The following is a 72,089-nucleotide window of genomic DNA, read 5'->3' as shown; positions in this document are numbered from 1 at the left end:
AATGGGGATACACCTTATTTTGTGCATCAGTTGTGAGAGTTCTAGAAGTTATGGCGGTCTGAAATCAGACGGAGAATGCGTCTACACTACTGTCAAGTTCATGAGTTCGCCATCTTAGTCGGTAGGACCCATAGTTAACTACGGCCTTTAGGTAACAAGTGTCCAGTTATATTTTTAGGCCATCTAGCTACAGAATACCCTAGATATATATATGTTTTACTACCTCCCACCCCAGTTATTTTAGGAATTATTGCCATGTTATCGATGTGTTATATCAGTATGCAATTTGTTTTATAGTAACAGATGTTTTTACAGTGATAGATTAAACCGAGTCTTGAAACTGAGATGGTACAATGGAAACACCTGACAGAAAACTAAATGCCGAGACAACTGGTTAATTTAACGCAATCTGAACTGTCCTTCATCTACAACCCCTCACCCCCCCCCCCCCCCCCCCACCCCCGCTTACTGACCCACTGCCGATGACGATATGACATTATTGCATTATGAGAGATCTTATCTTGGTGGTAAAATGCCAGATTTATATTAACAGACTGCAAGGATTACAAATATTATGATGGTACGACGGAAGGTCTTCTGCACATCAAGCCATCGGCTTGGACTGGACCACCATTTCTAGTGCGCTGCTACAAAGGTGAAACCCTGATTCAAATGCGAGACGACGTCCCGTCTTGTCACAGCTTGTCCTTCAACCGCTCCTGGTCAGACTACAGACAAGGGTTCGGGGACATCCAGAATGGCTGTTTCTGGCTGGGCAATGACAAGATATCGGCGCTGACTACCACGGCATTTGAGGTACCAGTCGTGGTGCACTGGCTGGAGCGAGAAATAGCCTAATGGGCCCACCGACGGGGATCGATTCCAAACCGACCGCGCATCAAGCGAGCGCTTTACCATTGGGCTACGACTCGCCCCTAGTTCATAACAAAGCACAAAAATTGATTTTAGAAGGTTTTTACTGTTGAACAATGATATATGATTACATGTCCTAAAATGTATCATTACTTTATGGGTTATTTACTACTACTACTGCGACTATGACTACGACTACGACTACTACTACAGCTACTACTACGACTACTACTACTACTACTACTACTACTACTATTACTATCACTACCGCTACCACCACCACCACTACTATTACTAATACTACTACTATTACGACGTCTACTACTACTACTAATCCTATTACTACGACTACGACTACTACCACTACCACCACTACTATATTATTACTACGACTACTACTACTACTATGACTACTACCACCACCACTACTGTTACTACTACTACTACTATTACTATTACTACTACTACTACTACGACGACGACTACTACTACTACTACCACTAGTACTACTGCTCCTACCACTACTACTAGAAATTCTAGTACTATTACAACTACTACTACTACTACTTACTACCACTACTACTGTCAGTAGTAGTAGTAGTACTATTACTACTACTACTACAACCACCAACACAACAACTACTACGACAACGGCGTATACCACCACCATTACCACCACCACCACCACTACCACTACTACTACTACTACTACTACTATTACTATTGTTTTGTTTTTTTTTTGATGATAATGCCGCCATTGTCGCTACTGCCGGGTTTGCTGCTGCTGTTGATGAAGTACGTTGCTCTTAACACGAATATAAATATTGTCTTTTGTATTCTCATTCTTTACACCCGATGGCCGTATTGTAGTAGTAATAATAGTAGTAGAATGTAGACCTGAAGCCAAAGCACTGTTGATTATCACCAGTTTGATGACTCTTAATTTAATTCTGTTGTTTAGTGTCTGTATTTGGAGATATCCCGGATACTAGCTTAAATCTGTATATGATCTGTGATCCCTTTTAAGATCGCAATTCAGTGCTCAAGAGGATAAAAGATTTTAAACCATGGTCCTATTTGCCGAGGACAATATTTACACTGTTGTCAAGGATATGTTGTATGGCTTAAGTAGACCATACTCAAATTGTTTTAGATTTTAGAACTACGTTGACAAACAAAATTGATTTACTCCAAAGAAATAATGAACTAAGTGTTAGTAAATTTATCCAAGGATGCCTAAAAGAAACCCGTTATTGGAATAAATACAAATTGACTCTATGAAAAGGACAGATTCTTAAGTCTGTGCTTCAAAACATACCAGAAGCGCAGAGAAAGTTCAAGCACATATTATTTCATAAGAATGACTATGGTTGCTTATCATAAAACCACAGTTATTTGGTTATTGTTTCTGAGTCGAGCTGTAAGCTATGTTAATGGATCCATCTCCAACATGCACAATTCCATGCATATAGGTACATTTTAGAAACAAGACCGCGCTGGTCTGCACGTGAATCTTGCAGAAGGCAATGACGTCATCAGCTTGCTGCAATGTTCTACATTCTGTCAACGGAACGGTGGTTGTGATGAGTTCGTCTTCTGTAAGTCATCACCGTCCAAATGTTTCCAGTTCATCCATTCCAGTGCTGCTGCTGCTACCGACCTCTCCGACGTTTCTTCGTGTTCATTCTACGTTTCAAATCGGAAAACTGTAAGGTGTTACAAAATTGAATATTCCCCAGAAAAGGCATAGTCCAATATATTAATGTGTATGAATATATCTTTTGATAGAAAATATACTAAAGGAAAACGAGGCTATACAAGGAAAGGAATGATATTTTCGTTTAAAGATCATCTCTTTATATATATTTAGCCAGGCTGATTGCGATCTGCTATATAATGCAGTTGCAACATTTAGTGTTAACCCCCCCCCCCCCCCCCCCCCCCCCAAAGGAAAAAAAAAAAGCAAGCAAACCAAAACAAACAAACAAAACAACAACAAAAAAAAAAAACAAACAAACACACAAAAACCCCCCCCCCCCACACACACACACCAACAACAACAACAACAAACAAAAAAATAGGCCCAGCAAGTCAGAGATGAAACTATTTTCCAGCAGATAGGCTACTCAGCAGCAATGGGTGTTTTCGAACAAACAGGATATTGTGCACTCGTTTTTGGTACAAAAGTTGGAACGAAAATTGGCACAATATATAGTACTGCTAGCGGAGGTTTTTTTTTTTTTTTTTTTTTTTTTTTTAACAAACAGGACAGTGTAAATACGACTTTGATATAAAAGTCGAAGAGAACTGATTGCAACGAGAAGGGAGAATAAACGCCTGGGGTTTTGTAGTCGAAAGATTGTTTTCCCATCCCAGCCAGTGCCCCGCGACTAGTATTTCAACTGAAGGCCGTAGTGCTGCCGTTTGTGAGAAAGTGCATATACAATATCTAACCTTTTCTCTGTAATGCATACGTCTCACAATGACCAAATGATGATTAATAAATCAATGTGCTCTAGTGGTGCCGTTAAACAAAACAAACTTTAACTTTAATACACAGGTTTCGTGTCCCGCAGTGTCCCTTCCCGATACTTATTTCACTGTTAACTTTTAATTTCCAGGCGCCACCTCCAAGTACAACACATACAAATCCAACAAACAACAACCACTACAACAGTGACAACACAGACAACCACAAGCACGTCGACTATAACAGCCACTACACCGACAACCACGACGCCTGGGTCTACAGCTACGGTTGCATGCATCAACCTCACAGGCGGAGGATGTATGTGCCCCAATGGAGCGACTAACGCCGACTGTACTCAATATATGACAGGTAATAAACTTGTTTGTTTTGTTTAACGACACAACTAGAGCACAACAGTTAATCGTCGGCTATTGGGTGTCAAACATTTGGTAATTTTAACATGTAGTTTTCAAAGGAAACCAGCTACATTTTATCCATTAGTCGCAAGGAATCTTTTATATGAACTTTCCCCAGACAGCAGCACATACCACAGCCTCTGATAGATCAGTTTTTGGATACTGGTTGAAACAGAATGGGGATACACCTTATTTTGTGCATCAGTTGTGAGAGTTCTAGAAGTTATGGCGGTCTGAAATCAGACGGAGAATGCGTCTACACTACTGTCAAGTTCATGAGTTCGCCATCTTAGTCGGTAGGACCCATAGTTAACTACGGCCTTTAGGTAACAAGTGTCCAGTTATTTTTAGGCCATCTAGCTACAGAATACCCTAGATATATATATGTTTTACTACCTCCCACCCCAGTTATTTTAGGAATTATTGCCATGTTATCGATGTGTTATATCAGTATGCAATTTGTTTTATAGTAACAGATGTTTTTACAGTGATAGATTAAACCGAGTCTTGAAACTGAGATGGTACAATGGAAACACCTGACAGAAAACTAAATGCCGAGACAACTGGTTAATTTAACGCAATCTGAACTGTCCTTCATCTACAACCCCCCACCCCCACCCCCACCCCACCCCCGCTTACTGACCCACTGCCGATGACGATATGACATTATTGCATTATGAGAGATCTTATCTTGGTGGTAAAATGCCAGATTTATATTAACAGACTGCAAGGATTACAAATATTATGATGGTACGACGGAAGGTCTTCTGCACATCAAGCCATCGGCTTGGACTGGACCACCATTTCTAGTGCGCTGCTACAAAGGTGAAACCCTGATTCAAATGCGAGACGACGTCCCGTCTTGTCACAGCTTGTCCTTCAACCGCTCCTGGTCAGACTACAGACAAGGGTTCGGGGACATCCAGAATGGCTGTTTCTGGCTGGGCAATGACAAGATATCGGCGCTGACCAGATCAAGACCCTACGCGATTATTTTGGGTACGTTGGTTCATTCACTTCAGTTACTTGAAAACCGGTGTAAACGGAATGCATGTCCGTAGGAACAGTTGTCTGCCCGAACTTAATTTCCTATAATGCAGGTCCTAGGTTTAATATACCTAGGAATGCAAGTCCTAGGACTCACGTTCCTTATGAATGCTGGTCTGACTGCCAGGATATCAAGTCCAGGCCGGACTTGCATTCCTGGACAATCAAAATTTGAGTCCGGTCGTACACATAAAAATTAAATCATAAATGTAAACGAAACGAAAAACAGTTTCCTTTCTGGTTTATTTAATTAACTTAGAATACTGGCGCTTCTCTTTATTTAAATATTTTCTATTTATTCCATTATTTCCATTTATATCATTTCAAGAGTTTGTACACATTTTGTTGACCTTATTACATGAGCAGAACCAAGGTATTTATCCACTGCGTGTTGTTCCAACTACAAAAATGTTTAAACATTTAAAAGTAACTCAATTTTTTTTTCCAAAATTCGAAGCATGTATTAGTACTCGCAAATAAGTATAACTTGTCCATATGATATACCAAGACAATTATCTGTTAGACATTATGTACTGGTATTTGATATAATAATAATAATAATAATAATAATAATAATAATAATAATTTAACTATAAAAATGTGATATTTGCGTAAATTATCTTGTTATTATATAATTTTAAGTTTGTGCCTTTATGTCAATAATGTTGCAGGCGCGTGTACATAGGGTGTGTGGTGGGGTGGCGTGATCTAAACACCCCTCTTCAAAGCAAATTTCTATTTGCCACAGTCTAGACCTCCCCCTGCATAACTTACTGAACCTGTGCCTGCTTTGTCAATTTTTCTCATTTTCAAAAATTAATTTGGTCTAACATATGACATATCAGACTCTGGGCTCTATGATATCTTAGTCCCAACCAACCATACCATCGATAATTTTTTTTTATGTTAAATGGTTTTCATTAAGGTGTATCAATTAATAGAACTATCAATGACTAAGAGTTACTACACCGACTAAAACAAAACAGTAACCCCTAAACAATTATCACACTGTCAATAATATGCACACACAATTTACAAAGATACTTGTAAATGGACTAACTACTCATGACACTTTTACACCTGACAGTTTTGATCACAATAGGCATTCAGGCTCCCTTTTTGGGAGAAGGGGTGGGGAGGGGGGGGGGGGGCTGATTTTTATTGCCCGAATGAAATGAAAATGTCCGAGTCTGGAACAACGTATATTTATATTAGCATTACTACCAAGACGCTATATAGGATTCCAAACAAATCAGTCTGCATTTTTACATGGATTACAACTAATATTGTAAGTTGAATGATGGAAATATATGGTGAAGATTACAGGCCAGCTCATTTTCCCCGAACATGTCCATTGCCCCCCCCCCCCCCCCCCCCCACACACACACACACACACACACTCTGGGGGAGTGACCCCCGGCCCCCACCTCCACCCAGTATCTAACGTTTATGATGTTCCTAACGGTTAGGTATACTAATACAGAGAGCCTTTCCCCAACTCGTCTCGTATGCTTATTATGGTCAAAACTGCCATAAGTGATAATTAATTTCAAGTGTTTTGATGTTATTTTTAATTGTTCATCAATAAAAGGCAATTTTTCATGCTTATTATTCCTGTTATTTTTACATTCCTCGGAATGTACGTCCCACAGACTAGGATTCCGAGGAATCGAGGTCCAATCGGACAAAGATTAAGAAAATCACAATTAATCAGATTGTGACTTTCCGTCAAAATATAAACTTATAAAACATATTATTAAAAATTATGTTGGTGTATATAGAAATTGTCTTTTGCTGTTCGCCAAATGTTAAGTTTTTTGGAGTTATTGGTCTACATATTGTTTGTTTTTTTACATATATATTTCTTCGTGTTGAACACATAGGCATATAGCCTACTTTATATCTGTAGTTGCATTATATACTTTTGGAAAAAGCAAGATATTCGTCCTACTTTAATATGCTAACAAAAATGTAAGACGATTACAAAAATTCACTCACGTGTCTGATCCACTAGTCTATGACGTAAAAACATAATTAAGTTGATACTCAAACTTTTTTTTTTTTTGACATAGAGATTTGAACCCACAATAATCTTAAGAGACTCGTACACTTATCCATCACACTATGAGGGAAGGTTGCCAAATCCTCAAATTGTTTTCTGCGTTTCTTTTACACCAGTCGTAACAGTTATTGCATGCACCCGAAGCGGTCGTGGCCTATTAATGTGATAGTAATGTCATCAGTTAGAAATTGTTTCAGTAACATTTAATTGTTTTACTGCTTTAATTTTAGAACTTTTGTATTAATGTCGATCGTCATACACATTCATTCATTCAGTTTGTTTTATGTCACCTCGACGTTCACATATGGCATTTAATTTGATGTTTTGTAAACGTCTTGCACATTACGGTTTTATTATTTGTTTGAACATTATATATTAATTATTACATTATTATATGAACATAGCGTACGTTCGTATAATAAAGAATGATACATGTATATAGTACGAGCTTGGTATGTAATAATGATAAATGTTTAGCTTGGTGCAGGCAGATACCACACCAGTTAATGCAGTAGATGACAATTGTAGAGAGCGCCGCCGCAAAAACTAGCCCCCAAAATACCGATGTTATGGCCTGAAAAGCAATCAAAACATGGCGTTTACCCCCTCCCCCTTGTTTCGAATTGTAAGAAACACTGACTTTTGATGGACCGATGTTTTACCTGAAAAGCAATCGAACATGGCTTTTACCCCCTCCTCCCCTTCCGAACATTGTTCGGATTGTGAAGCACATCGATATTTATGGACCGTCCCTTAGTTTATCGTTCCATCTTTTTCCAATAGTCCAGTCAATTTATGGGAAAACGTTGGTCCACCCACAACAAATTGCAACATACTTTATTTTTTCAGTATTCACCTCAGAAGGACCTGCAAAGAAACATATAAAAAGTCCTCCTAAATTCAAGTAGTGGAATAGTGCCTAATTACATAAATCCAATATGGCCGCCACAACATTAGTCATTACGCAGTTTTTATAAATTTTCATCTCTAACCAAACCAATTTCAATGTTTAAATATGCTAATATATGTAATATAAAATGTTTAAAAAAAATAGAAAAAAGAAATAGCTTGCAGTATAAAAACGTTTGGAAAAGAAATCAAATGGCTGTCACAATAAACCGATTTTAACACTTTTAACAATATTTTTCTCTGAATTTTCAATCGTTTAATATTGTGCACATTTAAGTTCTCTGGCATAATGGAAGGTATTACACCATATATTTAAATTTTAGATAAATAACCAAAAGTGATATACATTCGTAGAATACTTCCTCTCTGTATATTATAGTCAATTTAGATTAAATGTATGTTTGTAAACATAAAACCACTTGAATTTCGTATTACATTGAACTTAACAATTTTATCTCCACTGAGTTGATAAATACAGTTTAATCAAATAAATTTATAGACAATAATGTTTTTAATGCATCTTGGAATAATTATTATCCAAGCATAATCGACACCTCATTTTGCAATTACACGTAAGCCTCTGGTAGTTCCTTTGAGGCTGTCCGTGTCTGTTAAGATTGACAGACCTGTACTTATTTCAACTTATTCGTACCATTCCCAGTCCTCTGGATTCATGCGGTCACCGTACGTCATCCACTACTGAAATTTCAGTTAACCGCGTTCGCTATGGACATGACAGTCCCTGAGATTGGGGGAAGCTCTGCTGGCTTCGCACGTTATGATGTACTTCCGCCTATCTTCTAGTAAATTAATTGTAGTTTACGAAAATTCAACTTGTCGCCTTATAAGCATTATATGGTGTTCTTCCAACTGATATTATATCTGTGTTTGTGCTGTTTCGTTTCCTAAACACTGACTGGTTTGTGTGCCTCAGCTTCAGTGCAAGTCATTTGTAACATAGATAGTTCGTTTAGTTGTTCTTGCAGCCGCAGCAAAGGCAATGTGCATACTTAGTAGATCAGCATCTACCTAGACATGTTATGTGACATCCATGCCACTGTGGCTTGCCACTGAGTAGGTGATGAACCTTTGTTTCTTCTCTTTGAATGATTATGTTTATTTTCACCAGTGCTAGATTGTATCAACAGAGTTCTTCCAGTAAAGAGTAGAAAATTAAGAATGCGCTGATAATGTATTAAAAATGGCACGGATAATGATAATTACCTAAAATGTAATAGCAAATACTTACAACGGGTTAATTTTCTAATCCATGCAAAACAATCACTTTGATTTAACAAGTCAACGGATGAGAATAATGTATACTTTTAATTTTACAGGTTTTATGTTTTCAAACAAAAAGTAAACTTGATATGCATGTGTACACACACACACGCACGCACGCACACACACCAAAAGTATAACCCTACGGAATATATAGAACTATTTTAAAAGTATCGGGACTGCACTTTATATTCCATACTAATTACTATATGGATATTGTTAAAATAGCAACATATTCAAAACTCTAAGCAAAAAATAATGCTAATAATAATAATAATAATAATAATAATAATAATAGAAGGAAATATTTAATTTAACGACGAATAATGATAATAATAATAAAACTAATACTAATGAAATGGTGTAACAAAGTATTTGGACTGTAATTTTAATATTTCACACTCATTACTATATGGATATTTGCCACATTCTATGAAAATTGTAGGCCCATTGGTCAAATATTGTTAAAATAGCAACAGATTAATTCATGGCGATTTACCCATTTTTGGCAGAGTTATGGCCCTTGAAGTTAGTAAATTCAAATATTTGTTTTCCGGGCATGTTTTTTAGAATGCATCAGGATATCGAGCTGAAATTTTGTGTATATATTTATCATATACTGTTCAGGAACAAGTTTGAATTTCACGGCGATATACCCATTTATGACCCTTAAACCTAGGAGATACGAAACGTTGTTAGGCCCAGTAGGGAACATGTATTGTTTTAGCAGTATTTCCAGAAGTATTTGGTTTTTATTAATATTTCAAATTACATAGATTAGCATATATAAACCGTTAAATTAGTTTAATTAAAATTGGAATTTGTGCATAATGACTAAATTGTGTCGGCTATATTGGATTTATGCAAATTAGGCACTGTTCCACTACTTGGATTTAGGAGGACTTTTTATATGTTTCTTTGTAGGCCTTTCTGAGATGAATGGGAAAGAAATCATTTCTGTTGCATTTTGTTGTGGGTTATTTCATAAATGGACTGGACTAAAGACTAGTACGATTTTTAATTCCAAGATTAATATGATTTGTAATTCGACTCTTACATTATTTTCTTTCAGACACTATAATCAGTAGCCAAATGAAATGGATAATCATCTATTACGATTTCGTAATGAACACCGCTGCTAACAAGTATCGTCTGAACTATACAAGCACTTGGGGTAACGGATTCTATAACTGTGATAGTTTTGGTGGTTCATCTTTCATCACGGATGTCAAAGGTCACCAGTTCTACACGTATGATCAAGACATCAATGGATGTGCTGCTGCGGACGGGGGAGGATGGTGGTATAATACTGGATGTTCTTACGGAAACCTTAACGGAATCTGGCCAAAATGGCCGCTAAAAGGAACAGTGCATGTTTTAAAAGTATCGTTGGTTTACATACAACGAACAACTTAAACTATTGAAAAAACTAATCATCGGACTTAATCAGTGTTCATATCAGCTGAATTTAATAACTGTACCGCTTTAATATTTGTGATAGACCTTTGCAACATAAATCATTTGACATTACAAATAAAATTAAATTCACATATTTAGAACCATAGTAGTTGGAATAAATATTCATATATTATAATAGTTCAATGCTTTATTTGTGTTTGGAAGGATTTACCAGGCTTCATGTAACTCTAAAATAGGTACATACATACATACGGTGTATTTTTCACAGCCGTACATATAAAATTGTAATTTGTTTTGTGTGCGATTTGTTAAATTAAAAAAAGAAAAGGTTTATGACATCATATTTTAAATACATTTATATAAGAATTATTCGTCCTTTTTTCGAATTTATCAATGTATAACAGTCATACTAAATTTGTGACTGTTATACATCGATAAATTCGCACAAACTTACGAAAAAATCTTACAATTACAAACAGCACAACTTATTTACTTTAGTTAAAACTACACATAATGCATAAATAGGGAATGACTGGTTAGACCTACTGTCTTAACATATTAGTCTATACATAGAGCTATGGTAATTTGTTCATTATCATTTTCTGTCAAATACAGCACAACCTGCTGAAATGCATCTTCCTGGCATGTTTTTGATGGTCTTCCAGGGGATACTTTGATGTGCTTGTTTGGTGTAAAGGCAGATGGGATATTTTTTCTTGTCCGGAAATTGATACTGCACTGCTGATGGTAAATTATGTTGAGGTCAAATCGTATATTGACTGGACTACTATACAAGGCGAAGTGTAATTGGCCGATATTTTTATTGTTATTTATAGTTGAAATGTCATCTGGACATGGGAGTCCACGCAATGCTGTTAGATCTACTGGTAGAGCAGTGGAGCTAATTTTAATCAGATTGACGATTAATAGAATATTTTGTAACGGACGACTGGCCATAGGACTGGCTATGACTACTATGATACGAGTCTAACACATTCAACATCGAATTATTGAGCTAGTGGTGGAAATGACGAATTCAGAGAGGTTTAAGAAGAAAATAATAATAATGATAATAATAATAATAATAATAATAATTATTATTATTATTATTATTATTATAAAGGAAGGGTGTGTGTGTGGGGGGGGGGGGGGGGTGAGTGGCCTAAAAAATTTCAGTGTGTTCCACTCTGCCCCGGACTGGGCCCTAGTTTTTAAAAACAAAAAAATTGTTATTTTCTAATTTTGCCCCAGGGATTCGAAATTGATTTTAAATTGACCGTTGTGATATACAAAATATAACTGTTTTTCGGTCAGTCTTGTTTTAAATTTATTTGGCTAGTACTATGTTTTGTTTACAGCCGGATACGATGTATTTGTTTTTAAAAAATTGTTAGGAAAGGGATAACAACAAACCAACCACTGAAAAATGGACTGGCTTAGAGGCTTAAGCGGCGTGTAGTCGGGTGGAGACTAAGATATCCTTGAGACTTGGATTTTTTCTATATGCAATAACCGGACGTGCTGTAATAGGGTTTATCATAACAGTTTGCAGATTTAAAAACTCCTTCATAAGTTTACCAATATTAACGCTACGTGGACTGTAAACTATTGGAAAAATTATTTTATCTCTTTTTACAGCTTTACCAGATTCAATGTTGATTCCAAACGGCTGTTTTGTCTGTAATGTACGAATCCAGAAGGCCTCTCGTTCAAGTCTCAATAGGTCTGTTTCGTCTTTTGAACCAAGTATCAGGGGTTGTTCAATTGCAATTATTTCAAAATTTTCATCTAACGAATGGTCAGGTAGATTGAAGTGATTGGCGACAGGGGTGTCAACTTCATGCCGAATATCATACTTGTGAAAAACTGCTCTAATTCTCAGTTGGTTTTGCGTTTGTCCTACATACTGGTTTTTTTTTACATAAATTACAGGTGATTAGATATACTACATTTTTCGAATCACAGTTCATGTCTGTCCGAATTTGATATTCAATTTTGGTCTGTTGACTTTTGAAAGTCGACTGCGTTTTAAGTAAGTTGTGAAGTCTACACCTGGTTTTGGCACAAGTAGTAGAGGAGCCAGTGCTTATTTGAGGTGATTGGTTATGCTGAAGTTTGTATGGTTTATAGTCTTCAGTTGCCCTAAAGGGATTTTCTAATTCTCGAACAGTTTCAGATTTAATTTTTCTTAAAAACCGTTTTGAATATCCCCTAGGTTTTAAAGCACTAAATAAAAGTGAACAAGCCTCATTGAAATTCTGTTTGTTACTCGAATTTCTGTGAAATCTAATAATCTGAGATTTAACAATGCCTTTAAAGGTGTGGCATGGGTGAACAGACTTGCAGTGGAGAAGTTGGTGTGTGTCTGTGGGTTTGAAAAACACTTTGTAGTCTAGGTAACCTGATGTTTCAAACTGTGTACCTTTATAAATTGTTACATCCAAAAAGTCAACTGATTTATCTGATATGATGGCCTTAAGTTTGATATTGTCATCCTGTTGATTTAATAGCTCAAAAAAGTTCCAAAATTCTTGTTTAGAATGTGGCCAAATGATAAGTATATCGTCGAGATATCTGAGGTACAAAAGAGGTGTTTTGCTCGATTTCTTTAAAGCAGCCTCTTCCCATTCGGCGACATAGATAGATGCAAAGTTTGGACTAAAACGTTTGCCCATAGCACAACCACACACTTGCTGATACATTTCTCCATCAAACTCAACATCATTTCCTTTTAGGCTTAATTCTAACAGCTCAACAATGTTCGTATCTGGTCTGTTTGGATCTGGGTACTTATCGAATGCTCTCTTAACTGAATCAATGCCCGCATCAATACCTATGTTGGTGTACATGGAGTCAATATCAAGGGTAACCAAGAATGAATCTTTTGGGATTTTGGTTTTTGATAATTTTGATAGAAGATCTTCAGTGTTTTTCACAAAACTTTCATGTCTATTTGCAATTGGTTTTAAGTGAAAGTCTATGTATTCTGAAATATTGTACGATTCTGATCCACAGTCTGAAATGATTGGACGACCGGGTGGTGTGTTAATATCGGTCCATGTATCGACTGGCTTGTGGATTTTTGGAAGTAAATACAATTTCCGGGTTTGTGACTGTGACCTGGATTCTAAATATTTTACTTGTTTTTTTATTTATATGTCCCTGATCTTTTAAACAGTGAATAATTGCATTGAACTTTTTACAATTTTCAGGCCAAATAGCTTTGTCTAATTTTTTGTAGTACTTTGAATTATTAAGCTGTCGATGGGATATAGTTCTCCCTTGATAAAATGACAGTGGCTGACCCTTTATCTGTAGGTTTTATAACAATTTTGCGGTTTTTGCGTAGTTTGGTGAGAGCACGACGTTCCATGACAGAAAGATTTTGCTGATTTGTGTAAACTGTCATATCACCCACTTTTTCCACTATCCTTTTATGAGCTTTAATGATTTCAGGATCTGCACTAGAGTTTGGGGGTAACCAGCCGGAGTTTTCCGTGAATGGGATTTTTTCTCTAGTTGAACGCCGAAAATAGTCGGCCAGTTTCATTTTGTGGTCAAAAACTGCCGTATCCATTACACCATTGTCAAGTTTAGCCTCTAAGCCTGTTTTTGGTTGGGGGGTGGGAACCAAATTCAAACCCCTGTCCAGTAATGATTTTTCAGCGAATGTTAGAAGGTTAGTGTCACCAGTTAGGTTAACAATGTTAGTTCCTAGTCCTAAATCAGGGTGGACATTACCCTTTCCCGGCCTTAGTTTAAATTTAAGTACCTCATCCAACTGCGATAAAGTTTATTGGCAGTTGTTTCTGTCCAGTGAATGTTGTCCTGCCCAACCTCAAAATCACATGCGTGAAGCGCAGGTATAAGTTTGATGTCCCTCATTGTTTTTGCAGCCAAATTTATTTGGTTGAGGCAGGTGTTTTGACTAGGCAAAAGTCTGTCCGAAAAGTTAAGCTCGATAAAAAGTATTCTTGACCTAGGGAAACGTTTCCGAATCGAGCTTATCATGTTTCGCAACTGATTTATTGCACTGGTTGGATTTTGATCTTTTGAGTTTATACCAATGTTAAGAACAATGGTTTCGGGTTGAGACTTGCCCTTAAAATTTGAGGCCATGGTCCGAAAGTGATTAAAATTGGCGCCTGGGTAACATTCTACTTGCACCTCAGGATGCGTGTCCAAATTAATTCTGGAGAGATTTGATAAGCCAAAAAGAAGAGTTTTTTTCTTAATTCCAGGAAGGCGCCATTGAGATTTGTCCGAAACGTTGTGCCGAAATTGATAGAATTTTGTTTGTCGAAAATTTGTATCCCGCTCTGAGTTGCGATTCGGTGCGGTGGGAGACTTTAATGCGTCAGCAAAAGAAGTTCCCAGACGAGGTACTGAACTACATGAGTTAGATGGGATAGGTGGGGTGGGTGGTGAGTTAGGCAGTGGTGCTAGGTGAGGTGCAGTGGACCTTTTGGCAATGGGCGGTGTTGTCTTAAGGTCAGGAGGTTTGGAAGGGGTGTTAACACGTGGGGATCGTGCTCATTTTTGTCTTTGTGTCAGAGGAGTAGTAGTTTGACAAGAACTACCCACACTATTCTCTGTGTTGGGAAGAAGGTCCGAAAGATAACGGGAAAATTCCGACAGACTAGAATCGGTTAATTTTGTTTTGTAGTTTTTTCTTCCCCACTTGATAGCAGTAAATTGAGCACGATCGAAGTCTAAGTGTTTTGATGACATGGCCGAAATAATCTTAGACTTCAGTAGTTTTAGAGAGTTAGCATAATGCTTAATCAACACGTCCATGGTTTGATTGGCCCAATTTTGATTTGTCAAGTTGTATGTATGTATGTATCTATGTATGTATGTATCTATGTATGTATGTATTTATGTATGTGTGTATCTATGTATGTATGTATGTATTGATGTATGAATATCTATATATTGTATGTATGTCGAGGTTGACTATTACATACATAGATATTAACGCACTGGCGCAGGGGATAATTAAATCCTTTCTGGCCTCACAAATTGTCCCATGCCGTTGCTGGGACTCGATCCTGTGGCACCGATTCGCCCGCAAATTGTAAGGCTAACCACGATACGCTCTGAGCTATCGAAGCTTCCATAAAAAAGGAAGTTCTTTAACTCAACCATATGCATGGGGCCTACAATCTACGCGGTCGATCCCGCTTACGTGCTTGAAACAGTGGGCAGACTTGGCACTGGCTAGTATGTATTGATGTATGAATATCTATATATTGTATGTATGTTGAGGTTGACTATTACATACATTGATATTAACGCACTGGCGCAGGGGATAATTAAATCCTTTCTGGCCTCACAAATTGTCCCATGCCGTTGCTGGGACTCGAACCTGTGGCACCGATTCGCCCGCAAATTGCAAGGCTAACCACGATACGCTCTGAGCTATCGAAGCTTCCATAAAAAGGAAGTTCTTTAACTCAACCATATGCATGGGGCCTACAATCTACGCGGTCGATCCCGCTTACGTGCATGAAACAGTGGGCAGACCTGGCACTGGCTAGTATGTATTGATGTATGAATATGTATATATTGTATGTATGTCGAGGTTGACTATTACATACATATGTATTAACGCACTGGCGCAGGGGATAATTAAATCCTTTCTGGCCTCACAAATTGTCCCATGCCGTTGCTGTGACTCGAACCTGTGGCACCGATTCGACCGCAAATTGCAAGGCTAACCACGATACGCTCTGAGCTATCGAAGCTTCCATAAAAAGAAAGTTCTTTAAAGGGACATTCCTGACTTTAAAGCTAATAAAATAGACAGTAATATGGATTAGTAAATTCACCTGTAATACATTTGTGTAAAAAAATAAATGAAAAGTGCGAAATTGAAATACTTACATAGACCAATGCTTTCGGGATTCCCCATGACACGATTATTTGAAATCCTCGCGGAAAGGTGAAGGTCAGAGGTCGCAATGATGACGAGAACACAAATTTCCCACAATGCAATATTCAACATGGGTTTGTACACGTTTTTGGGATGCAGTCGATTTGTCCACTGGACAATTTGTCCACGGACGATTCGTCCACTGAAAATTCGTCCACTGAGGAACTCGAGACGATTCGTCCACTACAAAAAAATCAGTTCCGGACGATTCGTCCAATGTGTTTTTATGGGTGAAAGTTTTCCGGCATATGCCGGATTTTCCGAGTTTTCTGGGTCTCTAAGGGTCGTTTTTCCAAATCGTGTAAATCCGTTGAGATTTTCATAGGGTGGGTGGGTAGGGGTTATGACCCAACTTCTCCGATTTTGGTAGATGATTACTCCAAAGTTCAACAAAAAGTTCGATTCTACAACCTAGTTTTAGTAATGATTCAATCCGAGAAAGTTCCCCGATCTAGCAGATGCACATTTCAGTAAGTGCGCGTTTTTTTTTTTTTTTTTTTTTTTTTTTTTTTTTTTTTGGGGGGGGTTTACGGAGATCGCCGATCCTTTCGTTCGATTCCGACAAAACTGACTCAATGCGATCACCAGTCAACGGAAACACAAAATCGCAGTCCGTGAAACGAGATCCGGAAAGTTAATAAAGTCGCGTCTAAAATAACACGCTTTGTTTGAATGACATTTGTTGTTTTGTTGAATTGTTTTTTAATGTACATATAATAATATTGGAATTGAAGACAACGAGTTTTTATTTTATTTCGAGGTTATTAGGCATATGGGGATAATATGTGACGAGGGAGGGTACAGTGGATATAATGTACGCCATTGAAGGAGAACATGACATGGGGGGGGGGGGGGGGGGGGGTTAATAAAGTCTTCCGACGCGGAGGCTTGCATTACCTGTTTACCACATCGTGACATGCGAGATAATGTACGAGCGAGTGGACGAATCGTCAGTGGACGATACGTCCGGGGCATGATAATGAATACAAATAGTTAATAAAAAATGGATATTAATGTTGAATTTTACTTTTTTGGTTATAGTATAGCACAAAATAATGTTAAGAAACGATTACAATGTCAAAGAAATAACTATTAATATGTATGAAAAAATTGCAGTCATCGAGTGGACGAATCGTCCGTGGACGAATCGTTCAGTGGACGAACCGTATGGAAAACACGTTTTTAATGTTATTTATTTTTTAATATTGACGTTTTGCATTGATTACCAACGACTTTCCATTTGTTTCCTACCAGTCAGTAGTATTACAATTTTGTTTTTCGTTAAACTAAGCGATACGAATGGACGCATTTTAAAAGAAACTTCAATAAATTTTTGATCTTGTCTCTTTTCTATTGCCTTCGGCTTGGCAAACCTTCTGATCGTTCTAGCATTTAGGGTTAGGGTCACTTGTACTTATAGCTATAGAGATATATATAGATGTTGGAAAGATCGGAACTTTGTCCATTAGTCAACTCGCCCCAACCCAAGATTTATACTCATAATACTGTGATGGTGCAATTTTATGGGTATCTGGTCGTTTCGGCCGGTTGCTAGTCACTTCGTACCTTAGTCCTTTCGTACCATAGTCATTTCGTAGCTTGGTTCTTTTGTACCATAGTCATTTCGTACCTAATTTGGTCCTTTCGTACCATTGCAAAATTGAAAGTCATATCGTACTCAATCTAATTACGTATATAAGATGCAAACACCACCTGCAACTGACTTTATAAATCATTAAATATTTAATTTTGTCCCTAAAAAAAGATCAAGTCATTTCGTACCATACACTGAAACAAATTTGTTTTTAATTTAAGGGACGTTTCTGATCAGCAAAAAAAAATAAAAAAAATATTGTCATTGTGTATAAGTAATAAACATGAGCAATTGGCTGATTTGGTAATCGATAGGGTAGTCAATGTTTTCAGTGATTGTTATTGTTTAGTTCTTAAAAAAATAAGATAATAAGTAATAATAAGTAATATTCGACCATTTCAGCTGGTGACTGAAAAAAATTGTTCATATTTATTTATTTATTTATTATTATTAGCATATTTATTAATTATGAATGTAAAAAAAAGCACACTTTGGTCATTTGGAGCCAATTTCAGAAAACATCGAAGTTGGCCGTTAGTAGTACATACCAAATACGGCTCTTGTCAGGTAGAATGGAAATAACAGTTGACAGGTGTTATGGTAAATCAATAACGATATGCTGCACAATAATGTGTTCTGATTTTCAAACTGTCAAAGTAAATTTAAAAAACAAAACAAAAAAAACACTGCTTTTATGCTATGGTCGATTCGTTTTTTATATACTGGTATGAAATGACTATGGTATGGAAAGACTTTTCACAATGGTACGAAATAACTAAGGTACGAAATGACTTTTTGCAATGGTACGAAATGACTAGGGTACGAAATGACCAAGCAGCATGGTATTTACATGTGCTCTACGTCACAAAAAGGTCACGTGATGCGCTTCAAATGCATGACAAGTCGAAGTGAATCCGCCGTCTAAAAATAGACTTTATTTGACGGTTGAAGGGAAAAATAAATTGATACGTACGAAAAAATATTTGGCAAAAATGCATTGAGCTACTACGAACATTTGGGGGACCAAAAACACATTGGATATACAGATATGGATATTCTGGACAAGGAAATGTAAGTAAATTGTCATTCCAACAATTAAAAAAGGTTTTATTAGCCGGAAACTTTATAGCATTGCAACAAAGTCAGGAATGTCCCTTTAACTCAGCCATATGCATGGGGACTACAATCTACGCGGTCGATCACGCTTACGTGCATGGAACAGTGGGCAGACCTGGCACTGGCTAGTATGTATTGATGTATGAATATCTATATATTGTAATTAAATCCTTTCTGGCCTCACAAATTGTCCTATGCCGTTGCTGGGACTCGAACCTGTGGCACCGATTCGCCCGCAAATTGCATGTATGTATGTATGTATCTATCTATATATATATATGTATGAGGGTGTATACTACCAAGTCAAATCCCATAGACAACAATAGTAACATATGTGGCTAAAACTCCTACCTACAACGTATCAACCGACATAAACGCCACGGATATAAATACTACCACCTCTCACACTTAAAGTGAATCAGAAAAAATTGGGGGTCAAGCTGCTCGTTTCTGAGATAACGGGTAGCGTCTATGACTACCCTAGTTCCGCACAAAATTCGAGTACTTTTTTTTACAGGTACCCCATACATGTTTCAAGCACAAGGCTACTTAACACATTGGTACTAGAAGAAATAAAATTGCATATTTGTTTTACCCAGATGAAACTATTATTTTTTACAACCAACACACTCACATTTATAACCAATCACAGTACTTGGTACTAGAAGAAATAAAATTGCATATTTGTTTTACCCAGATGAAACTATTATTTTTTACAACCAACACACTCACATTTATAACCAATCACAGGACTTGTGGTGTTCACTTCTCTATCAAAAGTTTGGTGCACCTCGCACTTTGACCCAGCCGGAAGTTATTTGGTTTAGTACTACCTATACTGATAACATACATTTTTCAAAAAGTGTCCAGCTATGTGTCTTTATGACAACCAGGATCTGGTGTATTCTGACATAAACTGACAACCTCACTGAATCTGTTGTTTCTACAGTGCAACCTAATATAATGTACACCTCAAAAAGCATATATATTGCATATAGTTTTGTACAAATGCAATATGTCATATTAAACAACAAAATGTTTTAAAATAAAACTCCTGAAGATATTTACTTTCAGTTGGGTGTGTGTACTCGGGTATATATGTAGAGACAACAAAGATAGTCAGAGTACCTCTACCCCTTTAAAGAATTCCATTAAAACACATGCACTTGATTGACCCCTAGATAAATACACTGTCTGAGGAAGGATGGGCTAATATTGTTCCAAATACACATGTATATTATTGAAAGTCACATGCTATTTTTACTTTTTGGTTCACACGAAAGATTTGAACTTTGTCAAAATCCATTGGTGTTTAGCACAATCTTAAGTAAAAATATTTTTAAAGGCTGTAAATGGTACCAATTTGAATTTTATTTTAAAGGCCAGGACCTTTATTATTTAAAAAAATGTTTTTTTTTAGTGTTTTGCCAAGTTTGAATTTTATCAAAATCCCTATGGGAATTTCTGCCTCTATTATTGTTGAGGTCTGCAGCATTAATTGAGGATTTATTATTGTTTTAACTAAAGCATAAAACAATGTATGTAAAGCATTTTAGCTAGTGGAAGTGCTGCCCAGATTTCTAACTTACAGGTATTAGCGATATTGGGATGAAAGGAATGTTCACTATAGGTAAAATGTTGAATACATTTCTAAAACTGAAGTATATCGACAAAAATAAATATATTTTATTTAAACCATACATGTCTTGTGAAATAACTGAAACATGTTCAGGCTAAAGCTAGTAGGGTAATTGCTTGCACAATTTTAGATATGTTTAATGCTTTAGATTCTTGGAGGTATAGTGGTGGCATGCATATTATTGTCTGGTGTGTTTGTTTGTTTTTTGTGGCTTTTTTAAAGTGCTATTCCAGAAATAAATGTAAGGAGGTGGTGGGAGACACTTTTCTCAAGACCCCGCCGTCCACATATTGTATATTTTGAATCCCCATGATGGGAAATTTATAATTTACCCCAACGTACATGATTTAAAACTAAAAATTGCATCCCATTACCTTTATTTAGCTTCATCTGGAATTGCCCTTACATAAATATTTTCAAGAATTACAAGCCACATATATTGGTGCTTTATAACTATCTTATTACTTGAAAACATTGCAAACGTATACCTACTTCACATACATGTATAAGTGGTCTTGAATACTCCTATGGCAGGTTTCGAGTATTTGCTTTTAACATTTGGTGACCTTTTTTAATAGTCAACTTAAATGAATTCACTAAATATCTGTTAATGCCGATTGAAATAATTTAAATATCTCATATTTGCATTCAGTTTGCAGAAGCGTCCAGCAAATGAGAATTTGGAGTACAGGAAAAGACAGCAGATTTGAAGTGATTCCAGCTGATGATCATTATAATGTTAATAAACATTTTCGATTTTTTTTTAAACCCTACATTTTTACATCATGAAAACATAATCGAAAATATAACTATAACATTTGCTAACACATTTATATAATGTTTTTATTGACATTTTTTTTTTTTTTTGCCGAGGAACACAAAAACATTTAACATTTCAGTATGCTAAACGTGTGAGAGGCAGTGTCTTGACGTGTTGTGAACAGGTAGTGAACTAACGAAAAAAAATAAAATATTGAAGATTTTTCTACGCGAAATGTGTGAAAGGTAGTGTCTCGCAGACGTGTTGTGAACACGTAGTGAACTAAAAAAAACCCAACAAATTTGAAAAATTATCTTCTGCAAATGTGTGAAAGGTAGTATCTCCCAGTTGTGTTGTGAACAAGAAGTGAACCCCCCCCCCCCCCCCCCTCAAAAAAAAAAAAAAAAACCCCAAAACCCCACGCGAAAATGTGATAGGTAGTGTTTCGCGGATGTGTAAACGCATAATAATAATAAAAAAGCGTTGAAGATTTCTCTATACAAAACGTGTGAGAGGTACATGTAGTGTCTCGCTGACATTTTGTGAACATATAGTGAACACAAAAACGTTTAAGGTTTGTCTGTACGAAACTTGTGAGAGGTAGTGTCTCGTGGACGTGTTTGTCAACACAAAAACATTTAAGATTTCTCTCGCGAAACGGGTAAGAGGTAGTGTCTCGCAGATGTGTTGTGAACACAAAAACATTTAACATTTCTCTATGCTAAACGTGTGAGAGGTAGTGTCTCGACAGTTGTGAACAGATAGTGAACAAAAAAAAAAACAAAATGTTGAAGATTTCTCTAAGCGAAATGTGTGAAAGGTAGTGTCTTGCACAAATGTTGTGAACACATAATGAACACAAAAACATTTAAGATTTCTCTACGCGAAACAGGTGAGACGTAGTGTCTCACAGACGTGTTGTGAACACAGAGTGAAATTTGTTTTTTTGCTTTTTTAATTTTCTCTATGTGAAACGTATGACAGGTAGTGTCTCGTGGAGGTGTTGTAAACACAAAAAAGTTGAAGATTTCTCTATGCGAAACGTGTAAGAGGTAATGTCTCACGGATGTGTTCTGAACATGTAATGAACACAAAAACTTTTAAGATTTCTCTACGTGAAACATGTGAGAGATAGCGTCTCGCAGAGGTGTTGTGAACACAGTGAACATAAAAACGTTGAAGGTTTCTGTACGCTAAAATTGTGAAAGGTAGTGTCTCGTGGACATGTTGTGAACACGTATTGAACAAAACAAAACAAAAATGTTGAAGATTTCTTAATGCGAAACCTGTGAGAGCTAGTGTCTCGCGTACGTGTTGTGAACACAATTCCTTTTAAGATTTCTCTACGCAAAAGGTGTGAGAGGTAGTGTCTCGATGTGCTGTGAACACATGAGTACAAAAACTTTAAAGATTTCTCTACGTGAAAAGTAGTTTCTCACGGACGTGTTGTGAACAACAACAAAAAACGTGTTAAGATTTTTCTACGCGAAATGTGCAAGTAGAAGTGTCTTGTGGATATTTGTGAACATGTATTTAACAAACAAAAGTTTAAGATTTCTCTATGTGAAATGTGTGAGAGAGTGTCTTGCGAACGTGTTGTGAACACACAGTGAACAAAAAAAAACGTTTAAGATTTCTCTATGCTAAATCTGTTAGAGGTAGTGTCTCACGGATGTGTTGTGAACACATCGAGAACAAGAACAAAAAATGTTTAAGATTTCTCTACGCAAAACGTGTGAGAGGTAGTATCTCGCGGACATGTTGTGAACACACAGTGGACACAAAAACGTTGAAGGTTTCTCTACGCGAAATGTGTGAGAGGTAGTGTCTCGATGTGTTGTGAACACGTATATGAACAGAAAAACTTTAAAGATTTCTCTACGCGTGTGTGAGGTAGTGCCTCAATGACGTGTTGTGAACAGGTAGTGAGCACAAAAACATTTAAGATTTCTCTACGTGAACCGTGCCAGAGGTGGTGTTTCACGGACGTGTTGTGAACACATAGTGAACACAAAAACATTGAAGGTTTTTCTATATGAAACGTGTGAGAGGTAATGTCTCGCGGACATGTTGTTAACATGTAGTGAACAGAAACCTTTAAAATTTCTTTACACAAAATGTGTGAGAGGTAGTGTCACTTTTCAGAGGGAATCAAGCGCCCTGCAATATAGTTCTGTTATATGTCGACTGGAATCCAGCTCCCTGCAATATAGTTCTGTTATATATCGACTGGAATCCATCCTTGTAAAATGTTTGCCTTTTGCTGTAAAATTATGGTCTGCTGACACTAGGCTGATCCGGTTCAAGCGCGTCTGCAGGAATCTTAGCAGGGGCGTGTAGACTGGCGAGCTAATAGGAGGGGGGGGGGGGGGGGGCGAAACATGCTCCCCTGGAAAATGTATTTTAAAAAATTGCTTGAGCAGGGATGGGGTTGAATCCCCATAATGCTCCCCCTGCACACACGTCTGCTGTCTACACTTTAGTCCAGCACACAAGGTTTCATGAAGCATGATTTAAATTTCTTTAAAGACTTTCGGCCTTTAGATCTGGGTGCAATTTCATTTATCTCTTCGTTACGACACAATTTTCTCTCTTGTGGCTCGGTGTCAACTTCCTCCCAGCACCTGTATATCTTGCCATTGATCGCAATGTAGGGCTCTTTGTAGTTCCTTTGCAAGGTCTTATATGCATATGCATTTTTCAGTCTAACATTGGCTTTTTGTCTATTATTGTATAACACCTTATCTTGGCTACTTCTATCAGATTCTTGGCTGCAAGCGTATAGTGTAATATTGGGCTCTTGCTTGTAATTATATAGTTGCTTATATTGCAGTCCAATATTAGGTCCTTGTGGGTAACTATACTGTTGCTTATCTGGCAGTGCAATGTTAGGTTCTTGTGGGCAACTATACTGTTGCTTATCTGACAGTCCAATATTGGGTTGTTCCATAGAAACGTGTAGTGTCTGTTGTTTGGCTTTTTGGCTGTGTTTATACTGTTGCCTATTTTGCAGTTCAGTTGCAGATTCTTCTTTAAAATTGTGTGACAGGTTTTCTCCAGATTCAGTCTCGTCACTACATTCAACCTCTCCAACTTCTTCTTCGGAACTCTCCGATTCTGTGTCCACCTTTTCCCTAAGATTATCACTATCCTCTCGTACATAATATCTATCTAATGAATCTTCTGATTCCGTGTCAATTTCATTTCCCTCATTGTATCTTCCCTCAGACTCCATAATTGACCTTCTAGTAGGAAGGTATTCACTAAATGTTACCGATTTCCGTCGTGGCTTTTCAGGGTCAGGGTCAGGGTCAGGGTCAGGGTGACATTCCTCTTTGTTCCACCTCTTTTCTAGCAAACACTAAAAAACAAAAATGATAATGTACCAAACAATAAAAAGTAACAATAACAGACCTTGCTAATTAAGGAGAAAAATCACTCTCGCCCCCATCATTCCTCTCAAGAATGGTTCAAGGGGAGTTATTTTTCGCTCTCCTTAGTATATGACTTTTTTCTTCTTTTTTTTCACTCTTTTTTTTAAAATAATAAAATACTACTACTACAACAGAACTAAATATCAATGATCAATATGGTAATATGGCTCCCTATCATCTAAGTTTGTGGAATAATTAATCACTCCCCTTATTTTTTTATTTTTACAGAGAGGTCTCTAATTAATGTTAACCAATTGTTCCTCTTGTTCCTATAAATATGTCGTCGGTGGCGTTTATATGTTTGTTATCCTGTCTCGGAAGAAGGAGCTGGCAGTGGTCACAACCTACGCCCAAGACAGGCGTGCGCTATGACATCTTGCTCTGTGCACGTACAAAAAGTGACTGTCGTCGACATTAGATTCCTGTGCATATAAAAAGCCGCCCTTACCTCCAAAATTATGAATCCTAGCAGGATCAGGCTGGCAGAAGCTGAGAGACAAATAAATAGAATGGCCTGTGTTTTCACGGGTAGTTTGAATATATGCTGAAAAGAAGACAAGAATGACTGTTAGTGCAGTTTACGTATGTTTGTCAGGATCGAACCTAGCCGAAAATCAGTCATGTTCTAGTGATCACGGAAAGGAGGCGTAATAAAATATTGCAACCAGACAAAAACTGGCAGTGGACTATTTTTTTTCTGAAATGGGTTCCTGTTAGTACGCATATGCGTATTCCAAATGTAGGTTTGTTGTGTTTCGTCTGTACTATAGGATCTAGGGGCACGTTCAGAAACATCGCTCGTTTAGGGGGGGGGGGGGGGGGGGGGGGGGGGGGGGCGGGACGTAGCTCAGTGGTAAAGCGCTGGGATCGATCCTCGTCGGTGGCCCATTGGGTTATTTCTCGTTCCAGCCAGTGCACCACGACTGGTATATCAAAGGCCGTGGTATATGCTATTCTGGCTGTGGGATGGTGCATATAAAAGATCCCTTGCTACTAATGGAAAAATGTAGCGAGTTTCCTCTTAGGATAATTGTCAAAATTACCAAATGTTTGACATCCAATAGCCAATGATTAATAAATCAATGTGCTCTAGTGGTGTCGTTAAACAAAACCAACTTTTAGAGTGTTAACCTTTTCACCGACCAGCTGTAAGTTATGTAGATCAACCTACCTATCATATGATTACTCATCAATACCTGTTCACTGAACAGCTGTAAGTTATGTAGATCAACCTACCTATCATTACTCGCCAATACCTCTTCACCGAATAGCTGTAACTTATGTAGATCAACCTACCTATCATAGTATTACTCATCAATACCTGTTCACCGAACAGCTGTAAGTTATTTAGATCAACCTACCTATCATAGTATTACTCATCAATACCTAAACACCGAACAGCTATAAGTTATGTAGATCAACCTACCTCAATGATTTCGGGTCTCTTTGTAGTAGTAGTTGTAGTAGCTAAAATAATATTAAAAGTGTAACATTAAAATGTAGAATCAAGAATAACAGAGACAAAGTTAGAGTTAGTACAACAGTATTTGAGAGAGAGAGAGAGAGAGAGAGAGAGAGAGAGAGAGAGAGAGAGAGAGAGAGAGAGAGAGAGAGAGAGACAAAGCGAGAAACAGAGCGAGCGAGTGAACGTTTTACATATAAACACATGGACACAACCAAGAACAACATAATAATTGTACGGTATACAAATCTTGGCAAAAGTTAACTACCATGCACTTTACTGTAATTTTCTAATGAATTTAAGTTGTCTGTAAGTTGCATAACGTCAAAACTGGTCAAAAATACTATTTCAGCCCAACCTCTTGTTTTTTAGTTTCTGATATGACGACCTCGCTAAAGTCTTATAGGCAGTGGCGTAGGAAGGTGCTAAAAGGTGGGGGACACACACACATATAAATATATATAAACTATCGCTCTTGCTACTGGACCAAGAAAAATGAGGGGTACATGTCCCTTGCCTCCCCCACCCTCCCCACCCCCCTTCCTACGCTAATGTACAGGTATGTCGCTAATATGTCACTTATTTGGATGGTGTCAGATTGTCAGCACACTCACCTATCTGGTTCACCCTGGGTTGTGCACCTATCCGGTTCACCCTGGGTCGTGGAGCCGCCATATCCATAAGGAGTTCTTCGTTTTTGGTCATCTGCACGTTAACGCCAGCTTCTGTAACAAACAACCAAGCCAGTATCGTTAATATAGTGTTCTCCTTCACCTACTGTCACCATAGGCTGTGGTATGTGCTACCCCGTCTGTGGGATGATGCATATACAATATCCTTTGCTACTAATGGAAAAATGTAGCATGTGTCCTCTCTAAGACTATGTTAAAATTACCAAATCGATGTGCTCTAGTGGTGTCATTAAACAAAACAAACTTTAAAGTTTATACGTTTACTGGCCAAGAATGAATGCAATTTTATTTCATCTAGTACCACTGTGTCAAGTAGCCTTGTGCTTGAAACATGTATGGGGTACCTGTAAAAAATGAAAGTACTTGAATTTTGTGCTGAACTAGGGTAGTCATAGATGGGTAGTCACAGACGCTACCCGTCATCTCTGAAATGAGCACCTTCACCACCACCACCCCCCCCCCCCCCCCACCCCCGTTTCTGATTTACTTTAAGGGTGATGGGTGGTAATATTTATATCCGTGGTGTGTATGTCGATTGAGAGACAGGTAAGAGTTTTAGCTACATGTTACTATTGTCGTCTTTGGGATTTGATTTGGTGGTATACATCCTTAAAGTAAATCAGAAAAAAATGCGAGTGGGCTATACTGCAGTTTTAGATATAACGATAAGCGTCTTTGAAAAACCTACTTCAGGACAAAACTTGTTATACTAGTATCCGTAGCACCCGACACGTTTCAAGGACAATAGTTCCTGTAATGCTAGGCTGCGACTATCAACTGTCATGACGAAATTGGGCAACCCTATTGTTGCGTTGTAATTTTCCCCGACTCCTGACGAGAGCGCTACAACTCAAGTCTCGTTGTATAACCCATTAGTTGTTAAAGTCTTGGTCAGACCGAGCTACGACGTCGTGAGATGGGGTGAAATTCTAGATATCTATGATTGTTCCCGACTCTGCTACGATATTACAATTTTAGTTCACTGTTGTGTGGTCACACTGGAAACGATGGGTTTGCGACGCATCTGAGACAATCGTAGGGAAATCGTACGACTTCACTACGACTGTCTGCCGATAAGCTGACCTCGTACGACGTCGTACGATGTCTTACGATCCCACGTGATGTCGTACGACGTCGTCGCCCTTCATACGACATCGTTTGCCATTCACATTTCAGTCATACGACGTCTTTAATTAATATTTCCAGGTGAGAACATGTGAAAATGTCGTACAATACCCTACAATCCTGGGAATCGCAGCCAGGTTTTTAAATATAACCAAAAACCGCCAAGACGTCGTGCGAGAACCCCCGATGGCTGCGACGTCGTGCAACGCCGCACGATTACGCACGAGTCACCCCCACCCTCGACTGTCCGCGATCAGCCGAAATTCAGCCATCTCAGGTGGTCGTACGATGTCTTAAGGCCGGTGTGACCGTAGCTTAATCTGAGCGCACCAGTATTAAGTCGGGAGTTGGGGGAAATTACAACGCATACATCGAGTTGGCCACTTCGTCGTGACAGTTGACAGTCTGCGCCTAGCACTAAGTGAGGTTCACTTGGACGTGAGTGGGTCAGGTGTTGTTTGGTATACTGGTAGGTGCACACTCACCTGGATCAATCTGGTGGCTACTGGCTTGCTCTGGGCGGCCACGCAGGTCCATGAGCATCCCTTCATTTCTTGTCAACTGCCTGTCGATAACAGCCTCTGTAACACACAACACCTCAACATGCAGCGACCCATCAAACTAATGTCACAAACATACACGTACAAAAGTTAAAAGTTAAACTTTGTTTTGTTTAAATAAAACATTTCCTTCCTTCCTTGTTTTGTTTAATGACACCACTAGAATACATTAATTTATTAATCATCGGCTATTGGATGTCAAGCATTTCGTAGCGTTGAAATAGTCTCGGAGAGAAAACCCGCTAATTTTTTTCCATTAGTACAAAGGGAGCTTTTATATGCATCACTCCAAAGACAGGATAGCACATACCACAGTCTTTGGTTTACTGGCTGGAATGAGAAATAGGCTAATGGTCCCACCGATGGGAATCACACTAAGGCCGATAATGCAACTGTCGTGACTTGGCAAATTATATTGTTTAATGACTATACTATCACGACTAAAACAAGGAACTGTCATCCACATAACGGCATAATTTAAAAACCAAATTCTTTTCTTTGTTTGTTCAGACAAAACCGTATATTTTGTAAATATAACGATATACATAAGTTAACAAATTTGAAAATGTATCACAACATATTATAAAAAAGCTAACCCCAACCCTAACCTTAATTAATCCTAAATTCCGGCCTGGAAATATCATTGTTATTGACAACCATAGACAAACATCGGCGCAAATGGAAATGACACATACCATCTTTGTTGACTTCTTGAGACATAGCGGGTCGTTTTACGGGATACTTTTTCTTCTTGGAATCAGGCTTCATATCTGTGAGAACATAACAAGAGATTAACATTTATTACATTTAACAGATTTTGAAAAACGGTAATAGCCCATGCGGCAGAGCCGTAATTGGTATCACTTGACAGGTACGACGGAAGCAAGTACACATTGGTGTGTGTGTGTGGGGGGGGGGGGGGGGGGGGGGGGTTCTGAGATCGAGGGCTCAAAGCAAAGTTTCGGGGTTCGGGGTATGCTCTCCCGTAAAAGTTAAAAAAATAGATGTTCTGAAATGCAATTTACTGCATTCTACACGTTAATAGATCTCTGCCTGAAGATTTACCACCAGTAATATGTTTTTATTCAGAATTATTGAGGGGGATAGAGTCCTCACCCCCCCCACCCCCACCCCCCAGCCCCATTGCTCCGCCGTGCCTGCTCGGGCTGGACAATTCTCATGGTATTTGTGAATAGCCCTATGTCTTTAATTAATGCATTAATGTGATAAATGTTTCTGACGAGTAGCTGTTTGGTGTATATCATACCATAAACATAATAAATCGAAGTTAAATTCTTGTACAATATTTGGGGTAGGGGAAACAAAACGTAGCGTGAGGCTCAAGTCACATCAGGGTCGCAGCTAGAAGCTGCCTTTTTACCTTTCCCAAAGGAAGCAGAGATAGTGTGACACATGACAACAAACACCAAACAAGATATTTGCGTCAGTTCCACCATCTAAAATTGCATTTAACATTTCCCCAAACAATCGATTGAGGCTTTTTTTAATCGATTATTACATCGGTAAAGCCAAACAAATCAATGTTCCATTATAATCGATCATTGGAACATCAATAAGTAGTGAAGTGAAAACTCGCCTGTGGAACCATAGTCGAGATCTGCGTGCTCGTTATCAAACTCTCGCCACTGCTCCTGGAGTTCTGGGGGATCCAACACAGAATCCACGGGCTTCTCTTCACTAAGCCCGGCTATAGGTTGTAGAACTAACACTGTAACTAACAGTAAAACGGTGAGGGAAAAAAAAGTTTTGTTTAACGACTAATCACTAGATCATATTGATTTATTAATCTTCGGCTATTGGATGTCAAACTTTTGGTTATTCTGATATAATAGTCTTAGTAGTCAAACCCACTACATTTTTTTTTCATTAGTAGTAAAGGATATTTTGTATGTACGAGAAATACACCAAAAGGGCCCACCGACGGGGATCGATCCTAGACCAGCCGCGCATCAAGCGAGCGCTTTAGCATTTGGCTACGTCCCGCCCCATGCTGCGAACGACAAAGCAAGTAATAGTCGTAACAACAACAAACAACAAACTAACAAGCAAGCAAGCAAGCAAGCAAGCACGCACGCACGCACGCACGCACGAACACACACACTTTCTATGCATAGAAAAAAAAGTTATTATTTTTTCTTGTGAAAGGAAAAGATTATACCTTCAGTTACATGCCCACAAAAATTACATCCAAATAATTTCAATTGCTACTGATTATATCATATTAATGCGAAATCTAATTATAGTAACGTCAAAGTTTGAATTTGAAATACATGTCCATTGTGACAAAGAACTGTTGTCGTTTTAATGCATACGCATTGAACTCTCGAGGAAATCACTGTTTGCGCCGAGTGCAAGCATATTGCAGTTTTAATATTCTTCAATTCATTAGGACTACCGGTCTCGGTGGTGTCGTGGTTAAGGCATCGAACATAAGGCTGGTAGGTACTGAGTTCGCAGCCCGGTACCGGCTCCCACCCAGAGTGAGTTTAACGACTCGATGGGTAGATGTAAGACCATTACATTGACTTTTTTCTCACTAACCAGTAATAAATTAACCAATAACAACTAATTATTAGCCAACTGTCCATGACAGATAGCCCAGATAGCTGAGTTGTGTGCCCAGGACAATACACAAATAAGTATAAATTAATGAATGAATGGATGAGTTAATTATAGACTATATATATATATATATATATATATATATATATATATATATATATATATATATATATATATATATATACTCTTCAAAAGAAGAAACGCAAAACCACATTGTCGTAACATTTGGAGAATTGATTTAATTATTGAATGGTGAGTCCGATAATTACCAAATGTTGCAGGATTGTTCACAATTCACTCTAGTCCATTGTGAGTACGTGATAGGACACACCACCAAGGTCAAGGTCATCTGGAGTCAATACCGGGTGTGGCCTCCGCGTGTGTTGACAACTGCCTGGCATCGCCTGCCCATTGAAGCAACCAGAGTACGGATGACGTCCCGGGGGATGGTGGCCCACTCGGCCTGCAAGGCTGCTGCCAGCTCGGACAGGGTCTGGGGCTGTGGTTGTCGCTGTCGGAGGCGTCGGTCCAACTCGTCCCATAGAATCTCAATTCGGTTCAAATCCGGTGATGTCGATGGCCAAGGAAGGACATTAATGTTGTTGTTCTGTAGGAAAGCCGTTGTGAGACGTGCTGTGTGAGGCCTGGCGTTGTCATGTTGGAACACTGCGTTGGCGTTGGCCATAACTGGAACGATGTGTGGCCGGAGGATCTGGTCAATGTAGCCCTGTGCATTCAGGTTGCCCTGCACGTGGACCAGGTCAGTTCTACCAGTGTGTGAGATGGCTGCCCACACCATGACACTACCCCCGCCGAATCTGTCCACTTCCTGCACGCAGTTTGCCGCATAACGTTCACCACGACGCCTATACACGCGACATCTTCCATCATGACGTCGGAGCAGAAATCGGGACTCGTCACTGAACCACACCTGTCTCCATCGCAGTTGAGGCCATTGTCGATGAATCTGGCACCACTGCAGTCGGAGTCGACGGTGTTGTGGTGTTAAGATGACACCTCGAACTGGACGTCTGGCACGAATTCCTACCTCACGTAGGCGGTTCCGTACGGTCTGGTCGGATATCCTGCGCAAACCTGGTATTGCTGCGGCTGTGGAGGTGGCAGTAGTCAATCGTTCCCGAAGGTGGCGTACCCGGATGTAGCGGTCCTGCCCGGGGGTAGTGACCCGTGGTCGACCGGATCTAGGGAGGTCACGTGTTGATCCATGTTGCTGGTAACGGTCCCACAGTCTGGAGATGGTGCTTGGGGACACATGGAATGCCCTGGCAACGGCCGTTCTGGATTCGCCTGCGTCTATTCGGCCGATGGCATTGTTTCTCTGCGGTTCACTGAGACGTGGCATGTCCTGGATTGTCAACTGTCGGCCAGATACAGAGGCCAGGCAAGCGAACACCCTGCACTTTTATACTGTCGGTGTTTATGTTGCACGTGCAGACAACGCACGTGCAGTGGTGACATGGTTTGCACGTGGCTGCGTTTTTGCGAATATTCACATTTTGGAACTTTATTGTACAGTAGCTGCCTTTTATCGAATGTAACCGTGGGAATGTGTTTGGGACATGCAATGACCTTATATTCACAAAGCATGAACCGGTAGGAAACATAAAATCGGAGTTATAACCCATTTATACCCTTTTGCGTTTCTTTTTTTGAAGAGTATATATATATCTTTGATTAATGTGTAGATATACACTAATACATGCAACAATAGAGTTAATAATAATAATAATAAAATAATAGTTACTATATATTATTATATTTAATAAATTACGACCTACGGTACCTGTACATGGCTACCGTCATGTTCAACAATTGCAATATGTTACCCTGGTGATGTAACAGTACAAAGACTTTACGTCACCATTCGGAAGACGTCATCAAACATTAAAAACAAAGTCGGGACTTCTCGGATCTTTTCGCCACAAAATTATGCTAATGTGTTAAAGGTATAAAAAGCTGCTTTAGACGGCTTAATATCAGAGCAGGCCGAGGGGCATGTAACACAAATAAAAAACGGGCACCCCTTCCCAGGATATATATTTTACAACCCCATCAAAGAGAGGGGGAAAATGACCTTAGGAAAATAAATGTAAACATCACCGCGGGGCCCGTAGCACGTGCTACATGTGCTATTAGGATAAATCGGCTCTGCTTAATATATAAAATACCATGTCTGTAAGTGTTGAGACTGGTGGTAAATTGTTTAGTAGTTTGTCCTCTCTGTTTCATGTTGCACAGTAAATCACAAAACAAAAGTAGTTACGATCCAGATTGTGCTTAATATAATATACTTTATTTCTTTTTTTATTATTGCCCCAGATCAATGTGACATTGTCAATGATGAGGAGCCCTGAATCATTGACTTACACGGTGTTTGTGACATACTCACGTACATATCAATATACATATATATACATAAACATATTTTCAAAGATATGCACATAGGCCTATTATTTTTTTACTCGTGCCTGAGAAAGTATTGATCTGAGGAGAAAAGAAAAAAAGAAAAGAAAAAGAAGAAAAACCCACAAAAAAAACCAACAACCCGAAGATGAGGAACAAAGATGAAATGCAGGAAAATGAAAAAAAAAAAGAAGAATGAATGAGTGGAGGTTTTGTTTTAATTTTTTTTTTTTTTTTTTTTTTTTTGATAGAGTAGAAATACAGGTAAGAAAAATGAGTACAGTTACATTATTTGTTTGCTTGTGATTTTATGAGTGGTTGTGATTCAGTAGGATGGACCAAATGGCTGCGCCCGTTATATGTAATAGTCGTCACATGTTCACCGTTTTATTAATTAAATATACCAATATACTTGTTGATATCAAGCAATAATGCGCATTAGATATCGTTACCTGTCCAAAAACCTTGATTAAGTATTCCTTGACAAAGTTATGATTGACACAAATGCATTAGGCTATATCAAATAAATTACTGATAACCAATTTATTTCATTACCAGGTGAGAAAAAAGGAAGGAATAAAATGGTTTATTTAACGATGCACTCAACGCATTTTATTTACGGTTATATGACGTCGGAAATATAGTTAAGGACCACAGCGATATTGAGGGAGGGAACCCGCTGTTGCCATTTCATGGGCTACTCTTTTCGATTAGCAATAAGGGATTTTTTTATATGCATCATCCCATAGACAGAATAGCACATACCACGGCCTTTGATGTACCAGTCGTGGTACACTGACTGCAGCGAGAAACGGCCCAGTGGGTCCACTGACGGAATCGATCCCAAACCGACCGCCCATCAAGCGAGCGCTTTACCACTGGGCTACGTCCCGCCCCCTATAACGTGAGGAGTATGTCGTATTAGATGTCATGATAGAATATTATTATTCTTAATAGTTTCGGATTAGAAAATAATGCAATAAAATAGATGTTCGGGTAATTATGTCATTTAAAAACAGGTGTTTTTTTCAGTAATTAATACTATTAAAAAAAATATGTGAAAGCTGCATGATAATTCCAGATATCACAAATATTTAAAACCTCCCAACTAAGGGTATACATAAAATATAGTCAGGAATATTGGTGGCTGCCAATGGTTTTGATGGTCCATTTTGAAAATCGGCATAGCTGATGGATTTGAAATTCCCGCACATGGTAAATTGAAGATACCCACACTCAGCATACAGGATTTCCCTCCAACAGTGATGTGCAGGACATTAAGTCATTACTTCATACAGATGCAGTCATGTTGATTTTTCCTTCCTCAGACATTGTATTTTTGTAATACTGATTGATCAGTGTTCGAGATTGACGGTATCCCGATATCCCAGGGATACCAGAATTTAATTTTCGATACCAGACTTCAAGAACCAAATATCCCACCGGGATGCCATATAACGTTGTTTTTTTTTTTTTAATCCTGCGTTTTTAATTTTCACTAAAAAAATGTAAGTCGTCATTTTCTGGTAAAGGTATTTTCGAGCTCGTACCCAGTCTAATGCTATGCCATAACAATACCCCCCCCCCCCCCCCCCCCCCCCCCCCCCCCCCCCCCCCCCCCCCCCCCCCCCCCCATCCCCAACTTCTACCCAGTCTAATGCTACGCTGGAGCAATAGCGGCGTAGCAATGGACTGGGAACCGCTAAGTCGCTATTGTTTTTGTTGGATGTTTTCTCATTTCAAATTTTAGTTGAGGTATTGATTTCACATCTGCAGAAAATTGATACAGGTAGGTTTATCATCAGTAATGTCAGAAACACTTATACGATTACTGCTAAATATTAATTTATGTCCAAATTACACAAAAATAAATGCAGCAAATCTTTTTGCTAATTATATCCGTTTGATTGCTAATATCATAAATTCCGTGATTTTGGTTGTGATGTAGCAATAGACTGGAAACGAGGACATTGTCGTCCAAGTTTGTTATGATGTTATTTATGAATTTCATTTAAAGGATTTGTGAACAGACCACAAAACGTTGTCATTTTGTTCTGCATTGCCATACTATAAGTCTAAAAACAATTTTTTTTTTTTTTTAACTCTTAATTTAGTGTAAATAGCTTAAAACAACAAAATAATAAGGCAGTACCAAATCCTTCCCGACTTTTAATGAGCTGGTCTGTCACGTGGTCTGCTGACGTCAGAGACGCTACTGCCAGCCAGAGGAAGTGAGAAGCCAGTTCGTACGCGTGTGTTAGTTTCACTTTAATTTCCGCGATTATTTCTGAATGGCAAAACGGTGGGAAGAAAACTTTTACCTGGACATACAGCCGTACCAGTTCGAGCCTTTGGCCCACGAACGAGCTGTTGAGAGCGAAGATGAAAGTGATAGCGAGCACGAAACCAACGACATTATGGAAAACCGTGTTGGAAACATAAACTGGTAGGAATTATTATTATTATTATTATTTTTAATGACGTTCTAATTAACTACTTATTTCTACAAGGCCATGTACGTCATGTATATTTTGTTGCAGTAAATTATCGTATTTCTATAAAAAAAGAAATGTACTGTTTTTCCACAATCTTGTAATGGGATGTCAGAAATTTTCGCTTAGAATGCATTTTGCAAAAATACAATGTATGGCGATATGTTTTACGGTACAGGATCGTGCTATTTGGACATGGGGATTTTATTTGTTTTATTTTAGGGGAGGGTTTTTAGCCAAAAAACAAGTACCCATATATATATATATATATATATATATATATATATATATATATATATATATATATATATATATATATATATAAATAAATACGTTTGCTGGTTGTAAAACTATTTGGTGGAAGTCATTTGGCTAGGGCCTAATGAATGTTTTACCTCGGCATTGCGTCTTTTCTGAAAAGCGGACCTAGGGCGGCGAATCGGCATCTCTACCGAATTTTCAACAAACTCCCTGTTGGTAAATACAGTCGGGACAGCAGTGCCTTTTAACGAGATTCTTGCATTGCTGTATCCCATCTTAGCCATTTCAACCGGGTCCCGAGCGAAAGCATCCTTTTCGAAATGTGCCGAACACAACTGACTTGTACATTTTGGTGTCCATCCCTTCTCACCTCTCTGACACCGATGGATCCAAATGTTCCTTCTAGAATCACCTTCCGGCGGAAACCTAAAAAAGCTGATTCCTGATCCCTTTTTTGATTGGTTTTGACATCCCCATGCCACACAATAAACCATATTATAAAGGATAATTCCGTAATTTAACTCAGTGTTGTTCGAAGAAAGCACGCTTTTGTAATGGCAAACAATAGGCTACTGAATAGCGGTTCACGGTTGGACAGCGTCTCTGACGTCATCACGGAAATTGCCGATCTTTGCCGGTAAAATATGCATATTTCCCAACGATGTCAGAATTACGAATTGTACTGCTTTTAAGTAGTGAAATAATTTTTATATATTTTGTAAATTATTTTTTTAGTCATATTTGGCATCATATATTTACACAGTTACAATATTTAGACGCTGTTCACAAATCCTTTAAGTGGGATACTAAATTCTCAGGTAGGTTACACAGGCACTTGACACAAATTAGTAGGCATACATGAATAAAATTCATTTGTTGTATATCGGTAAACTTGATATATTTCCCCAATAGTTTGCTTATAGCCTACTCTCTTCATACATAACAAATTTATTGCCACTTAACGTGTATTGACATATACCAAAACTTTCGACCAGCCTACTATATTAGCGACCGCAGCCGCTGCGCCCATATTCCAAAATGTCACGAGTTTGGTTCACAATTGGTAGTGTTGTTCAAGGCCAGCATACGCTTATTTTGATGACGATTTTGCACGGTTTTTTTGTTGTTATGACAAGTACACACCTTCCGATTGATGTATATCCTGTTTCCGAAGTTGAACGACTACAAAAAGAATTTTTTTGAGGCAAGTGAAACTTTGAATACGTCTTATTTTGCCCCAAAAAGGGCGATTTCACTGATATATTGATATATATATATATATAGTAATATAATAAAACAGCATAAACAAAATTTTTTGGTAATTTAAAAAAAAGGAAGCAATTTAGTTTAATTCGACATCGAAAATATTTCAAGGGAGGTAACTCTGAACCGCTGACCCGCAAAAGCGAAAATACAGAACTTCACAGCAGGGACACATTTTGATAAAATTAAACGTATTTGATGCTTTGTCATTATTTATCCACCCATTATTAACTTTTTGGGTAGAATATATATCATACTGAAGAGTTATTTTTAGAAGACAATGCATATTGAATTAAAAATAACTTAAAATAATGTTTTGCTTATCACGATGATTCAGCAGTTTCTGATAGCTGAAGTTGATTTTAAAAAACATTTTGATAATGCATAACTGTTCAAATATAGACATGTAAATCTATTTTCATGTAAATAATTTGAATGAGTTTAGCATATGACTGGATCAGTTTTATACAAAAGAATAGTATTAATGCAATGGAAATAAATTATTAAGTATAATACAGAGAATTTTTACTTTTTAAGTCTGTTATATTTATAAATACATTTTTTAAAGAAAATGTTTCAGGTACCATAACTTCTCACATTGTGACACAAACTTCAATTTTTTGGTAACCAAGTAACATTAAATTCTAAGTATAATTATACTTTTTCATCACTTCATCAATGAATATTAAGTACTGTTAAAAATGGTAAAGAATTAATTATTTGTAAAAGATACTAAAGTGTAAAGTAGATGAGATTTGCATATTTAATACAGGGAACATTTGTATAGCATCACGATCGACTCTGCAAGTTTCAGATATATAGCTATACAATGCTAAAACATTAAATAGTAGTTGCTAATCAATTCTTAAATTGATAGCACTGTCACTAATAAACAGTTTAAAAACAAAATGTTCTCTGTAATAATTGTTTTTTTTTCTAATCAATATTACAGTTGCGAATACTTCCGCATCAGCTAAGGACTAACAGATGATCCCACAATGACACGTTCTGATCTAAGAAGTACACGTAATATTAGATTATGACAGTGTATGTTACTCTCACAGTTACCGTATCTACCTCTACATTTATGTGCAAAATAGTTGTACACATTCCAATAAAATCCTCAATTGAAGTCTCAGTCTATTTATAAATAAGAAAAAAGGTAACGTCTCACGATTTAATTCTATTAATGCTGGTAATCATATTTTTATTTAATGAAGAACTCTGCTGAACATTAAGTTTCTGCTTAAAATTGGCATATGTGAGGTGGCACTATTGGTAACCATTTGTACAGGTGAAAATAACTACATACAGAAAAAACATTTGAAGGTGTGTTTCATCTGATGTAATGAATATTTCTATTTACAAATATTATGTCAAACTAATTACAATATTTGAAACAAAAAGATAAATAGCCATGGTCATAATGGGTATTTTTCTTTATTCCAGGAAATTTGTAGTCTCTGTGCGTCTATGGAGAAACCTGAAATGGAAACGGAGTGGGAGAGTACACGTGGTTATGAGACAACTTTCAGTAGATTCAATTATACTTCAAGCTTGATGCTGTTATGTTTTCTGTTTCCAACTGTGACAGAACCTGGAACAGAAATGAAGTGTGTGACAATAATTCATCAACAAATTTAGACTAATACTCTTTCATGGATGCTAAATTTGGTAGATCTAGCCATAATTGTTTTTATTATAATTCAAAGTGGTATATAGTTATATTTATAATAATTCATTGTTTGAATTTGTTTTTATAAAGCACTTTATTGAACCAAAATAATCATAGCTGCATTTAGTAAATTATTTAGCACACATGTGTGACTGCTGTCTCATGCCTTAAGTGTTTCAGCTGCTAAAATATGTTTTGGGGATATTTTTTCTGGATAGAAATTTACCTTTCTGATATTGTACGAGTGTTTGGACATTCCTTTCAAAGGTGAAATATGGCTACTTACATTGCTTTGTTTCTAATAATGATATTGAAGGTGTAAAGTATGTAAATATTTATGTAAGAAATTGATTAAACATATTGGCCAATCATTGTCATTCGTCGTGTGATAGGTTTTTACTGGTTTGAGTTAAAAGACTGGTACATATGATAAGTTTTATTGCATCTTTTATTGAAATCTTCAAGTATTCAATATTATTATGAGTATAGGTAAATATATATATATATATATATATATATATATATATTTTTTTTTTTTTTTTTTTTTTTTTTTTTTTAAATATTTTGAAACAAGAAGCTTATTTTTTATGTAACGTGTATCCACTTTCCATCTGCGATCTAAACCTTTATGTTTTCCTTTTTATTATTGGTCTAGATGTACATTATTGTATCAGCGTAAATAAATGTGAACTGAAAATGTTATTCTGATGTAACATTTGCATCAATTATTACGTCATTAAATTACGTATTCCAAGATTTCTGTGTGTTTTTGTCATTTTGGAGCGGTTTCGAACCTACCCCAAGAATACATATGTTATCAGAAATAATAGTAACCCTTTATATTTTCACTTGAAATTTTCAGAGATGCAACATTGATAACTGCTTGTAACATCTATAAGCTTACAACAGAAATTTCTCTGTTATTTTTTGGTTTACAAAAGTGGACGTAAATGACAATTAAAATCGTCATGTCGGCCATGTTTGGTCACAGAAGTACAAGGCTACTACGACTTTATTTTGCTTCATTTGGATAATATAGTGATGTTTTTTCAATAAGAGCAACATATTTAATGAAACTATGACCATAAAGAAAAAAAAAAATTCAAATATTTGTTTGGTCTGCGGTACCTAACTATATATCTTTTATAGAGTAGGGATCGAAATTTTTGGTATATGTCAATACACATTACTAGTAAGTGGCAATAAATTTGTCATGTATGAAGAGAGTATGAGCAAAATATTGCACAAATATATCAAATTTACCGATATACAACAAATTTTGAATTTTATTCATTCAAATTCATGTATACTAATCTGTTTCAAGTGCCTGTGAGTTGATGTACTCTGAATATCCATGTTGTCTCTAGCTGAGCACACACACATCTGACAGTAAATATCTTCAGGAGTATTATTTAATTTAATTTTATTTTTTTCAAATATGACATATTCATGATATTGCATTTGTACAAAACTGTACAAAATACCTATGCTTTGTGAGGTGTACATTAAATTAGGTTGCACTCTAGAAACAACAGTTTCAGTGAGGTTGTCAGTTTAAGTCAGAAGACACCAGATCCTGGTTGTCATAAAAATACATGATTAGCCACCTTTTGAAAAATGTATGTTATCTGTATAGGTAGCATTAAACCAATTAATTTCCGGCTTGGTCGAAGTTCGAGGTGCACCAAACTTTTGATAGAGAAGTTAACACCACAAGTCCTGTGATTGGTTATAAATGTGAGTGTGTTGGTTGTAAAAAAAAATAGTTTCATCTGGGCTAAAAATGTATACAATTTTATTTGATGTACTACCACCGTGTCAAGTAGCCTTGTGCTTGGAACATATATTGTAACGACCGTGGCCATACATTCATAGCAACTCTCATTAGAGAAATAATAATTCATTTTGTCAGGATTTGAAAGGCAAATGAGTAACCAAACAAGATGTAAATAAATAATATTTGTTTATTTATTTCTGCACAAACAATATATTTCAATCTTGGTGTATTCTCAACAGTGTTTCTTATTCTGTATAACTAATTCTAATTTCAACACTATCACTAATTAATAACACTGAGCTACTTCAAACTATACTACTGAAGTTGTTTCCCCAATATGCAAATTTGCATGCTATTTTTATACCAAACGTGTATTTTATCCCTTTCTTTATACTTCTTTCTTTTCTAAATAATCATTTCTGTGTTTAAGGATTTGAACAACAAATGTTCATTAGTATTTAATGTCAATCTTCTAAACTGCATTCTATAATTTCAATGCTTGTTTTGGTATACAACAACTTTTTCTGTGTGTACTGTTATTTACTTTACGTGTCGAATTTAGTCCTATAAATAGAACTGTCAAACGGTAAGAACTCCGTTATTACTGATTAGGACATGTAATCTAACCAAAAATTACTTTTAAATAATCTTATAAAAATGAGTGAAGCCGTTATAATTCGTTTTGTAACTTTGCTAAAATAATTGTTTAGTTTGTAAACATAAAAATACACCCATGTACCCGTGATAAACGTTTGTGGCTTCACTGACCGGCGCTAGGTCAAGGTCAAGGTCAAAGGGTTTTACGTGCACGTTCAGAGCAAGCTGTTGTAGCGCACGCCTGTCGTGGGCACAGGTGCCGGCCTTGGCCGGCCTCTCTGTCCAAGACAGGAAAGGTGGGGGGGGGGGGGGGGGGAAGGAGGAGGACCGTCTGCACTGGCAGGTGCAAGGGAGCACCAGCAGTCCGATTGAATCGGTAGCAGGCGGATGGGATGGTGGTGCTATGGAATTTTGAGTGGAGCGATTTAAACCAAAGAGAAAAGGTGCGCAATTTTGTTGAGTAATTTTGGCGCAATTTTGAACGGTCGGTCGAAAGGTAAATGTTTGAGCTAGTATAGTTTTGAATTCGAGTGTAGCTCGTTAGTGGTTCGAGAGTAGCTCGTTATTTATCGACCTTTATGATGCTGGTTGTCTCCCTAGGCTGTCCATAGGGTCCTCAGAAGGACCTGACCTATTCAGGTCGTGGCATGACAGCCCAGAGGAGACTCGTGCAATTTTGTGTAGACACTGGTAGGCAAGGCAATTTGTTCCGGGGTGGTCGAAGCGCAGGTGTTGATTTGGTCTTCAGTTTGCTCCTCAGTGACACCAAGTACATTCCAGCAGCAAGTATTTTGGGTTATTGGGGTGGGGGCGGCCGATATTCTTTTGTTCGGCCTTCCCCGGTTGTGTTGCAATTGTGTACTCGGAACCGGTCTTCTTTTGTCCGGTTCCTTATTTGAGCACGTGTTGGGCCATTAATGTTGGGCGGATGCATTGTTATCATTAGTCAATGCATCCTGTGTGCTGTTGCGGTGAGCATGCTGTCTGTGTGTAATCCTAGTTTTGGTGTTTAGGTTGTACCTATTGCCTTACGTCCCTATTCTAGTGTATCCAACGGTCATCATGACCACCCCTCCCCCCCTGCCTCTGTGTAGCTTGGTTAACACAGTGGCTGGGGGGGGGGGGGGGGGATTAGTCTATTCTACTTATCTAATTTGAAGGGCACGCCCTTGTAGTATGTGTGTTGATTAAAAAGCCTAGTGCATAGCATATTATTTTATCACACAATGAAAGAGAGAGAGAAGGGAGAAAGTTAGTTGGTTAGTAATGAATTCACATACATCACAGTCGTCCTTTCTGGCATGCTAGGTAGTAGTGGCTTTCTTAATTTGGTTTCCCTCCCCCGCAAATTCAACAGAGTGATTATCGCTATCTATTGGTAACTGTATACTAATTTGTTTGTGGGCTAGCGCCCTTAACTATATTGATCTTACTTGGTCGGTCTTCTATGTTCTGTTCTCTAGATGTCTTTCAGTGCCCTAGGTGACTTACCGCGTCTGCTAGTTTTATTCATTACTAAGTGCATGGTGCGAAATACATGAAAATGTGCGGTATATATATATGTGGGTATTCTGGTTGTGGATGGCTGGCTTGGACCTTTAGGCGGCTGAAAAAGAGAGAAGTTGGTAATTAATGGTCCTATCCTGTTTGGTATATAGGCTTGGGCTGGCTGGTTAGTTTCTTGTTCAGATGTTACTGCGATCACATATGGAGTGGTCTGCACGAGTTTGCCAACTTGTTTTGAAGAGTAGTTAATAACCTGTTGTATTGACATTAATTTATTCAGAAGTTCGCTACCTCCCCACCTTTGGCCATTTGCAGTAAAGTGCATCGTTTCCGAGTTCTAATTGGTAGCAGCTCTTACACAAGGGCTTATGGCGAGTGGTTTTGAATAGTCCCTATATATGATCTATTCACATGTTTATTTTATAGTTTTGGTTTGTTATACATAGCTTAGTAATTTCATATTATGGTGTACATGGTATGTACATGAATCTATTCGAAGTTCGCTACCTCCCCACCTTTGGCCACTTATAGTAGAGTGCATCGTTTCCGAGTTCTAAGTGGTAGCAGCTCGTACATAAGGGCTTACAAGCGAGTGGTTTTTGAACATTCCCTGTGTATAGTCTAGTTAACAGGTTTATTTAGTGTTTGGTTTGGAGGGCCGGGCTGATTGCCAAACATGCTAATAATTTAATAACATAATATATACCTGAATCTATTCGGAAGTTCGCTACCTCCCCACCTTTGGCCACTTATAGTAGAGTGCATCGTTTCCGAGTTCTAAGTGGTAGCATCTCGTACACAAGGGCTTACAAGCGAGTGGTTTTGAACATTCCCTATGTATAGTCTAGTTAATAGTTTATTTTAATGTTTTGGTTTGGAAGGCCGGGCTGATTGTCAACATACTAATAATTTAGTAACATAATATATACATTAATCTATTCGGAAGTTCGCTACCTCCCCACCTTTGGCCACTTGTAGTAGAGTGCATAGTTTCCGAGTTCTAAGTGGTAGCAGCTCGTACACAAGGGCTTACAAGCGAGTGGTTTAGACACAGTCCTTACATAGTCTAATAACATCTATTTGAATGTTTTTTTTTTTTTTTTTTTTTTTTTTTTTTTTTTTTTTTTTTTTTTTTTTTTTTCCTTCTTCTTCTTCTACTTCTCTACCGGCCCACCTTTGACCACCTGCACCCGAGTGCCTCGTTACCGAGTTTTAAGGTTACAGCTCTGGTGTAGGGGTGTACAAGTGGGTGGTTTTGAAGATTTTTATTTATAACTCTGGTTTGGTGGACTGGACGAACCGATAAACTGCTTTAAAGGTTTTATGCTTTAGGCATTTATCCGGGTTTAGTAGAAAGTTAGGCGTTATATGTTTATTATGGTTACCATCGGTGATTGATTTTAACATTAGTTGTCTCTGGGTGGTATGTAGCGTGCAATCCAGGAGATAGTGTTTCATATCTTCCCGGGTGCCACAATCACATTCTGGATTTAGTTTGGTAAAGGAGCAGCTGTTTAGTTTTGACGATTGTCCTAGGCGTAGTTTGGTGATTAGCTTATCCACATACGTGTTTTTGTGTTTAGGTCTTATAGAGTTAACTAGAGGCTTGATGTTATAGTGCCATGTGTTTTTAGTTAGGTCCCAGCTAGCTTGCCATTGGTTTATGTAGTGTTTTTTTTGCTTTTGACATGAGCTCTGTTATTCCTAAAGGTAGTGTGGTAATTGTGCTGGTAATTGAGAGTGCTGTTTTTGCTCCATAGTCGGCGACTTCGTTACCAATTATTCCTACGTGGGCTGGGACCCATTCGAAAACTACTGTTAATTTAAGTTGGTTTAGCTCGTTGAGCACTTTGTGGATGGCTGCTAAGATGTCCGGTCTAGTAGATTTGTTGGTTTGTAGAGATTGGATTGAGCTAAGGCTATCAGAGAAGATGACGCTTTTAGGGTATTGTTTACTTTTAATCCAGATTAGTGCTTCGTAGATGGCTGTCAGTTCTGCTGTGTAGACTGATAGGTTGTCTGACAGCCTGGCGTATTTAACAAGTTTAGCGTGTTTGGATATCTTTTCTTCTACTACTGCGAAGCCAACCCTGCCGTTGTCCGGGTTTTTTTTATCCATCTGTGTAGACGTGGATGTGCTCTGGGTAGTTTTCATTGGCTGCTGCTTCAAACAGGACTTTTTTAAAGGGCGGAAACGGTGTTTCGTCTGTGGCTTTTTTAATTAAGTATGGAGTGTGGCATTCCATAGGTTGATTAATGTTATATAGAGCTACTGGTGTGTTATCAATTCCGACTTCTAGTTCAAGTTTGCTGGCCCTAGTGGCAAATGAGTCGTTAAGCTTTTTATTTTTATTAAACTCTAGCCCTGGTTTAGCAATTATAGGGGTAAGTTCCTGAACTGGGTGGTCTAATTTAAGCGAGTGGATTTTTAGGTGGTATTTGAGATGTTGTAAGTTGCGGCGATATTTAAGTGGCATGATGTTAAATTCTACCTCGAGGCTTTGGCCGCTGGTGTTACGTGGGACTTTGGCTATTGTTCGTAAGGCTTGGTTTTGTATGATATCTAATTTTTGTAGCAGTTTGGGGTCGGCGCAGCTGTAGGCTTGGGCTCCGTAGTCTATCCTGGAGAGGATACATGCTTTGTAAACCATAAGCATTGCTTCCGTTTGCGCACCCCAACTGGTGCCTGAGATTGCCCGTAGTAAGTTTAGCGTGTTTTTAGACTGTTTGATTACATTATTTATATGGTCGCTAAAGGTTAGTTTTGAGTCGAATGTTACTCCCAGGAATTTAAAGGTTTTGACCCTTGGGATTGGTTTGTTATTTGAGGTTATTTGGTGAGTATCGGATGAGTTGACCTTATGGAATAGCATGCAGACTGTTTTAGTTTCTGATAGTTTTATGCCCCAGTCCTGGGCCCATTTATTGAGTTTATTCATGTCGTTCTGCATGAGGCTAAATAGTTGTTTGGTTACTCTGCCTGTGCGCCAAATGGCGCAGTCGTCGGCGAAGAGGGCTGTATTTAGGGGAGTGGTTGATTTAATTTTACTCTTGGCGTTGAGCGCTTTGGTTATGTCATTGATAAAGATGTTGAACAAGGTTGGTGATAGGACTGAACCTTGTGGGATACCGTTTATTATTTCAGTTTTTTGAGAGTAGTGTCCGTTTACTCTAACAGATATTGATCGGTTGTGAATAAAATTATTAATGAAGTTGAACATATTGCCCTTTATACCGTTAATTTTTAGTTTATTGAGTAGTCCCTGTCGCCATACCATATCAAATGCTTTTTCAATATCTATAAAAATTGCTAGTACTTTATTGGACTTGCGGAAGGCGTCATTTATGCTATTTTGTAGTCGAACTATCTGGTCAATTGTTGAGTGTTTAGTTCTGAATCCGCTTTGTACGTTAGTAATTAGCTTATTCTCTAGGAGGTAGTTATTTAGTCGCTTATTGATAATGGTTTCTAAGGTTTTGCATAAGTGCGACGTGAGTGTTATTGGTCTATAGCTACCCGGGAGCGAGTGGTCCTTGCCCGCCTTTGGGAGGCTAAAGCACTCCGCGTGTTTCCACGCTGCGGGCATGCGACCCCCCTCCCAGATCCTGTTATAGAGCGACAACACTACTTCAAGGGTTACATCTGGCATATGTTTTAGCAGCGTATAGCTGATTTGGTCTGGCCCTGTGGCGGTGCTTTTTTTAGATTTAATGGCTGCTTTTAGTTCAACTAGTGTTAGTGGTTGATTAAATTCTAGGTTGTCTGTATTAGGCTGAGTATCACTCTTAGTATTATTTGTTGGGAGGTTGTTATCTTTCTTAAGTTTGTTAAAGAATATTTCAGGGAAGTTTTCGTTGCTGCTGTTTTTACTAAATGTTTGACTGAGGAGGTCTGCCTTTTGTTTATTTGTGGTGGCTAATTTATTTTTTTGGAGGACTGTAGTGAACGTGCGTTGTCCTTGGATGGCATGAACCTTCTTCCACATTTCCCTAATAGAGGTTCTGTTGTTGATATCCCCGCAGAATGTCTGCCAGCTAGCCTGTTTAGCTTCCGTGATTAGTTTACCTATTTCTTGTTTTGCTATTTTATATTTAGTGTGGTATTCTGGTTTACCCGTTTTCTTAAAGAGTTTTCGCATCCTATTTCTGAAACTACATTTTGCTTGAATTACGTCTGTCCACCAACTGACAGGTGAATTTTTTGTGGGTTGTTTGGTTTTAGGTATATTTTTTTCAGCTATTTGGATTATTTCGTTGGTGATTTTAGTGGTTGCATCGTCGATATCTATGTTAGGTCATAGGCGTCGATCCGGTTTTAAAAGTGGGGGGGACCGATACATATACATATAATTTTGTTTTTTTTGCAAGGGGGGGGGGGGGACGAGGTGTCTGGCGAAGCCCGCCACCGCGAGCGCCGCAGGCGCGAAGCCCGTGGAGGGGGGTCTGGGGGCCCTCCCCCCGAAAATTTTGGAAAATTGACCCCTTCTAGGGCTGTTCTGAGGTGTTTTCTGCTGGCTAGCCGAGCTGCTTTCTGACAAAATATTTTTCGCCTTAATTATTGTGACTAAACTGAACAAATGGTATATAGATACAATATAACTTTATTGGTCAAATTTCTTAATTCAAGTACAAATAATGAACATGAATAAAAACAATGGTGCCACTGATGGTATTCCAACAAGTCTTTAATGGTGTAAAATTTCCCAAAAACACTACGCCGTGTATCGCTCGATCCATCGACAAATTCAATTGCGATATCTCGTGCAGTGCACTCGGCAAGACGATTTCTGTGCACATGACAGACCATCACGTCTGCTGTGCTGCTGCCAAATGTAGATGATGCCTCATTCAGTGCCTCCAGCACGTGTGTGTAGTTGCTAAGGACGGCTCTAACGGCAATCCCACGTGACAGCCAGCATGTTGGACAAAGCGGCTTCAGGCGTGAAGGGGAAGGGCTATCATCCATAACTTGCAGATCGAGATACAAATTTTTAAATTTGCCTGATGAGTTGTAGAAGCCGCCCAGTTCCTGCACCACGTTAAGAGCATCGCGAAGGAACGGTGCACTCTCGATGGCCTTCGCACAGATGAGGTGCGTGATGTGTGCACCGCAATGCGTGTAGTTTGCCAGTGGTTGTACTTTCTTGATCAGTGCTTGGCAGCCTTGGTATTTGCCCGACATATTGCTGGCTCCGTCATACGTTTGCGCTCTCAGATGCGTGATTGGGAGGTTGAGTCTGAGCAACGCGTCTTGCAGCATATTGCTGAGGCTGGCACCAGTCATCTCAGATACGCTGTACAGACCGATAAAGTCCTCGTGAACGTCGTAAGCGTCGTCTATATATCGCACGCATATTGCCTCCTGTTCAACGCCTTGGATGTCTTGGGTTCCGTCGACAATGACTGCAAAAAGGCCCACGTTCTTGCAAATATTTCGCAGCACCATGTGTGCCATGATTTTTAACAGTTCGTTTTGCACGGCAACGCTTGTGTATGAAGTTGTGCGTGTCAACCACCTCTGTAACACGACGTCATCGTTGCTCCGCAGCTCTAACAACTTCATGAAGTTACCGTCGCTCGACTCTTTGCCGCGTATTGCCAGTCCCTGCTGCGCTAGATACTGGACGGTCGTCACAATCTTCAGCAGAGCGTTGCGCGCCTTCGTTTGTTCTTCAAGATGGTGCGTACTTAACTGTGCGTCAACGTCGTTGTTGAAAGACCGGAATTTCAGGTTGCTATGAGAAATCATATGTGCAGATGTCTTTTCGTGGATTTTGAATTTCTCAATTGCCTTCTTCCAGTTGCAAAATCCCTTGGAAACAAACGTGTCCTCTGAATACCGCGCCATGCCGGCCAAGTCCATGCATGCTGCTTTAGCACAAGTAAAGCAGAGTACTCCGCTAACGTTAGCGTCAAAGTGGAGCCATGGAAAGCTATCGAACCACGCGCGCTGAAAACATAGCGTTCGTTTAGCGAGCCGTTGCACCGGCATGCAGTTGACGTCCCGTGGCTGGTACGGCACTGGCGGTAAGATGGGCAACCGTGTCTGAGAAGTGACTCTTTTCTCTGTTTTTTCTTTAACATCTTCACCAACAACTTCGACATTTGAATCCGGTGTCGTCCCTACTCGCAACAGAGTCTGGGCATGGCGTGGTATGGCAGTGAAGAACTTTTTAATGTCCATGGTAGTTTTTTCTACGGTATACTATCTCCGTTAGCGTTTCGTCCTGGACGATGCAGTTTGCCAAATAACCTGCGTGTAATTCATCAAATTCGAATTGTTGTATCAAATAGCATGTCAAAATAACCGGATATAAGCCTATGGGTACAATGATAATTGACGAATACATTGTATGCAAAATATTCGTTATTAGATTCCTGGAGACTGGAGTAGTTGTTTTTCCGACGATATAACCACGGCCGGTCTATAACAACTAAACTAGTGACCATCATCTACCTAGCGCGCATGCGCTATTGGTAGTTTGATCCGATGTCCTTGTTTCAAAATAAAATAAACGCATTTTTTTCAGAATAAATAAAAAATAATAATAATTAAACAATATTATTTACTTGACAAATTAACAAATATCGCTAGTAACCATTATTTATATAACTTTCGTTCCGTCTTTCCTTTACGTGTTTTATTTTATTATTAATTTCAAATGTCTTTTATTGGGTTTTTCAAATTATAAAAAAGTAGACGCCAGTACTGAACATTTCTGGTGTTACATTTTTATAGACTTTCTGCCCCAACACTTGGGTATAATTATTTCAAATTACACATCACTACCTAAGTTTATAGATTGATATTTCTATTGATGATGAAAGGAGAGAGAGAGAGAGAGAGAGAGAGAGAGAGAGAGAGAGAGAGAGAGAGAGAGATATATATTATTATTCAAAATAGCATATACACTTAGTGACATAATGCTAAGAGTAAATCAGCAATACCTGTTATTTATATGAAGTTCGAAACCAATTAGTCAATTTCAGTATAAAAGAAAGAACCATTAAGTTTTAATAGTTATTTTTACTTAACCAATAACGCATATTTAGATACCGTATAACCGGAAACATTTCGAGGTTTTTCATTTTCGAGGTTTGGTAAATTTGAAATGGGCGTGTTTTTATTTTCATGTTTTAGCAAATCTGGTTTGCGAAAATTTTGTTATTGTTGTTAATTAAAAGTTTAACATCGGCTTCGAGTTGCTTAAAATCGCCGGAGCATAACGTGAAACTCAATTGCAAGTGGATACGGCGGTATCCTATTGGCGAGACAACTGATGACAAGACGTTTATTTAAAGCCAATTACGATTGGTGTGAGAAGTGTTCTAAGTCAGACAGCGTGGTGTTTGATGTTTAATCTGAGCTCGACATGTTCATTCATACTCGTATACAGTAAGCTGGCTCAGTCTACTCTCTTGTAGTTTCCTGTGGTCTGCGGTGCTCTGCGCATGGCAGGAAATATCAGGAAATAAAGTATTTCGGTAAATAGTTATTTTAATAATTTTATTATATAGTGGGCACAATGAATATTTGTGATTTATTTGGGGATATCTTCAACTATTTTCAAGGTTTAAAGTAAAAACTACTACAAATAGATTGTAAAATAATTAGTATATTTACTACCAGTCTAGTGTAGGAACATAAGAGCCGGCACTCCAAGACGAAATGCCAAATGGTGATCAGTTACGCTATATATACTAGAAAATATTTGTTTCGTCTGAAAAAAGTGGGGGGGACATTTCCTATGCTGTCCCCCCCAAGCTGAAAAGTGAGGGGGACGTGTCCCCCCTGTCCCCCACCGATTGACGCCCATGTGTTAGGTAGTAGTTTAAGTTTGCTGCAGTCGCTTGTAAAGCCTGCCCAGTTGGCTTTACTAAATTTGAATTTTGGTAGGAATTTTTGTTGTTCAGTATAGGCTATATTACTTTTATAGGTAGTTAGTATGGGTAGGTGGTCGCTATTTAGAGCATCTAGTACCTCCCATTGGGCGTTTGCTCCTATGGTGTTAGAGGTTATGGTTAGGTCGATGGCAGAGGAGGCTGCTAGATGGTCGTGAAAGTAGGTCGGGCTGCCATCGTTGAGACATACTAGGTTGTTTATATTAATGAAGTTTTCGAGTATGTCACCCTGTGTGTCTGAGTGCTGGCCTCCCCATAGTGGGCTATGGCTGTTGAAGTCTCCTACTAGGATTAGATTACTATTTGGCGTAATAAGTTTATTGTAGTCGTTTATGGTTAGTTTTTTGAGGGCCGCTCCTGGTGGGCTATAGACATTGATGACGTCTATAGGCATTTTTTTATTTAGTACCGTAAGTCCTAGGACTTCCAGATTGGTATTTAAGGCATCGGTTTTAATTTCGTTGTGTGGGATGGTATTTTTAATGAGCGTGGCTAGGCCACCTCTAGTGCTATTCACACGGTGTTTATAGTAGGTTGTATAGCCTGGTATTTTAAATTGTTTAGTTGTTATTTTGTTATTATTATTTTTTTTTTTTTTTTTTTTGGGGGGGCCCAGCCCCTAACCAGGTTTCCTGGATGCATATTATGTCCGGCTTGTTGTTATTGGTGCTGACGAGTTGAATGAGTTCAGCACCATGTCCCATTGAGTGGAGGCCTTTAGCGTTCCACTGGAGAACACTAAGGCCTTTATTGTCTAGTTTATCATTAATTTTTACGGTGTGTGGAGACTTGTCTCCCATTGTCTGTCCTGGAGTTAGGTTTATTTATTTAGGCAGTGTTTGAATTTTAATTAGTTGACTGGTTTAGGTTATTTTTGAGCTTGGCTACCTCTTGCGCTAGTTTTTCTAAAATTTTGGTTAGTTCACTAATTTGGCAATTTTCTTTGTTTTTGACCATTTCGGCGTAAGAGATGGTTGCCGAAATTGGTTTAGATTTAAAGGTTGTCTGACTTATCTGGTTTATTTGGTTGGATTGTTTTTTTTTTTGTTGAGTTATTGAGCTGCCGCATCGCTCTTTGGAAGTGGTGACAGCGGTTATCATGGGCCATGTGCCGGCTGAGGCAGTTAGGGCACTGGATGGGTCGTGTACATGGGGAGTTTAGGGAGCTTCTGGGATGACTTTGGCCACATCTGTGGCATGTTGGCATCTCTCGGTGGTGTCTGCATTTGTTAGCTCCGTGGCCCCATTGTTGGCAGTGATGGCATTTAGATGGTTTAATTTCATACTCTTGTAATTTATGCCTGCGACCTGAGATGGAAATCGAGTTATCTGTGGTAACATCTGCCGTGATTAGTAAATAGCCGTTGGTCCAAATGGTAATGTTATCTATATTAAGTTGGGGGTTTCCAGCCTGGAGTGCTGTTTTAGTCGTTTCCTGGGGGGGGGGGGGGGGGGGGGGTGGGTGGAGTTTAACTAACCATTTGTTAATGGGTTTGGTTGGTTGGCTACTTGGTGGGATGGCTCGGGTCGTGGGTGGTGGGATATCGGGTGACGACCGGGTAGGGGTGGGAGCATGGGGGGTTGGGGTGGGGTTTAGATTACGGCTTGGGGTGGGAGTTAGGGATGGCAGGGTATCAGTGCTGGTGGTATTTTGGTTTAGGCTAGCGGTAGGGGTGGGGGTTGGAGGGGGGGAGATGGTGGTTGGGTTGGTGTGGTGGGTGGGTACAGTGGTAGGGGTGGGTGTTGGGGTGAAGGAGGGTGGGGGGGGGGTGGCTGTTGAGAAGGAGATTGAGAGTAGGGGGGGGATAGGTTTGGAGGTAGAGGTAATCGCTTTGGTATGGGATTTGCTGGTTGTCCTTTTTCCGTATTTGGTGGTCTTATCGCTATGTTGGGTGGGTATTATTTTTTTGCTTTTTAGGAACTTTATACTTTTGGCCGGGGTTCGTTTTGCGTTCCTGTCGTTTGTGGCCTTGGTTGGTGGGTATCGTTGGTGTGCTCTGGTGGTTTGGGTGGGTCTCATTTGGGGCCGGCTGCCTGCAGCGGTTTTGTTGGTTGTTACACTGACTTTTTTGTTTTTGCGAGAGTGGCGGACGCGGTTACTTCAGTGGGGTCCGCTCTCGTTATTGGGTTGACCGTTTGTGAATTTGAGAAATCTAACTTTTTTTGACATGTTTTGGGTGTGTTTCCTGCCGTTAGGTTGTTTTGTATTAGTGTGTGAAGTTTTTTTACTCTCGGCGCTGCTTTGGCTGGTCTCCAGGGTGGGTGCTGTCACTTTATGTTCGGTTATTTCCTTGCTTACGGTTTTTAGTTCTATGTTATCTTTATTCCCGGTTTGTGGGTTCATTTTTAACCTGATTAGTGGCCCCAGTGCTTCTAACGTTGTTTCTTCTCCTTTGATGTACGATGTCCCATTTGTTAGTTGGGTGTGGTAGAAAGCTTTGAGGGGATTGGTTGTAGTTTTGTTGAGGAAGTGTTGCCAGTACACGTATTGGTATGGGCTGGGGTTAGCTCCGTTTATGAGGACTTGCCTTATTCCTTTAATGCTATCAGTCTGTTTTGTTACTTTAGCTTTTTTATGGCTTCTGCCAGGGGTGGCTAGGGCATCGAATTTATGACCGGCGCTGTCAAACAACCGCTTATATATGCAAACGACCCCAGCACAGCTGAATAATCAGCTCTGGCTGGAATTCCAGCAATGCGGGTGACCTGTGACCCAGCCTTGCTGGGCTATCGCACATGCGCTGTGCGTGTCTATAGTTGTTGCCGTAAAACGACCTAATTACTAAATAATTAATAAGTAGAAATAGGTAATTAATTATGTTTTACCTCTATTAAACATCTACTTAAATTAATTACATTGCATAACTAAATGTTAATACTTTATCGGTAACATCATATGTAAATAACTATATTAAACGACAATAATTGCCGTAACACGAATCGTCGCTAATGATGGCCGTTCAAACGTGTCTTCTCACAGTTTATTCATCTTCACCACGGACAATACGATGTGGAATCCTCTGTTCCTCTGTTGGCAAACAATTACAAACATGTCTTTTCAGGTAACTGTCCTTCGAATAATAACTGTCACGCGTGAATATCACAACAAATGTTCAAAGTTATGAAGTTTCCTTTTCGCCCCATGACGAAATCGTACCGTGTGTAAACTGACCCATAAGTTAACATTTACTAATAGCATCATACATACCGCTAAATAAACAAATTACGTAATTAACCAACTACTCAGTTTTGTAACTGATGTGTGTACCATATCAATTAATATACACAACTATTCTGTACTATTGTTTACCGACATTAATATAATAATAATATTAAAATGTCAGATCCTTCCATTACCCCCTGCTTAAGTGTTTAGCATCCCTGCAAACACTATTAATAACTTCGGAAAAATATCCGCCCGGTCCCCCCCTCCCCTAACCCTAACCCCAACCCCAACCCCAACCCCTAACCCTAACTAAAAATAATAATGGAGGGGACCGGGCGGATATTATACCATAACTTCAAATATAATAACATATCTCCACGTTATCACCCTATGCAAATCGCATATCAATATTTAAGTAACTATCACATCTCTAATGACACTCTTCCATTAAACAAGCAATTATATATTCAAATTGACAACAAAAATTAGTATGGTCAATATGACCCAACTGGCATTTGGCATAACACAATATATAGATAGAGTGTTGAATTCTGCTAGTATCATGTACTAAACAAAATTTTAAATAATTAAACCTTTTAAATTTTATCTCCCCTCATAACCTTTTCCCCATCTTCGACAACAATTACCCCATTCAAAGAAAAAATACCTAACACTAACTAATATTAACTTTTAACTTTAATGAATACTGTTAATTCCTCTAAACTACCTATCTGTTTCCATACTTTCACCACCTTCTGTTTTCTTTCCTTTCATCTCTCCATTCTCTCTTTCTCTCATTCCTCTCGTTCTCCCGTCTTTCTCCTAACACCCTTGATCTTTCCTGATCATTCCCTCTATCTCTTCCGTGTTCCCTGTTATCACGCATCCACATTCTTTCCTGGTTATCCCTATCGGTTCTTTCTAGCAAAACAGTTGTTAAATTCTTTACAACAGTAGAATTCTCCTTGAGAGCCTCAGCCAAGTTGGACATGTTACTTGTGAAGCTAGCAATGGTCTTGGTAAACAGCTCCATTGCTTGTGTTAGTTGCTTGTTTTCCATGCTGCTAGTGCCTGTAGAAGAAGCTGATCCGGATACCAAGCTTTCTGCCTTGGAAGGTTCTTCCATTCTTGCCACCTTCGCTGTTACTGGCTCCACGGTTAGCTCGTCAAGAAGAAAGTCTGGTAGACTTGTGAAGTTACTGAAAACATCTTCTTCATGTAGCGTTACTGTGGGTTCTGGTGCTGGTTGCTTTGTCGGTTTTGTTGTAACTGGCACCTTTGGCGTTGGGATATACACTATTTCATCAGTGGGCTGGACCGCTGGCCTAATCCTTCTCTGCCAAACTCTTTCCGATTGCTCCGTATCAAGGCGCACCATCTTGGACTCCTGGACCGTATGTGGCCTCATACTCTCCTTCTGGTGGTGGTAATCTGTAAACTCTCCATCCCTTTCCGACATATATTTACATTTTTTTTCGTGCGGCTTGTATGTTGTCAGGTGCTTCTCCAGCTCCTCTTGCCTTTCGCATCTAAACAGACACAGGGTACAGTAGAAGGGCGCTTCATCTAAAGGCACATGGGTATTATAAATGTGGCTGACAACGCTTCTTCGTTCCCCAACATACGAACACTTTCCACACTGATAGGCACGACCCCGAGCTGTCACCATGCTGATTTTCGCCTGCATATTTCTGATGATGTTAATAACTGCAAAAACAAAATTTTATCCAAATATATCTTCTCCGAAAATGTTTGCACCCTAATTGTACATGTCCACTAATTTATATCTTCTACTGGTTCTACATGTATTCAGTTGACACAGTATTTAGACTTAGATATTTGTACTTTTATCTGATTTTACTTCTTCTCAAACTGACTAGTTTAATTTTAATTTTTTTAAGACCTTTTTCATCCACTGAGGGTAATTTTTAGCATTATATGGCTTCAGCTTGTTATGATGTACAATCTTTGAGCTACCGGAAGCATTGAATTGGATTTCATAATCTAAGGCATTCATCCTTTTTATAATGATAAAAGGACCAGCATATGGCATTTGCAACTTTTGACATATCAACTCTTTCCGTGTTTCATGTAAATACCATACTAAATCTCCGGGTTTGTAGTTATAAAGTGACTGTTTTACATCATAATTAACTTTTTGTCTAATTGTTGCTTTCTGTAAATTATCTCTAGTGATATCATGTGCTTTTTGCATTCTTGCTTTAAGTTTGTCCACATATTCACCATAAGATGACACTTCCTCTCTCAAATGTGTGGTTCCACTTCCAAAAGCAATTTCTGCAGGAATTCTAACTTCTCTTCCTAACATTAAAAGATTTGGTGTCATTTCGGTACTGTCATGCGGAGTAGATCTATAAGCTGTGGCTAAACAACCTAAATTCAAATCCCAATCAGTTTGTTCCCCTTTTAAATAAGCTCTTATCATTCTCAACATGGTCTTATTAAAATTCTCTGTCTGTCCATTACAATGCGGATTCCGCGGTGATGTTCTTGTTTTTCTTACTTCTAACATCTGACATAACTCGGCAAAAATAACACTTTCGTAATTTCCACCCTGATCACTATGAATATCCAGAGGACACCCATATCTGCATATAACTTCATTTAATATTACTCTAGCGGTAGTTTCAGCTGTTTGATCGGGAACTGGAAAAATTTCGACCAATTTACTGAAGCTGTCTGTAACCACTAAAATATACCTATTCCGTCTAGGTGTTTTTGGTAATGGCCCAACGAAATCTGTTGCTAACCTATCCATTGGGGCACCTACTCTCATACTTCCTAATGAAGCTCTAGGATTTTTTGGAGGTGGTTTGTTGGCACCACATGTACTACACTGAATTATCCAGTTATTTACATCCTCTCCAACCCCATACCAATAATATCTCTGAAGTAACTTTCTCTTTGTTTTCCTCCTACCAAGGTGGCCTGCCAAAAGTGCATTATGCATTTGGTAGAGAACTTCTTTCTTTATACACCTTGAAGTAAGAAACTGCAGTTTCACTTCCATCTTTAGATATCTTTCTTCTAAAGAGAAGCCCTTGCTTCATCTCTAGACTATCCCAATACAAAAGATAATGTCTTGTAGAGGGACTCACTGCACATGCTATTGCCACATCGGGACGTTTCCCTTGATCCATCCACTCACATAGTGGCCTTAAATCGGGGTCACTACGTTGTTTCTTTCTCAAATTACTTGCGGAAAGAAATTGATTCCATGGAAACCACACATCCCTCACCGGCATATCCATTCTTGTGGATATTCTTCTGCATGTATCACCAGTGGCCAAACACCACATTAATTGATAGAGACTTTTCTCTATTAAACCATGAAGTCCATCAAGGTTCCACAAACCTCGAATGGAATAATCACTTCCTTTTATTCCATTAAGTAAATCTTGTGACTTCTTTCCAAGATTTTTATAAATCTTCAACATCACAGGCTCTCCTTGACCTGTTAAATTCACATCAGGCACAAATATGCTGATCAAACACAACAACACTGCTAGTAATAGACTCATTACTCGGTTGCAACACCACCTTACTAGGTTCTCAAAATCATACAAAACTTCTTTGTATGTTAAAACTCTTATGACTTTCTTAGTCTTTGACATGTTATACTTATTCACCATGTCATCTGCTCGTTTACAACATTTTTTACATGGACCACATTTCAAATTTTCCATAATTTCCTCTGAAGCGCAGTTGCAGTCTTCATCATTTGGGTATCTTGACAGGCTGTCGGCATTACCATGTTTGGTTCCAACCCTGTACTCGATATGGAAATTATACGCCGAAAGTATCTCTATCCAACGAGCTATACGTGATTTCGGTTCTTTAAAACCCATAAGCCATGTAAGTGCTCTGTGGTCTGTTCTAATAATAAATTTTCGTCCTAATAAATAATGACGAAAGTATTCCACAAAATATCGAACTGCTAGTAATTCTTTATCTGTGACGCAGTAATTACGTTCAGCTTTATTCAACGTTCTGCTAGCATAGGCTATGACTTTCTCAACACCATCTTGAACTTGACTGAGAACTGCTCCAATACCAAAATCTGAAGCATCTGTGTCGAGAATAAAATTTCCTCCATTTCTTGGGTTTGCCATGATATCAGGACTGGTGAGTCTACCTTTTAAACCATTAAAAGATTGTTGACACTCATTGGTCCATATCAGTTTGCTATCATTCTTTGTCAAGCCCAACAACGGTTTTGCTACTTCCGAAAAATTCTTGACAAATCTTCTATAATATGAGCACACTCCCAAAAACTGACGCACTTCTGTGACATTTGAAGGTTCTTTCCATTGTAAAATCTTCGCCACATTATTTGGATCAGGTTGCACTCCAGCTGCAGTAACCTTGTGACCTAAGAAAACTACTTCGGATTTTATTAGTTCACATTTTTGCGGCTTTAATTTTAAATTATCTGCTTTTATCCTGTCAAGTACAACTTTGAGACGTTTTAAATGTTCTTCAAAAGTAGCCCCGAATACAACCACGTCATCTATGTAAACAATGCAAGAAGTCCATTGTAAACCTTTAAGAGCCAATTCCATTACCCGCTGGAAAGTTGCACTCGCTGTGGATAACCCGAAAGGCATTCTCGTGAACGCGTACAGTCCATGCTTACTAATAAAGGCTGTTTTAGGTATATCTTCTGCTTTCATAGGAATTTGGTGATACCCCGAAGTTAAATCTAAAGTGCTAAATATAGTGGAATTTGCTACTGCATCAAGACATTCATCTATTTTTGGAATAGGAAATGAGTCCCCTTTACACACTGCATTAACCTTGCAAAAATCTACACAAACCCTAACTGAATTATCTTTCTTACGAAACAAAACGAGAGGTGAACTCCAAGGAGAGTTACTTTCTCTAATGATCCCTTGAGCTTTCATTTTTTCTATCGCCTCCTTTTCTTCCTGACCAAAAGCTAATGGAACTCTACGAAAAGTTTGTTTAATTGGACGAATGTCACCCGTATCGATGGAGTGTTCAGCAAGATTAGTAAGACCAACATCATTTTCATGTTTTGAAAATGTATCTGAATGATTAATGAGAAGCTGTGCCACTTGCCCTTTTTCAGTTGTCTCCCTTCCCTTAGTTGCATCTAAAAATAACCCAGTCATGTGCTCTGGCATTTGTTTCGTTAAAGTTTGCAGCTGTTCAGTTAAATGCTTTTTTGTAAATTTTGAACCTATTTGTTCAGTTGATTTTTCGGATTTAACAAATGAAATTCTACGAATGCTGCTCATATTTAATGTTTCATTCTCATCTTCAATATCTAACAATGTAGCCACAATAGAATGGTTGGTTATACTCTCAGCTGATGCAATAATAGCCTCTTGATTAATAGACACTGCTGTATGGTGAGGGTTTAATACTCTAACTTTTACTGTGGGAGCCTTGTTAATATCTGCCAGGCTCGATGCCATTACTAATGGATAACTATTAGCAAACTTGTTTGTTGGCTCAATTAATACTGGACATTCCTCTTTATCATCATCACCCTCAGTTCTATCAACAAAAACTTCTACAATCTGTTCAGAAAAAGGTTCTATTTTAAAATGATCTGCTGCTCTAACTTTTCTAACAACCGTCTTTCTAATATGTGTGCAAGAGATTTCTACCCCATTTAAAAATATTTTTCCTTCACTCAAAATAATATCTGCTGATTTTCCTTCTGATCCTGACAATATATCCATACCCACTAAAGCATCATCAGTGATATCAGCTATTACAACTCTGCTTTTAATGGTAAGTTCACCAAGTTTCATACTTAGAAAACAAGTACCATATGTTTTAAGAGAATCCCCTCCTGCATGAGTGAGATTTACTTTTCCCCGTAACTTTAAATTCTTTTTCTCTTGAATCTCATCATATATTTTCCTAGAAACCAAAGTTTTCTCTGCCCCTGTGTCAATAATGAATTTAGCTGAAACACCTTCAATAGATCCATTAACACAAATATCAGATGGAGTGGGAATTTCCCTTCTAACCTTTACATTTTCTGTTTCTTGTTTATTTATTTTTGCTGTTGATATATTGTCATCTTTATTTTCCTTTAGGCCTTTATTTTCAGACACTTTGACCAATTTTAGGCCTGCTGGATTGGTCTTTGTGAGTTTAACTGGCTTGTTACCCTGGGTTGTATATTATTTCTTGATTGTTGTCTATATGTTTGCTTGTTTGGACAATTTCTCAATATGTGAAACATTATTTCTATTTCCACTAGAAATATCTCTATGTCCATCTTCACTATCAGATGACGAATCCTGAGATGTTTCTCTATCTCTGTGTAACCGTACAGGTCTCACTGTAGGTCCATCTCCTTTTGCTTTAATATTAGCCATTTCTTCTGACATACTATGTATAATGTGTGTGAGTTGAGCTACAGAATCTTGTACTTGATTCATCTGTTCTACTACTGCATTTAGGGTGGGGGTGTCATGCTGTACCATTGAATGCTCAGGACTAATACTAGTGTTATTCACACTCGAGTGACCCTCACTACTGACAGGAGTAGTTACTGTTTGAGTCTTGGATCTAGTCTCCATTCTGGTTAGACTAATTTTCAAAGTTATATTTCAACAATTATAACTGCAGTTAACCTTAATGTAACATATATAATCTCTATGCAATATAGTTATCTTCTAACTTTTATTTCTTTTTACCACTAATAAAATACTATTCTAATGGTTATGATCGTTTGCCTTTCACAGTTACTTACTAATCAAATATGGTTTAGTAAGAACTTTTCCAATTTAAATTTTGAGGTTCGAATCTCTGGATGTGATAAAAAAAATCATAATCACATCCCACTTCTGACACCATTTAAACTGTAACGACCGTGGCCATACATTCATAGCAACTCTCATTAGAGAAATAATAATTCATTTTGTCAGGATGAATCATAAGTGATTTGAAAGGCAAATGAGTAACCAAACAAGATGTAAATAAATAATATTTGTTTATTTATTTCTGCACAAACAATATATTTCAATCTTGGTGTATTCTCAACAGTTTTTCTTATTCTGTATAACTAATTCTAATTTCAACACTATCACTAATTAATAACACTGAGCTACTTCAAACTATACTACTGAAGTTGTTTCCCCAATATGCAAATTTGCATGCTATTTTTATACCAAACGTGTATTTTATCCCTTTCTTTATACTTCTTTCTTTTCTAAATAATCATTTCTGTCATTAAGGATTTGAACAACAAATGTTCATTAGTATTTAATGTCAATCTTCTAAACTGCATTCTATAATTTCAATGCTTGTTTTGGTATACAACAACTTTTTCTGTGTGTACTGTTATTTACTTTACGTGTCGAATTTAGTCCTATAAATAGAACTGTCAAACGGTAAGAACTCCGTTATTACTGATTAGGACATGTAATCTAACCAAAAATTACTTTTAAATAATCTTATAAAAATGAGTGAAGCCGTTATAATTCGTTTTGTAACTTTGCTAAAATAATTGTTTAGTTTGTAAACATAAAAATACACCCATGTACCCGTGATAAACGTTTGTGGCTTCACTGACCGGCGCTGTCAAACAACTGCTTATATATATGCAAACGACCCCAGCACAGCTGAATAATCAGCTCTGGCTGGAATTCCAGCAATGCAGGTGACCTGTGACCCAGCCTTGCTGGGCTATCGCACATGCGCTGTGCGTGTCTATAGTTGTTGCCGTAAAACGACCTAATTACTAAATAATAAGTAGAAATAGGTAATTAATTATGTTTTACCTCTATTAAACATCTACTTAAATTAATTACATTGCATAACTAAATGTTAATACTTTATCGGTAACATCATATGTAAATAATTATATTAAACGACAATAATTGCCGTAACACGAATCGTCGCTAATGATGGCCGTTCAAACGTGTCTTCTCACAGTTTATTCATCTTCACCACGGACAATACGATGTGGAATCCTCTGTTCCTCTGTTGGCAAACAATTACAAACATGTCTTTTCAGGTAACTGTCCTTCGAATAATAACTGTCACGCGTGAATATCACAACAAATGTTCAAAGTTATGAAGTTTCCTTTTCGCCCCATGACGAAATCGCACCGTGTGTAAACTGACCCATAAGTTAACATTTACTAATAGCATCATACATACCGCTAAATAAACAAATTACGTAATTAACCAACTACTCAGTTTTGTAACTGATGTGTGTACCATATCAATTAATATACACAACTATTCTGTACTATTGTTTACCGACATTAATATAATAATAATATTAAAATGTCAGATCCTTCCATTATGGGGTACCTGTAAAAAAACAGTACTCAAATTTTGTGCGAAACTAGGGGTGCTGTAGAAACATCTGGTTATACCGAAAATGAGCCATGAAAGGTACCATTTTCTGAAGTTAATACTTTAAAAGTTTAAAGTAGAGGTTGTAGTACTGATATTTATAGGTCATAGTTTGGTTGATATATTGCATATATATAGTGTTTTTAAACACAAACGTTAACATGGTCGTCTGTGGGATTTTAATTGGTATAGTCTAACCTATAGCACATATTCAGGCCAATATCTTAACACTGTCACCAATAGTATTTTAATTGGTATAGTCCAACCTATAGAGAAAGTGACATTTTGTGGTATGTCCTAATTATCATAAATTCCAGTTTTTAATTGATGTGTAACTGCCATTTTGAATTAATTAGTAATCATGGAGTCATTGTTTGAACATGTGCAATATCTTTTAGACAAAAAAAACTGAATTTAATGTAGGTGAACATGCATGTAGCATGTGGTTAGGTTCCATGAATGCTGATGGATATGGCCGCCAGAAAGTACATTAAATTGGCCTAACACCCCTGCACCCAAAATAGAGAAAGCTCACAGACTGGCATACATGATAAGACACAAGAAATGGCAGTTCATAAAAGAGTGCTTGCAATATCTCATTTGTGTCACAATAGGCAGTGCATGTTGGATCATTCAGACATGTATGTGATTGACTAATGCTGTGACGTTTGGAGCATAATTTATTTTTCGTAGCAATAGCCAACACTTGCTTCTGTGATGTGTTGTGTTCTGTTGCTGTGTAGACCACCTGAGTGGCAGGTTGGAAAGGGGAGTCTTTCACAACCACCTGACCACCTGAGTGGCAGGATGAAAAGGGAAGTCTTTCCAACCCCAGAATATAATGGATTGTTGTACATGCCATCACATTGTAAATTTACTGCATTTGGTTGGCAACCCCTGATAGTGTTTATTGTTTTAAGATTGTTTTTCCTAGCCTGCATGTCGGTTTTGTTACTGTTTGTAATAGTGTCACATATTTTGTTTGCAGTTTTTTGACACCCCGCAACAGATTGTGCTGGTATCTTCATGCAGAGACACAGGAGCCGGAAGTTTTGAACACCAATGGACATTTTCGTTAGACCAATCTGCACTGACACATTTGGCTGAGCTGCCTTACGACCTGGACACTTTCGCTTTGGACTGTCCACCTCTGTGTACAAGTTGTACATACCAGAGTGGTAAGTACAAATGTTACAGCACAAACGCTGCCGAGTGCACACACCCCTTCTTTTTTCCGCCGGGAAGTCCCACATCAGTTGACCATGGCATTCTGGAGATAAAGTGCGGTGGTCGTTGTATGTACTATTCATCATTTGCTCCAGTTTGCCCATACTGAAATAGAAGCCCATAAATACTAGCACTACCTCAATTCTTAATGTTTTCTGGTTTCTAGCATTTGCATTGATGGATTATCTCCCTTGGACTGTTGGACTGTTTTCACCAGTTCTACCATGTCAAATTGACATTGTTTGCAAGCCATATTTTTCAAATCTGACTCTTTGTGATTGTGTTTGTAATCACATAAATAGTGTATTTATCCAACAAAAATGTGATTTGCATGCTACAAGGTATGTAATGTGTAACTTTCATATAAAAGGTATAATTTAATTGCTTTTTTCTTATTTTTTCATGTTCACCTACATGTACATTAAATACAGTTTTTTTGTCTAAAAGATATTGCACATGTTCAAACAATGACTCCATGATTACTAATTTTTTTCAAAATGGCAGTTACACATCAATTAAAAACTGAAATTTATGATAATTAGGACATACCACAAAATGTCACTTTCTCTATAGGTTGGACTATACCAATTAAAATACCATTGGTGACAGTGTTATGATATTGGCCTAAAACTACTATACACAATGTATCAACCAAAATACATGTACGAACCATAGATATGAATACAACAACACCTCACCCAAAGTAGTGACTGAGATCAATGATAACATTATTAGAATTTGAATGATAAATTAAGTTTACATTTTATGTAAGTTGGAAATGTTGATGAATGTTTATTTATTGTCTACCATGAATAAATATATAACCTGTTATGTTGTTATTTTATTTATTCTCTGCCATGAACAAATATATAACCTGTTATATTGTTATTTTATTTATTCTCTGCCATGAACAAATATATAACCTGTTATATTGTTATTTTATTTATTATCTGCCATGAACAAATATATAACCTGTTATGTTGTTATTTTATTTATTATCTACCAGGAATAAATATATAACCTGTTATATTGTTATTTTTATTTGTTTTAAGTCACAGACTCTAGTTTTTAAACGCTGCGACAAATTTAAAACTATTTTAGCTATTCTTAATACATGAAACGAGATATTTGTTATATTTTATTGTTATAGGCGTCGGGGGGGGGGGGGGGGGGGGGGGGGGGGGGGGGGGGGGGGGGGGGGGGCGCTGACCCCAACTCTGAAGCTGGGGGGGCACAATATGAACTCGCATTTAACAAGTATGGTAACTGAATCTGGTACAAGCCTGCTTATTGTTGTCATGCTAATGTCAGGCTGTCAACTGTGATGACGAAGTTGGCCAACTCCACGGTTGCGTTGCAATTTCCCCAACTCGGGTCCTGGTCTGAGGTTATACATGTAGGTGTATGATTAGTACCAATCGACGGAAAAACCGATGTGCGCTACGCTATATAGTCTGTGTTCATATATCTATATGGTGTTGCGCGTATCGGTGCATGTTCTATCGACTGGTACTAATCATACACCTATAACTTCAGACCAGGATCTGAACGCCCGTGTTAATAATGGGTTATACGACGATAATCGAGTTGTAAGGACACTTAGACTAGCAACTGGACAGTCGTAGAAGTCGTGACAGCAGAAAGTTGGCCAACCTTCTGCTAGCACTTAGAAGCCTAACCCTAGCATTAGTCCTATCTTTATTCAGAAGTGGGGTGGGGGCAGACTGACTTTTGTCCGAATTAAACGAAAATGCCCGAATCTGGATAACAACAGTTATTCTTATCAGCATTACTACCAAACAGCTATATAAGGTTGCAGACGAATCATTACGCATTTGTACACGGATTATGTACTAATTTTGAGGGTAGAATGATGGAAATCTATGGTAAAAAGGGTCTCAGATTAGCACATCATTTTTGCAGCGATACCCCCCCCCCCCCCCCCCCCCCCCCCTCGGAATTTGTATTTGGCGTTGTCATAACATTAGTGTCTCAGACTTTGTTAGAATGAATGAATGAATGAATGTTTAACGACACCCCAGCACAAAAATACACATCATATAAAAATAGTATTTATATATATTTATGTAAAACAACAGTGTAAGGAGCTGTGGGTGAAAAGTATAATACAATACATAAAATCAAGGTACAGACTCTGTTAGAGTCTAGAGTCTAGACTCTAAAAGTTTTATAAGCACCAGGCCAGACTCGATCTCTAATGACGTCACACACATACAATTTATATGGCGTTGTCATGACGTTACAGTCTCAGACTGTATTAGAGTCTCGATTCTAGACTCTACACGTTTGATAAGCACCAGGCCAGGGCTCTAAATTTGAAGTAAAAGATGGTTATTTGGTTAAGAAAAAAATGGACTGCTAAGAAAACAAAAAATGTCCTACTGAAAATAAAACAGCACCGGTTGAGGGAAGAGTTCGGGACAGTTTGTGAAACATTAGAACAACCGAAATGTATTTTAGATTCATTCATTCATTTCAACTTATTTCTGTGGTCATATCCAATTAAAGTTCAAGCACGCTGTCCTTGACACACATTTCAGCTATCTTGGATTTCTGTCCAGGACAGTGGGCTAGTGGTTAGTTGTTAGTGAGGGAGAAGTCGGTGTAGTGGCTCTGGGTGGGAGCCGGTACCGGGCTGCGAACCCAGTACCTACCAGCCTTATGTCCGATGGCTTAACGACGACAACACCGAGGCCGATACCGGGCTGCGAACCCAGTACCTACTAGCCTTATGTCCGATGGCTTAACCACGACACCACCTAGACGGTACCGGGCTGCGTACCCAGTACCTACCAGCCTTATGTCCGATGGCTTAACCACGACACCACCTAGGCCGGCACCGGGCTGCGAACCCAGTACCTACCAGGGCTTAACCACGCGAACCCCAGTACCTACCCTAGCCTTATGTCCGATGGCTTAACCTTACCGATGGCTTAACCACGGCACCACCTAGGCCGGCAGGCCGGCACCGGGCTGCGAACCCAGTACCTACCAGCCTTATACCCGATGGCTTAACCACGGCACCACCGAGGCCGGTTGTATTTTAGAGATTTAATGGAATCAATATACAAGTATAAGAGAATCACGACCTAAACAGCAGACGAGAAACCGTACAAACATCTCTTAAAAATAACCACGACACCACCTAGACGGTACCGGGCTGCGAACCCAGTACCTACCAGCCTTATGTCCGATGGCTTAACCACGGCACCACCGAGGCCGTTAACCGGGCTGCGAACCCAGTACCTACCAGCCGTATGTCCGATGGCTTAACCACGGCACCACTGATCCGTTGAAACCCCATACCCCCCCCCCCCCCCACCACCACCACCACCACCACCACCACCACCTCCATTGGTCAGTAACACAGTGGTAGAGCTCTTGTTTCAGGTATGATAGCTTGCGGGATCAATCGCCCCGTCCCAACTAGTACCCTATGGCTGGTATACCAAAGTCCGTGCTATCTAACTGTTTGTATGCAGTTATACAAGGAAATTATTTTGTCACATTAAGACGTTATGTTGTTTTCGCCTATTGAAAAATGTGTATATTGCACACAAAAATAGTATTGTCATGTCATTTCCAATACACATATATTTCTTCTTACGGCGAACCCAACTGAAATTATTTGTAGAAAACAGTCGTATAGAATGATCGGATGGACTATAGTTGCTGAAATGCCTATATTTTAAATTTAGTGCTTCGCCTCGGGTAAGGACGGTGGGCTATCGGGCTATTTTTCGTTCCACCCAGTGCACCACGACTGGTATATCAAAGGTCGTGGTATGTGCTATCATGTCTGGAATGGTGTATATAAAAGATCCCTTGCTAGTAATGGAAACATGTAGCGGGTTTCCTGTCTATGACTGTCAAAATGACCATATGTTTTACATCCAATAGCCGATGATTAATAAATCAATGTTTCCTAGTGGTGTCTTTAAACATCAGAAACAAAAAATTGTCTCGCATAATAGGTTGAAAAAGGCCTCGGTGGCGCATTGGTTAAGCCATCGGACTACAGGCTAGTAAGTATAGGGTTCGCAGCCCGGTACCGACTTCAACCCAGAGCGAGTTCTTAAGAAAGAAAGAAATGTTTTATTTAACGAAGGACCGTACAGATATTGAGAGAGGAAACCCACTGTCGCCACTTCATGGGCTACTCTTTTCGATTAGCAGCAAGGGATCTTTTATATGCACCATCACACAGACAGGGTAGTACACTCCACGGCCTTTGATATACCATTCGTTGTGTACTGGCTGGAACGAGAAATAGCGCAATGGGGCCACCGGCGGGGATCGATGTCACACCGACCGCGCATCGAGCGAGCGCTGTACCACTTGGCTACGTCTCGCCCCCGAGTTCTTAAGGGCTCAGTGGGTAGGTGTAAGGCCACTACGCCCTCTTCTCTCTCACTAACCACTAACCAACTAACAACTAACCCATTGTCCTGGATAGACAGCCCAGATAGCTGAGGTGTGTATCCAGGACAGCGTGCTTGAACCTTAATTGGATATTAGCACGAAATAAGTTGAAATGAATTAATGTTAAAGGTGAATTGAGAAATGGAGAAGAGAAGTTGTTAAAACTCACTTTCTTTCAACTTTCCTCCCGTCCGTGTCCACCCGGTCCTGGCTCTCACTCCCCATAGCACGCTGACCGAGATCGCACTGAGAACACCGATACGACACTTGTCCTCACACACCAAGGCTGACCGCAACAACAGAAATACTTGACACACGGCAAGGTAGCAAGGAATCACTACGCAGATATAACGGGGCGCCGGCCAACGCTTAAAGGCACACTGTCACGGATTTAAGGACCTTATTTCTCTAAATATGGATAATAAATTAAAAATTACATTAATTGTTGGAAACCAAATCTAGCTATTGCATCACCTTAACTGAACCATGATGCAGTAAAATCCATGTCAACCCTCTCGGCAATTTTATTTTTTTAATTATGGACCATTGCCATAATTTAGTTATTTTTAAAAAATATCATTAATAAATAGAGTATGGTGGTTATGAAGATGATTGAATAAAGTACATTTAGGGACAAATCAAATTATTTTTGTTCAGGTAATACTTTGTTAGACCATTAAAGGAATGCTAAAGCAAGGCTTTTGGACTGGTGTGCATATTCAACGATACATAATGCACATTATTGCTTAATATCAAAAAGTATAATCGTATTGTTAATTAATAAAACGGTTAAATGTGACGGCTATTATATATAACGGGCGCAGCCATTTTGTACCATCCCAGTGAATACGCATTCTGGCAAGCTGGTGATTACGTAGTACATAACGTGTCACGTCAGGAATTAGTCTTCGAACTGAAGAAACAAAACATACCTGATTTTTGCGGATGCATCGCAATGTTCTGTAATAATATTCATCCCAGTAACACAGCAGTGTGTATATTATGTGGTTTATTTTTCAATACAAAATAAACCATCATTGTCAAAGTGTTGAAATAACTGTATTATATTTTGTATATAAATTAACCCACGTACTGAAATAATAGTCGGAGTGTTTTCTTGCTTAATTGGTCTTTTCTTTCCGTGGCCTGTACCTGTGGTTCTTGATTGGCAGGTGTATATTTAGACGGTCCCTAGACACTGTATCTAGACACACTAAAAAGACGTGCCTTTTTTATGAAGATCACAGGGTATTGTGTGATAATCTCAAATCGTAATGGACTTTACCAGCTCTATTACTGTAAGTAATTTTGTAAAACCCTTGATTAAGTAGACTTTCCCATCTAAAATCACAAAACTGACCAAGTACGTAGTCCCAGAGAAAAGAAAATTATCACTTGGGTATCGTGAGTGGTCGTTTTTGCTCGAACGTATCCTACCAATAGGCCTAATAATATGCATTGTTTCTTTGGATTTAAAAAAACAAAAAACAACTATAACGCCATTTCGTTATATTGATGCAAATTGAAATATATTGAAATAGTTTATTATACTATCAAATCATTTATGTTGTTCTACAAGTCAGGTTGATGAAAGCGAAGCGCCTTGTCGTAAATTAGAGCATTTGTTTACACTGTGCATAATAGAGAAGTTGGACCTGAGCTGACGTCACTTCGCCCCAAGCTATACCACCGGACGTCACAAAAACGAAACAAGATGGCTGCCCTCAGTTAGCAGGAATAATCACGTTTTTTTAAATTAATTCTAAAATTACGCGTTTTTTATTTGTTAGTGTCAGTATGTCTTGGTTTTCCGGGTATGCATCTTTCCAACACATAAGACTCTTGTTGGAGTTTAGTCTACCTTTAAATAGGTCAGTGATCTGTGACAATATGCCTTTAAAGGCGCTTTCTACAATTTGCTGTTTAAAAATTATTTTGTTCTATCTGCACTTTTTCGAAATGTTGGGAAACTGAGTTTGAACGTTTGAGGTGTTGGTATTACTAAATAAGCTTTTATTGCAAGGCACCAGGTATATCATATGTATTTTTAACTTGAACACTGTCAATTGGGCATATAAAACTCGACAAAATATTAGTAAATACTCCAAAACAACAAAATAAGACTGAGATAGAACATAATAATTACAACAAATGAAACTTGTAAATTATACTGTTCTATCTGCTGTACAATAGATTTGCCCATAGGTTTGTTATAAAGTGGAATAGTCAATGAAAATTTCACATTTTCTTTATCTTGCAGCTTCCAGCAAGTGAAAACATATTTCGTAAAGATCAAATATACTTTAATAAATTATATCCATGTAGGAAATAGAAAAATAAATGATTGTTTTTGTTTTTGGCAATGTAAACTACAGCACGTAGTTATAACTGAAACGAAGTACATAAAATTAGTATTCTATTAAAACACGTGCTTTTAATAACTTGTAAAACAAAAACAAAAGGCAAACTTCTGGAAACTGTTTTACGTTAATAGAGAAAACAGTAATTCCATTTTGTAATTTAGTTAGATTTATTTTTCTTTTGAATGGTTCTGGTGTCCATCAGTCTATAAAGCTTGACGTCAACAAAATAACGTTCGAATCTTAAATACAAAGGAAGCATACTACATTTAGAAAACCACCACAAAAAAAAGAAGAAAAAACCCCCAAAAAAACAATCCTCAAACACATTGCAGAAGAAAAAGGATGGTAAACAACTACAACATGTACATGTAATCTCGACTGTAGTAAATAAGAGAATCATGATTTAGATGGTGGTAGATACAACTGTAACTCTAACTGTAAACGTATATGTAACTGCAAACTTTAACTATAGCTTCATCTGCAACTGAAACTGCAACTGCAACTTCAACTAACTGTACCTATAATTGTGTCTGTAAATATACATGTAGGATGGACTGCATGTATGCCTTGTTATCTAACGGCATGAATTTAAGCATGGATTTATGATTTTGTCTTTACCTGTGGAATCGGTTTTAATACAGACGGGGCAGGGAGTTGGAACTTAATGTTTTGGTTTCTTGCTTTTTGTCGAAGATTACCTTCATCTTCCTCGCCTAAAAATTATAATTTAAAATGTGCAACTTTGGGTTTCTAAGATGAAATACTGATCATTTTCAATTTTGTGAAGGGTATAACATGAAATTTTAGGCATTTTGATATAGACTGATAATCTAAGAACATGTTGGCTTTCATTTGAATGATGACCATTGGCCGTCTACCGACTTGTTTCAATAAACGAATAAAACTCAATGGGCTATAATACTCTTTGACCTTTACGGTCTTTTCCTTCAGTTTTGCTGTGGAGATTAACTACTTCCTGAATTGAAGAGAGCCCTGGTTCACAAAACTTTTGCTGAATAATTTCGACTATATCTGGCGATAAACTCTTTCAATGCTACTACTACTATTATCCTGTTCAATTATTTAGACCCAAAGTTTTTTGCAAATGTTACGTTTATTTCCTATTCGATATTTGTTTTCTTTGCATTTACATGAAAACAAACCCAAACCCCGACAGGTTTTATATACAAATCATCATATAAAATGCACGAAGTTGACTTAATTCCACTTTTAAAAAATCTCTGTG

General features: G+C 38.3%; 3 protein-coding genes across 5 annotated transcripts; 1 reads left to right on the top strand and 2 right to left on the bottom strand.

Moving 5' to 3' along the window:
• The first annotated feature begins 3,594 nt into the window (after nt 1-3,594).
• LOC121382682 (fibrinogen beta chain-like) lies at nt 3,595-10,635 on the top strand. Its single transcript, XM_041512220.1, has 3 exons — nt 3,595-3,712; nt 4,483-4,758; nt 10,131-10,635. Exons 1-3 carry the CDS (start codon nt 3,664-3,666, stop codon nt 10,472-10,474), a joined length of 669 nt encoding a protein of 222 aa, XP_041368154.1. The 5' UTR covers nt 3,595-3,663; the 3' UTR covers nt 10,475-10,635.
• Nucleotides 10,636-21,583: 10,948 nt separating this feature from the next.
• On the bottom strand, nt 21,584-31,281 carry LOC121383412. Of its 3 annotated transcripts, XM_041513427.1 has the most exons (8): nt 30,392-31,281; nt 29,490-29,564; nt 28,720-28,815; nt 27,032-27,142; nt 26,382-26,422; nt 25,404-25,499; nt 24,444-24,882; nt 21,584-24,347 (listed from the first exon to the last, which is right to left on the bottom strand). In XM_041513427.1, exons 2-8 carry the CDS (start codon nt 29,560-29,562, stop codon nt 24,001-24,003), a joined length of 1,203 nt encoding a protein of 400 aa, XP_041369361.1. In that variant the 5' UTR covers nt 29,563-29,564; nt 30,392-31,281; the 3' UTR covers nt 21,584-24,000. The 3 variants fall into 3 exon arrangements, with proteins under 3 accessions (XP_041369361.1, XP_041369360.1, XP_041369359.1); XM_041513426.1 differs by having other exon boundaries at nt 21,584-24,882; nt 27,032-27,139; nt 30,392-31,280; XM_041513425.1 differs by having other exon boundaries at nt 21,584-24,882; nt 30,392-31,278.
• On the bottom strand, nt 30,354-49,556 carry LOC121383553 (zinc finger MYM-type protein 1-like). Its single transcript, XM_041513640.1, has 2 exons — nt 48,089-49,556; nt 30,354-30,529 (listed from the first exon to the last, which is right to left on the bottom strand). The coding sequence occupies exons 1-2, from the start codon at nt 49,554-49,556 to the stop codon at nt 30,354-30,356; spliced, it is 1,644 nt and encodes a 547-aa protein (XP_041369574.1).
• Between the last annotated feature and the right edge of the window lie 22,533 nt (nt 49,557-72,089).

This window comes from Gigantopelta aegis, chromosome 10, assembly GCF_016097555.1.
Source record: "Gigantopelta aegis isolate Gae_Host chromosome 10, Gae_host_genome, whole genome shotgun sequence".
In the NCBI taxonomy this organism is placed as follows: Eukaryota; Metazoa; Mollusca; class Gastropoda; order Neomphalida; family Peltospiridae; genus Gigantopelta; species Gigantopelta aegis.
Note: the sequence above shows the minus strand (reverse complement) of the source record. Positions and strands in the feature narration are given on the sequence as shown.

Coding starts and splice junctions, on each gene's coding strand:
- LOC121383412 (XM_041513425.1), bottom strand. CDS start 29,562: ATGAAGCCTGATTCCAAGAAGAAAAAGTATCCCGTAAAACGACCCGCT. Junction 27,143..28,719: donor TAGCCACCAGATTGATCCAG/GTGAGTGTGCAC, acceptor TGTTTGTTACAG/AAGCTGGCGTTAACGTGCAG. Junction 25,500..26,381: donor AGAGACCCGAAATCATTGAG/GTAGGTTGATCT, acceptor TCTTCTTTTCAG/CATATATTCAAACTACCCGT.
- LOC121383553 (XM_041513640.1), bottom strand. CDS start 49,556: ATGGACATTAAAAAGTTCTTCACTGCCATACCACGCCATGCCCAGACT. Junction 30,530..48,088: donor TGGATCGAGCGATACACGGC/GTAGTGTTTTTG, acceptor TTTTACTGTTAG/TTACAGTGTTAGTTCTACAA.
- LOC121382682 (XM_041512220.1), top strand. CDS start 3,664: ATGTGCCCCAATGGAGCGACTAACGCCGACTGTACTCAATATATGACA. Junction 3,713..4,482: donor CTGTACTCAATATATGACAG/GTAATAAACTTG, acceptor TTATATTAACAG/ACTGCAAGGATTACAAATAT. Junction 4,759..10,130: donor ACCCTACGCGATTATTTTGG/GTACGTTGGTTC, acceptor ATTTTCTTTCAG/ACACTATAATCAGTAGCCAA.